The sequence below is a fragment of the Dermacentor variabilis genome, chromosome 3, assembly GCF_050947875.1.
Source record: "Dermacentor variabilis isolate Ectoservices chromosome 3, ASM5094787v1, whole genome shotgun sequence".
NCBI classification, from domain to species: Eukaryota; Metazoa; Arthropoda; class Arachnida; order Ixodida; family Ixodidae; genus Dermacentor; species Dermacentor variabilis.
In genome coordinates, this window is record NC_134570.1 from 124,489,002 (window position 1) to 124,554,929 (window position 65,928).

At 46.8% G+C, this 65,928-nt stretch overlaps 1 long non-coding RNA gene, 1 other non-coding gene and 1 pseudogene across 2 annotated transcripts; all 3 read right to left on the reverse strand.

The window, feature by feature from the left end:
• Positions 1 to 12,452: 12,452 nt before the first annotated feature.
• Positions 12,453 to 28,602, reverse strand: LOC142574152 (uncharacterized). Its single transcript, XR_012826439.1, has 2 exons — positions 27,733 to 28,602; positions 12,453 to 12,653 (listed from the first exon to the last, which is right to left on the reverse strand). It is a non-coding gene; the product is annotated as an uncharacterized LOC142574152 (long non-coding RNA).
• A 13,036-nt stretch (positions 28,603 to 41,638) lies between these two features.
• On the reverse strand, positions 41,639 to 44,069 carry LOC142574728 (uncharacterized; annotated as a pseudogene).
• Positions 44,070 to 51,245: 7,176 nt separating this feature from the next.
• TRNAS-CGA (transfer RNA serine (anticodon CGA)) lies at positions 51,246 to 51,318 on the reverse strand. The gene has a single exon. It is a non-coding gene; the product is annotated as a tRNA-Ser (tRNA).
• Between the last annotated feature and the right edge of the window lie 14,610 nt (positions 51,319 to 65,928).

Sequence of the window (65,928 nt, forward strand, 5' to 3'; positions counted from 1 at the left end):
TTGCACCGCGTATGTCTCAGCATTAAACAAATGAAATGATCCTTTAATTACGACGCGAAAAGCAAGTTGCTGAAGGGCGTCTGGGAGCGGGTAAGATATATTTCTGTCTTGTGTAGAAGGTCGTGCCACGTATGCATCAGGTCTTTCATCCCGGCTTCTTGATGAATTCACCAAAGAGCAATCTAGAGTGGCGCAAAAAAAATGGCAGAGTGAAATATATTTCGAAAATTTTTAAACGTTAAATAGTGGCTAATTGTCAACGCACGAACTTATTCTAAATCGTCTTAGGATATAATAGCCGACTCGATGATACTTACATAAAGATGTCTGAAAGTATAAACTTTTTTATGATTGTAAAACTAAATTATCAAACGTCACAAATGCCCTTGCAACTTGCATGTAGACCTGGAGCTGGGCTCTTACTGATGGCTCTTACTCATGACTTGACACATGCTAGCTATCATGGTTACCGTAAATATCAAAGAAAAAATCGCCGAAACTTCCAGTTTTAGAGCAAGCAAACATTCGTAAACAATAGGGCGGCCAGTTTGAACTACCATTCAATAAGTTTAGAGTGCGAAAAACAGAAAGAAAAAAAAACCTGTAATGGTGGACCCATATGAGTCACTGTTTCAATTCACCTACGCATGTTACTGCCAGACCTCACCTTAATAGAGAGTTTTAGAATTGGGGGCCCAAGCGGCTTGGGGACCCAAGAAAATTGCGCGCCACAAGTACGCATGCGCAGAACCCAAGCCAGTCTTGGGTTCTTGCGTTCACGTTAACCCAAGACCCAAGAATCGAAAACTAGCGTGGGTCCCCAAGCCGTCTTGGGCCGCCCTCGCGGGTGACAGCGATGGCGTACAGCAGATGGTCGCAGAGCAAACTTTATTTACTTCGACTGATTTTCGCCATTTCACGCGGGTGAACTCGCAGTTTTTTCGCAGCGCGTCACAAGAAAACACCAACTAAGAGCGCTTGGCTTCGATTGGCTTTGCTTGGCTTAGAATCGCACGCTTAATTCGTAATGCTAACCGGCACTAACACAGTTTCTTACATTTTATTGTTCGTTCTTTTTGCTCAAAAATGCATTCTGTTCGTTTTTACTTGTAAGAAAAGAGGTTCATTTTGTTTTTGTTTTTTTCTTTCAAACAACTTTCTATTTTCCACACTGCGGCGCCCCGAGCGCTCAACGCAACGCTGTCTGCGTTCGACCCAATCCTCAAACTCTGCTGCTCACCTAGACCCAAGAGCAACCGACGCAACGCGGCTTGGGGGCCCAGAGCCTTGTGCCCCCAATTCTAAAACTCTCTAATGTGTGAAAGAGAGCTCTCTTTGCCTGGATAGCGAAAAATTGCCACTCGCCAGATGTGCGGAGGCCAACCCCTCTCAACGTCGTCACTTTCTAAGCGCGGAATCTGGATGACATTAGTACACCGTAACCTGGATCAGTTCAGGGAATTTTAGTGCACTAAAAAGAAAACAGAGGGAGAGAAATGCGGAGCAATATAATAGCGTTGTTTCATCGTAATTGTAAAAGCGCATGCTACCAACTGGCTTGAAAAGTACGCTAAAGATAAAAAATACGCTAGCCTATACTCTTAAGTTACGACGTCAGGAAAGGCGCAAGAAGAAAATACCGGTGACAACGACGCCTGGAAGCTGCCACAACAGATTTTAGGCGGTGTCCGCTCAGGCCTAGTGATTTTTTTTACCGGTAGAGATGGAACTAGATTGTATTCTAAAAGATTCAGAAGCTCAACATAGCCGCTTTCGAAAACATTTATCGAGGTACGACCACCAAAATGCTAAAAAAAATGCTAAATTTGTGGCGTCACATTGACCTATGCAGCGCTATGGTTTCGACCCTAAATACACCACAATGAACTTTCATCTTCCTTTTCTCTGCTCGTGAATCGCCTGTCACCAAGAACTTAACCAATACAGAGTTCTGCAAGAACATTGTCATTTTTGACTGATTTATTGTTTTCCTTTGATGCCACTTTAGGCGCGCTGTTTCGCACATTCGATGGCGAAGCACAATACTATTATTGTAGTCCTTAAGGGGGCGTACCCACTCACGCGATTAGAAAATATCGATAAAACCGAGTTCAAAACAAGTGCGGAATCAAAACTCTTGCCCGAGGGCAATTTTTCTCGGTCGACTTGCATTCTGTGACTTTCAGCATAGTTTACGCACGAAGTGAGTATGCGCATGGAGTAGCCGAAGGTAAGTGAGCGTCTAGGTTATTTTTATTTCAACTACTTGGCTTGCACGCGGCCTTTGATTCGAATTAGGCGTGGCGGCCCATTCATTTCTGCATTTCCATCCTGGGCTTTCGCACCGTAGCGCTCCCTTTAGTATTTTCTCGTGATGATGAGCTTTCTTTGCGCCGATGGTGGACGTACACAGGAACGATGGACCTGGCTAAGGGCAAGAAACGAATAAGCTGTCCGCATTCTGAACGAACACTAGGGCAAGAGAACACTACATTTAGGCCACGAGTTGGTACATGGTTCTGAGAAGGGGGGTTCTAGCGAACTTAATAAAAAAGGAGCAAAACAAGCCGAGAGGAAGGCAGAGACAAAATTGAAGTTAGGGCACTAGCCCTAAAATTGAGGTATAGAACGGCGCATGCGTAACAATGCTCACATACTTACTACATAATGCTTCACATATGGTCAGGTTTGCCTGTTTGGTTGTTAGAAACAGTAACGGCACGCTCGCGTATTCTTCGGTACCCAGCTTTTTGATATCTGTTTCAACGACGCGCATTCAGCTCTTTGTTGAAGGAGTGCATATCACTTGCATCAGTGCCGGGCTGGCATCAGCAGCCTCCAAGTATACGATATTTTGAACGTAATCTTCCTTCAGTGCCGAGCCTCGATGAGCCTGGCGAATAGTAGCAGTTTTAGAAAGCAGATATATACTACCACAAGCGATCAATTTGAATGATACGCTTCGAGAAGTCGGGGGTCCGTGACACGTACGAAAACTGGAACGGAGAGCCAGCGTCTCAGATTATTTTTGCCGCAGTGAACACACGTGGTTGCCGCGGCAGAGGCCAGGCAGAGGCTGAGAAACGAAACTCGCTTTCTAACCACATACTCTCGCACGCAGAGCGCTGCGGCGTTGCCTGTTGTGCGCCAGCTGACGCTCACTTTTCTGCAAACTGTCCATTATGGGGGCGAAATGCGAAAACACCCGTCTACTTAGATTTAGGTCCACGTTAAAGAGCCCCAAGTGGTCCAAATTATTCCGGAGTCCCCCACTACGGCGCGCCTCATAATCAGGTCGTGGTTCTGGCGCCTAAATCCCCATAATTTAATTTAATCACCTCCCTGCAATGTCCGCGCTGTTGACTTCTTAGACACGATATACATGGTTGTAGTTGTAAAGTTGAAGTCCTTTCTCAAGCGTTAGTGGTCCAAATTGGGCTCGATGTTTTCGATTGCCTTAAAACTGCAATTTAGAACGACCGACACGTTTCAAACAAGCGCCGCAAAAGCATGCCGCCGTAGCAGTGGTCGCCGCGGTGTTTCGCGGAACTGATGCGGTGGCGCTGACGGCTGAGCCGATCGCGGCGCCGCCTGACCATTGCAGGGAGCTCATAGAGCTCGCGTAAAAGTGGTCGTCTCACGGTGACAGACCGCACACACTGGTTGCACGTTCGAGCTATGTAAATGAACCTCTATTTCTCACCCCTGTAAGGTGGATGTCTTGAGTAGCTCCGAAGACCGTTCCTAATTTAGCATCGCTTCGACAAGCTGCCTGCATTTTTAGCTCTGAACCATCGCTTGGCTGACGATTACAGTAGGGGCCCATCAAAGGAAAGAATGACTTCAGCCTCGGCAGGGCAGTACCGATATTCTCCGAATTGTACACAAAGGAGGAAAAGGGATAAATAATGACGACAAAGGCTCCCTGACCCCATGAAGCATGAAAAATTGCGGTCTGTAGGCGAGAATTCTTGGGAGCGCTACCGGTACTGCTAGGGCAGACACCTTAGGTGCGAAAAATGTCCACTGACGGCCAAACTAGTTGACGTCGCCAGTGGGCTCTACCTTAGAGGAAAGGAGCGCAAAACGTGTGCCTGCGTATTGCACGCGAGGGAACAAGAAAGAAACAGGTGCTGGAAGCCGGTGGCACAGGCGTCAATTTCAGCAAAATGCTGGGAATCACGCACAAAGAAGAAAACTAATGCCAAGGGGAAGAGATCAGAAACAACCATAGAGAAAGAGTAGGTGAAAGGGACGAGGAGGAATTAACTTTATTAAATAGTAGGGGAAGGGGGCGCCAGGTCATGAGCGGGAGGCTAGGTCGGGGCCCAGGAGGCCGCAGCTGTCTCCGTTCATTCTGCCAGCTTGGACTGCGATTCTTGGTCTACACTAGGAGAGGAAGCCACGGGAGAAAAGGGCAAGCAGCAGAACGTGCTGTCGAAAGAACAGCCGTCGATGCCAACGTGGCGAATTGCAACAGGGTTCCACTGAAAAAAATCAAAAAGGAGAGACGTGCCTAGTTCATCCGTTTCCTTGGCGAGAAGTCGGCAGGGTAATGAGGTAGGCGAAAAACAAGGCCTCAGAATTGACGGGGCGGCCGTAGGATTGTCGTTTTGGAGGGACGTTTTATTAGGAAATAAATGGAGCGCCCAAAGGAAAATTGCGCAAGGAGTGAAAGAGGTAAATGCTTTTTGCCCTGACGTACAAATAAGCTGTGTGCACCACGCCAAGGTTACGCTAGCGAGTAAAAAATGGTTTCATCCAGGATGGCGTGCACGAGATAGCGCGCATTCATAGTTGATATTCGCAGCGTGACAGAACGAGGAGAGGGGAAGACACAGGACATGCATTTTTTCGCAACTGATATTTGTTTTGTTTTTTTAATTCATAAACCAAACGCCGAAGTTCAGCGTCAGTGAGCGCAATACCAGAAGTTGTGGTCCGCACAGACGTCCGCACAGAAAGGCATCACAGGAACTCTTAGGGATTTGTATCGAACTTTTCAAAGCTTTACTGATGCGTGTCTGATACGTCCGTCTCCTGATATGTTAATGCGGAAAGGTTATCATTACTTTTTTGGTTAGTTGGTTACTCTGGCGTGACAGAACAGCTGTGTCAGTTAGTACGAGAGTGCGCCCGCGTCCCGACAACGTGTGACCAGATGGATAATAAAGCTAAATGTGAGCAAGGACGCTGCTGATTCCGTTGACGCGCTTTAACTGAAGGGACCACTCCGGGATTCATATTTAGAATAAAAACAGGAACAGCGCAACACAGGACGAGCGAGTAAACAGGACAGAGCGCTGACTAGCAACCAAATGCTTTATTTGCAGAAGCAGCATATAAATACATCATGAAGGTGACATAAAGAATATAAAGAGAATGATAAGGAGGATAAGTGTCAGCCACGAAGACAATCAATTTCTTTCGTTGAGAGCGAGAGGGACATTGAGATGACGCACGCGTCGCCACTTCTGAATATCTAAAATGTTTCAAAGATTTCTGGCACGCGACTTTCACTATATCTGCCCATTATTTCGCACTTGTTAAATATCGGGGGGCAACCACACGTCTTAGATGACTGTACGGGTTTCCTTTTAGTGAAACGGCATGCTCGCGCTGGCGATCATTAACGCACCTCCCCGTTTGCCCGATATAGCAACGTTTACAATCAAGGGGGATTTTATAGACTACCTGCGTTGTACAGTTAATGAAGCCCTGAACGTGATTCTTATAGCAGCTTTTGCGCGCGACAGTATCCTCCCTATTCACTATTTTGCACAACCCACTCAGTTTATTAGGGGCATTGCACACCACCCTCACTCCTGCCTTGGCCGCAATTTTCATAATGTTGTGGGAAACACGGTGTACATAAGGAATGACGGCAAGTTTTGATCTGGAAGGCGGTGAGTGCAAAGTTTGTTTTCCGGCGTTTTTTAACTTTTTTTGCAAGGTCACCAGCAACATTGCAGAAAATGCTGGTCGGGTAACCTGCTGATGTTATTCTGTTGACTTGCGCTGAAAAGCTCTGTTCAACAGATTGCTTACATGAGTGCTTCAACGGAGCTCGCAAACATGCCTTAGCCATGCCTCGTTTTACGAGTTTGGAGTGAGCAGACGAAAACACGAGAAGCCCTTTCTTTGAGCAAGGCGAGTAGCTCCATCACACATGATGAGGTTTAAAAACAATCTCAATGTCTAAAAACCTTAAACAGTCATTAGTGGGCTCTTCCGTTGTTAATGTAAAATCCTTCATAATCGCACTGAAGGCGTCAATAATTGTTTTGGAGGTTAACTCCGTATCACAAGGGTCAACTGGAGAAAATACTAAAAAGTCGTCTACAAGGCGAAATATTGTTACGGTCGTCAGCTGTAGGCGAGCGAGTAAGCTCCTGTCATAGCGTGCCAACAAAAGGTCGATAAGTATGGGTGCCAAATATGAACCTGTACACACTCCCTGCTTTTGAATTAAAACCTTATTTTAATGACAAATTAATGTGGATTTTAGGTAGTAAGTGAGCATTTCCACGAAGCTGCCGACAATCGTTCCACAGGCACTTTGATACTTAACTACGCCGTACTTATCGATGCAATCCCCGACTTCCTCTAATCGGGATTCATATGATTTACCAAAACATGGCAAGTCACGTGACAGCACTGCTGTAAGAGATATTGTATCCCGTGGTTTATTTTGCACGCGTTTTTTTAACCACCTGCTCGCCGTTCTTTTGCCTACGAGAGATCAAAACTTTCCTTATCTTTAATAGTGCGGAAAGAAAAACAATGTCTGCTGCTAGTTTTATGGCGGTAATACCGCACTCAAGCATCTTTAAACACCGAAAGAACCACACCCGGCTTGCATTCGTTTATTTATTTATTTGGACATTATCCATAGTGCCAATCTTGGAATTACTGTGGATGGCACAAAGCACCATAAAAAAGATTATGCAGATCTCACGCACTGTGGGAATCGATCTAAGCAAAGCTTTCTGTGCCGCATGCTTTGGTTGACGATAATTCGCGGTGATGTTGACGCCTAAAGCTTAATTTCTTCAGCGTTTAGTCTAAGACGAGAGTGATGAGTTGACGTTAAGCGTTACCTTGCGGGCACAACCGCTGCCCGTCTGCGTAGTAGACAGAACACACAGGGAGAGGTTTGCTTGAGGCGTTGTTGTGCGCCATATTTCATACCCTTTGAGAGCGTTAAGCATAGTGATTGTCTCACATGGCACATCACATTCTGGCAGAAGTATCAAAATTGAATTGGATTATGGGGCTGGTCATGCCAGAACCACAATCAGATTATGAGGCACGCCATAGTGGCGCACCCCGGATTAATTTTGACAGCGTGATGTTCTTAAACGTTTCCTAAACTCTAAGCGCACGTGCGCTTTCCATTTCGTTCCCGTCGAAAGGCAGCTTCCGTCGTTGGGATCAAATCCACGGCCTCTATCAATGAAATAGCCGCAAATCTACCATGGCGGGCACAGAAGTGTTGATTTGACGGTCGACCGCTTCCGTAGTGTCGCCTGGACCCTGCGCTGCGCTTTAATTAATGCGACTCGGATTCTGCACGCCCTGTGTTGTTTGTCCGTAGTTTGACATATTAGCATGGTGTTTATTTTTCAGAAATATCAGCAATGTACTGTACCGTACCTTGAACCTTATCCAGGGTTCCTTGCCAACTCACGTCACCTTCCCCCTCCCTTGTATGGGAACTGCCTATTCTCCTCCCTCTTATTTACAGTTCTGTCTACGTCCCCTCTGGACTCGCACGTTAGTAGAAAGGAAAGCGCTGCAGTTTCTGCAATGCTTCCGAAGGGAGTCACGGATAATTACAGCTGACAAAGGCTATGTGGTGACGGCCAGGGAGCTCCAGAGAGCATTGAGCACATTCGATGCGGCGGGGTGAAAACGAGTTTCTCCCGTCGCCTTTCTTCTGTGACTCGCGCCGGTCATCTACATACACGCTCTGAGCCTCTCCCCGACGCGGTGTGCGCGACAGCAGCAGCCACAGCAACGGCAGTGGGAAAGTCGAAAGAAGAGGCAAAGAAAGCTTCGCTTTTATAACTAAGCAGTCCTGCAGCCAACCACATCTGCTGGCAACTTATTCCGCTGATTTATGGTCCTCGGAAGAAATGAATACCTAAAAGATCTGTACTTTTGCGTTCCATTGTTCCCCCGACCGGCGTTCCTTCAAAACTGCAATAAATTTCTGTCATCGACGAATGTGGCCGGAGTCCAATTAATTTTGTACCGAGACGTGTTCCACTAGGGTGCAGTCTGCTATGGTGGTCTGTAAAGATGCACGCTGGACGTCGTATTGAGGGCGAGTGCTCAACAGGTGTGGGAGGGTTTCTTCGGAACCACAGGTTCCGCGCATTGGTCAAGCAGACATTCCAAGACGAAAAGAATACACGTTTGTCAAGGCCACACCAAGCCATAGGTGTCAGAGCAGCGTTGAATCCCCACGAGAGGCTAGTTGGCACTTGGGGTGGTAACAAAGAGTTCAGGGTACGCTGGTGGCAGTTAGATAGGCTCCTAGAGCTCCAGAGAGCTTGTATCGTTGTGTGAGCAAGCAAACGAAGTTGTCTTGCAGCGTCCTTCCTTCCCAGTGGAATTAAAACAATGTGGGTGCCTCCAGCGGCGGACCGGGCAGCTTCGTAGGCGACGTCGTTACCAAACGATGCCACAGTGACCCGTAACCCACTGACAAATGACATCGTGCCCTTTATCTAGAGCAGGATGATTACTTTTTTTCTTATTTCAGATAACATATTGACATGGTTACTGAGAATTAAAGCAGATTTGACGCTCTAACGAGCTGCTTTTGAGTGATAAGACGCGACCCCTTTCTCTTCTGGTTGATCGGTGACCGAGTTTAAAGAGACCTGGACGTCCGAAAATTCTGCCACTGTAGACGTCGTTATTTGTGGCACCTCGAATGTCCCGGTGTCTGCTTTTGCTGGAATGACAGCAGTGGCTCCTATTGTCAGCTTATAGGTGGGATCAAACCATCAGTAAAAATTTAGAATTACCGCAAGTTGGGCGAGTCGGAATAAATTGATCGTGACTAATGCACAAAGTGGACGAGGACACAAGGAGAGAAATAACGACAACGACGCAGTGCTCCCAAGACTCGAAAAAAAATTATTTCGGAAAATGCACCAGCTGTTCGAAAAAATACAGTCACGTGACTCTTATAGCAAAAGAAACGTGCACGTGAGGTCATTTCAAAAGGCCAACGAAACATCACAAGGCGATGTGATTGTCCAATCATTAACGTTTTACAGATGTAACTTGTTTTTCAGTCATCGCAGTGAATAGTTGGCTCACGCATTGGTCACCTGATTGGTCAATGTGGAATGTTTCGACGATTTTTGTTGTGTCATCGTTTTCATTCGTTAACGGAATGTTCGTTTTTTTTCCCTTTGAAATTTCACAGTTCATTTTCACGACCTGCATCAATGCCCGGAAGATGCATCAATGTATCTTTAAAGAAATTATATTCTGAAAATTAAATGAGTATTCCCATCTAGGTCAACACTGCAGCTCATGTAAGTGGCCGCTAAACTGCTCCTTTCAATAAATGTTACCGCATCTCAAACTGTCAACGGGAGGAGACGGGTGGCTGCGAACTCAACGTGTTGCACAGGAATCATGCAGCTGCGGTGGTTTGCTGAACATAGGTGCATAATATGAATTGAAAGTGCCATGGCGGTGTATTTTCGCTTGTCATGGTTTGTGTCTATGGGTGCTTTCATCATTTGAGTCCTATGGTTACTTAAGCTGGCTGTCTTCTAAAAAAGACATTTCCGTCACATTTGGCTTTGTTCGGAGTACCACTGTATATAAAACACGACTGCTGAAAGGCAGTGTTTCAAAGCATCAATTTCAATAATGTTTGTTTCAGTTTGTTTATTCACACATACATTGCCTGGGTTGAAAGGACTAAAGGCAGTTGAACTCTGCCTGACTAAAGTCCCTCCACCCATACATTTGCTCACAAGCAGTGAGAATAAAAAAAAAAGAAAAACAATGGCTTTGTACATTAAAGCACCACAAAAAAATTTCATGAACAGAAGTAACATCGCGATTAGGCATCTTAAATTGAGTAACAATATCACAGAATAATGCAACAGCAATAACCCATAACAAGAACAAACGCGTACCTAAATGGCAACATATTAAAGAGTACAAAGATTGTGCAAGCGCTGTACAACATGTAACATAACCATTCCTAGCAATGTATAACTGTTAGAAAACGCAGCAGGGTACAGCGGTTATAGAACAACAAAAAGTTTTTTTTTATAAGCGCGTTTTATTTTTTTGAACGTCGTGTAGTTTATGACCAAGTGTATTGGAGAACTATAACAGCTACCTTGACAATATTTGGTGAAAATGAGGACGAAAGTATGGCTGATATGCATGCGAAGAGTAATGTGTATGGACAAATTACAACCTTTGCAAAAAGATTCTTCAAACAAGTGCCCCAAAAGCACTATACAACCATTATATGCCAGTACAGTAAGCTTATATGCAATGTTTCCCAGCGTCTTGAAAGAGAGAAACAAGACGCATTTATTGAGCAGTTTCGTATATGGGGTGGATTCGTATTTCAGGTATGGTTATGTGCCGTTTTGGCTCGATCGGCCGTCTCGACCAATGAAGAACGTTATATGGCACCATGTTAAAATTCGCTGGAAAGACACCCTATGTTAGTGGTATTGTGTGCATGAAGTTTGTTTCTGACTTGCTATAATCTATGTATTTTCTAAATAATTGTCCTCTCTTTATTTTCATGTGCTGCATGTACAAGGCATGCGCGCTGTTCTCGGTAACTGAAGGGGTGACATGGTTCTTGTACGTTGCAAAAGCAGGGGGCAAGGTATATGTGGGTTATGCATAAGCAAAACAGTTCGAAGTGCGTGGGTTAATTGTCTAATTTGCAGTGAAGCACCTAGTGCAAATGGTCCAAAGCATGAAAAAGCTTTTAGCGAGCGGCACAGAAAGCCAGCTCTCATGGAAGTACAATAACCCCTAAAGCGATCTAATTTGTTGAAAATGGTAATGTAAACATTATTGTAATGTCCATGCAAAGATAAATGTGGGTTGGTGTAGTGAAGCCTCTGCTTAATTAAATTATGGGGTTTTACGTGCCAAAACCACTTTCTGATTATGAGGCATGCCGTAGTGGAGGACTCCGGAAATTTCGACCACCTGGGGTTCTTTAACGTGCACCGAAATCTAAGCACACGGGTGTTTTCGCCCCCATCGAAATGCGACCACCGTCGCCGGGATTCGATCCCGCGACCTCGTGCTCAACAGCCTAACACCATAGCCACTGAGCAACCGCGGCGGGTGAAGCCTCTGCTAAAAAATTCTTAAGCAAATGTTGGAAAGCGTTATATGCGGGCGACATTTTCTTCGGGTAAATAAGTGGTTGAGTCATACGCGGTAAACGTTGTAAAGTGTGCCGTTTACGACAGCAAGCTGGTTCTCGACACGAACAGCTTCGCTGGAGCTTAGTCTGGGATCCTATAATGTCACACATGTCTGTTGCGTCTTCTAAACTTGTTTATTTCAAATCCGCTTTACCCTCACAGAGAGCTCCACCATAAGGTGCAAATACAATCAGATTTGTCCATATGGTAGTTGCGATTGCAGCTTTATGCGCAAATTTGTGAGCCATCTTAGACTTTGTTCTCGTTCCAACCTTTTTTTATTATATTCCTAGCTCCGCAAGAACCTGTTCTATGGCATCCTGAGGCCAAGGCCAGGGCCCGAATTGGCTTTCGTCCTCAGGTTCTTTTCGTCATTGGCTGGCTGCTTTTGTAAATCGTGTGTCCGGCACCATGACTGGCCGCCGTGATCTGCACGGCGAAACCGCAGTCATGCTCGTCGCCAAAATTATTATAATATTTGTATACATACAACACGAAAAAGAATATGACGTGGTGAATAGATTTCCAGTGACAGGGACCACTTATAATGCGAATGGCGCATAACATTTGACAGGCATACTTGGCTCCGTCCCTAGTGTGCGTCTTACGAGAAGCTTCCCAAGTGCGTAGCGTTGTAACAAGGTTGGACCCATTTCTGAGTAGCTTCCGCTTGGCTAGTTGTGTTTAATTGCCCGAATACTGAGTTTTCCTTTTACTACTCAGTACACTGTGTGTGCAGTAAACTTGCAATATGGCATGGTAACATTATTTCCATGCCATAAAAAACGTCTGTAGTGGCTCCAAAGTATGATTTCGGAAGCAGAGGTGTTCTAATACTGCACGGAAGAAGCTTCTTTTTCTCTACCATGTGTAATTTTTAGACAGATATCCCTCGGCGAAGACCGAGTTAGTTATATTACAAATGACTACTGTAATTAAAGTTGCAAAATTTTAATCGGGAAATATGTATTGAATTAAGAATGGAGATTAAGAATAATGTCAGAAGCGTTTCCGAATGCAGTCGATTTATTATGTCTATGGCAGGCTATATGCACATGGTATATACAATAGTTTGAATAATATCGATGTTGTTGATGGCATTAAAAAAAGACGTCTTAATAATGACTGCTTCCGCGTTTGCAAAACCTTCTCAGCTTCCGTGCCAGGAAAAGCAGGCCTGGAAATTTCTCGAACGTGCCGCTTCGGTACCTGCAAAAGAAACAAAACAAATCGGATGCGCCACAGTGTTGTACTGAACTGGCAATCTGAAGCTTATTCGCGGCAGTTAATGTCACACTATTTTCTCACAGCGTTTTTTTCTTCTTCTAAATAACTTCAGTGTGGAAGCGTGTTAGGCTTACGCTTTATTACGACTGCCCCGGCGACATACGACATGGCAAGGCACAGTTTAAAAATTGAAGGCTTATCAAGGTTAAGCCCAGTGGATGCGAAGCATCCACTGGGCTTAACTTTAGCGTATCCTTAGCGTTTGGAGGCATCTTGACCGCATACACGCCCGGCGCAAAGACGCTGGCGCGGTTGCGGGCACAGAGACTGACGCGACGGCGGGCGCGCGCCGCTTCATCCCTGGCGTGACGTCACATATCACGTGATGCAGCGATGGTGGCGCCGCCGCCGCGTCGCGCGCGACGGCGCGAACCGAAGCGTGGAGGCCTCCGCCGGGCGACGTCCGACGGCGCGATATGAGGCCCCATCTGCAGCCAGTGTGACGTCATCACGTGACGTCATGCCACGTGACCTACTTGAAGGTCACTTGAAGGTCAATGGTGGCCACCGCCGGGAGGCGACCGACGGCGCGATATGAGGCCCCACCTGCAGCCTGTTTGATTGTTGTGTTCATATAGGAGGTTGTGGCCAAGTACTGCACCAGGGTGGCCAATCCTGCTCTGGTGAGGGAGTGCGTTACCGGCTCTGGTCACCGGGATCAGGCCACACTCCAGGCCTGTGTGCAATTTTATGAATACGCGGATTTTTTTTTTAATCCGGTGGAAAATTGCCGGCACCGGGATTCGAACCACGGACCTCTTGCACGCGAGGCGGGTGTTCTACCTCTACGCCACCGCTGCATTAAGGGTTACGGACTGGATCCCAAGGGAAGGGAAGCGTAGCAGGGGGCGGCAGAAAGTTAGGTGGGCGGATGAGATTAAGAAGTTTGCAGGGACGGCATGGCCACAATTAGTACATGACCGGGGTTGTTGGAGAAGTATGGGAGAGGCCTTTGCCCTGCAGTGGGCGTAACCAGGCTGATGAGGATGATGCAGCCTGTGTGACGTCATCACGTGACGTCATGTGACCCCACTTCAGGGTCAATGGTGGCCACCGCCGGGCGTCGCGCGAAGGCCCGAAACCTACGTTAATATGCTTCGCATAAAAGACTTGATCCTCAGATCAAGAAAAAAAATCAAAGTGAATAGCTTTATTTGGCTTCCTCGTCCGCTTTCGTGGTTGTCCGCGACTTCCACCACCATTGCAGATGCGCCGATACGACGAGCACGCGTTCTCGCGCAACCCATGCGTTGCGGGACGCGTCCGTATTCGAACGCCAACTGCTACGACGCCTTGAGACTCAAGGGCTCTCGCGCATCAGAGTTAGGGCCTCTGAAGGCTTAGGAAATCTCTGGGGGAGAGCTCGGGAAATACCACCCTCCTCCCGCCAACCCTGCGGTGGCTGTAGGAGAGGAGGATGGCAATCGCTTTCCACGCCAGCACTCACGCCGCTGACGGCAGCACACGTACGACGACTCGGCCTAGTACGTATATCAACCTGTACCATGGCCACACGTGAGCTTGTTAGTGGCTCTGATCTCTACGGAATTACACCACGAAACAGAAAACGCGACCTAAATATCCTTACGGCAACAAACATACGCCTTCAAGCGCGTCATTGCGTTATTAGAGCGCAAGTTCATGTGCTTACATTACGAACGGTCGGTGGTTCCTGGAGAATTTTTTCAGCCGCTACGTTCGCTTTTTGAAGTCGCTACAGCGAGTACATGAGTTGTACACTGCTAATCACGTAGATTCGATTTTTTTCTTAGGCGTTCAATCTACAGCTACATATGACATTACTATCAGGCGGATATACAGGGTATTTCAGGAACACATTAAAAATCTTTAGGAGTTGCCTGTGGCAGATATCACAATTCTAGTTGATGAGCCGGTCTACTCGATGCGGTGGACAATACTTGCACAAAAAATTGATATGCAAAAGCGGCTAATTATTAATAATAAATAATTTAATTATGTGGTTTTTACGTGCCAAAACCACTTTCTGATTATGAGGCATGCCGTAGTGGAGGACTCCGGAAATTTGGACCGCCTGGGATTCTTTAACGTGCACCTAAAGCTAAGTACACGGGTGTTTTCGCAATTAGTCCACATAGAAATGCGGCCTCCATGGCTAATTAATAATAATTCATTAATTAAGTTTTTAACTAATTACTTCATAGCCCATATTGCAATTTACAAATTCTAGCAGTAGAGTTTGCAAGGAGGAGCCACTTGGAACGAAGTTTCAAGATGACACCAGTTTTAAGATATAAATTCTCGAACTTTGCGGAGAAATGCATTGGCGTTCCAGTTAATTCGTTAACAAACGTCGTTTCATGCACTGAAGCACACAAGTAACTTATATATGTAGGCACAATTTCATTACGAGGCCTCTGTTTTGGCGTTTCTATTATTTACCTAATTTTCTCTTTTCGCTTTTTTCTTGCGGGGGCCACAAGAAGTGGAAGGTTTGAATTAGTAGCATGTAGTGTGACTCACGTAACGCGCAGTAAATTATATATATATATATATATATATATATATATATATATATATATATATATATATATATATATATATATATATATATATATATATATAATTTCCTAAAGCAGTTCTGGTCGACTACAGCACTTGTATTTCGCACTATTTAATGTACACCTACATATACAGTGCAACATACGTTGTCATACGAGAGCTGGAATATACGTTTTTTTTTTCTATATTATTCTTCCGGGACGCTTCATTGTGCCTTTCAATACGGTCATATGCGGACTTTACTGAATTTTGCTACTTGACTGCTTGCAGTAAATACCGAACAATTAATGTTGCTATATGCAGGAATTTCACAGCAACTACCATTGAAAGCTTCAAAATTCATTCTCTACAGGACTAAAAACCATCGAGGACGTAAAAAGACGGTTTTCAAAATACAATACCAACACGCACCACGCGTTCATAAATCTGAATCCCCGTCATAACGTGTTTTCATTTCAGAATTGTTGTTGAGCGCTGCTTGCACCTTTGCTTTCGTTCCTGTCATAAGCGTATGTATGTAGCAACGGCGCACCGGACTCTGCACTCTGCATATTAGTGAACAGTGATATGATATGGTCCAGCGATATGCATATTTCAGACCGTGCTGCAATAGCTGGTGTTAAGTACTTCTCAAACACAGGCCTTGCTCAAACAGCCATCGAACGCCACGTCGCGGCAACGCTAGATATAGCCAACTGATGAAAATGCGTTATAATACGAAAAAATGAAAACCATCTCTTTAATGATGACATAACTGCACAGCATACCGGCGCTTCGATCACGCATTGTAATCTTGAACTTGCACAGAAAGTCACGTATAAAGGACTACCACGACGGCTTACCGGGATCCCTCGATGCCTTATTTTGCATTGTACTAAAAGAAACTGCCGTAAACATCAGTTATTGACCCCTTTAATATTGTCGGGTAGTAGTGACGGCGAATAATACAGCTGTGAAACTGTGAATGACGAAACGGACACATTATTGGGTGAACTTGCGCCCATAAAAGCAAGTTACACTCAAAGCACAGCAACAGCGGCGAACACGGTCGGCGATCGTCGAAATCTGATATGCCCATGATATGCCGGTCAAGCGCGTCGGCTTTTAAACAGGGTCCTTCGAAGGCTCCACAGTAATCGCTGGTGACCGCGCGTCCTCCAGAAAGTTGTATAGAATTCGCGTCGCACACGTAATCACATTACACAAGCCTCGGTGACAATAGAGAGCAGACCGAACCATCGATAACATTCGCGAAACTTCCGATACACGCGGGCGCGTCCCGCGCTGAGCGATAGCATTTGTTACACGCTATAAAGCGGTCACCCGAAAAAGATAAACACGTAGATATGTCAATGTCCCCCTCTCAAAAAGCTAAAGATCATAACAGGAGGGCGAAAGAAACAAAGGCCTCTTATTAAACAGCAACAAAACAACAAAGAAACAAAATCCAAATTAGTACACTCCAAAAAAAAGAACGTCAAAAGTTGAGCTATGAAAAGTCTCAAAGTTCGTTGGCGCTGGTAGAACGGTTTAAGTCGCACAACGTGGACTATTTCAGGCCGTGAGCGGCGCCGCTGTAAAAGCGAAATACCGTCTGGCACGACCTTATAGTCGCGTGTTCCAATGCGTCGGGTGATCTTGTAAGGTCCGAAATAGCTGCCTAAAAGCTCCTCGCAAAGTCCTCGTCAGCGTATAGGGGTCGAAACCCAAACACGGTCGCCGGGCTGGCACTCGACGTAGCGTCGTAGAAGGCTCTAGTGTCAGCAGTCTGTCCTCTGCTGATACTTGATCCGCAGGCGGTCGAGCTGTCGGGCTTCTTCGGCGCGCTGGAGATAGGTGGCGACATCTAAAGATTGTGTTCGTCGGTGACATGCGGTAGCATGGCGTCAAGAGTCGTCGTCGAGTTCCTGCTGTAAACCAGCTTGAACGGCATGATCTGATTCGTTTCTTGCACCTACGTGTTGTAAGCGAACGTTAGGTACGGAACGACGGCATCCCACGTCTTGTGCTCGACGTCCACGTACATTGCTAGCATGTCGGCGAGAGTCTTATTCAGGAGCTCCGTAAGACCATTCGTCCATGGGTAGTAGGCAGTTGTCCTCCTGTGGCTTGCCTGGCTGTATTGCAGAATGACTTTCGTGAGCTCCGCCGTAAAGGCCGTTCCGCTGCCGGTGTTTAGGACCTCTGCGGCGCCATGTCGCAGCAGGATGTTCTCAACGAAGAATTTCGACACTTCGTCTGCACTACCTTTCAGCAGAGCTTTCGTTTCAGCGAAGCGGGTGAGGTAGTCCTTCGTCACGACGATCCACTCATTTCCGGATGTTGTCGTCGGAAAGCGCCTCAACAAGTCCATGCCGATCTGCTGAAATAGTCGGCAAGGAGGCTTGATCGGCTGTAGTAATCCTTGTCGGTGGTGTCTTCGGTCGCTGACAGGCTCATCATGTCTTGACATAACGGATGACGTTGGCGGGAAGGCGCGGCCAATTATACTTTTCCTGTATCCTCGACAGCATGAGAGAATCCGAGGTGCCGAGCGGTCGGATTGCCATGTAGGGCGTGCAGTACTTCGGGACGCAGCGCTGAGGGAACAAGAAGGTAGTTGCTGCGGATTAGTCTCGTTTTACGAGTAGGTTGTTTCGAAGCGAGGACGAAGATAATCCTCGCTGAAATGCCCTAAGGACAACGTCGGTGTTCCCTTCCAATCACTCGACGAGGCTTTTAGCTCCGGGTCTGCTTGTTGCTGTTCAGCCAAATCTTCCGTGCTTATTATTCCAATGAAGGCGTCGTCATTCTCGTCGTCTTGCGGCCGTGCGTCAGTGGGGGCTCGTGATAGGCAGTAGGCATCACAGTGTTATTGTCCGGGCGTCCAGATTACAGTGATGTCATATCTTTGCAGCGAGGCTCCACCGCACCAGGCGTCCTGAACGGTCCTTTAAATTGGCTAGGCAACCCAACGCGTGGTGATCGCTGACGACTGTTTCACCTGCCATATAGGTAAGGGGGAAATATTGCTGGCGCCCAAACGATGGCGAGGCATTCCTTTTGGGTCGTAAAAGAATTGCCTTCCCCTTTTGACAGCAACCGGCTAGCGTAAGCTATCACCTGTTCACGTTCATCTTTCCTCTGGACAAGGACGGGACCGAGGCCCAGGCTACTGGCGTCAGTGTGTATTTAGGTATCAGCGCGCTTGTCGAAGTTTAAGTTCTTGAAATGAGTCGACTTGAGGCATTTCTCATGTGAACTCGGCATCACAATTCTATGCGTCAGCGGAACAGCGATGCGTGAAAACTCCTTGACGCCAAGGAATCTACGCACGGGACGTATTCCAGATTTGCTGAAGACGTGACCAAGGAACAAGAGCTCATCGTAAGCGAAGCGGCACTTTTCCTGCTACAGAGTGAGCCCTGATGACTTAATGGCTTCTAGTACTGTCCCAAGCCGGCTAAGGTGGTCATTGAAACTGCCGGCGAAGACGACGACGTCGTCCGAGTAAACAACATAGGTCTGCCTCTTCATTCTTGTTAACACCTTGTCCATGACGCGCTAGAACGTTGCTGGTGCCGAGCACAGTCCACATGACATAACCATGGACTTATAGATGCCATCTGGCGTGATGAAGGCGGTTTTTCGCAGTCTCTCTCGTAGACTGCTATTTGCCAGTAGCCAAACTTGAGGTTCATCAGCGAGGAGTATTTAGCATTGCAGAGCCGATCCAATGCGTCGTCTATCCGTGCGAGAGGGTATACGTCCTTCGTGATCTTCTTCAATCGACGATAATCGATGCAGAAACGTAGGATTCCGTACTTTTTCTTCACCAAGACTACAGGAGACGTCCACGGGCTTTTCGACGGCTGGACCATATCATCGCGCAGTATTTCGTCGAATTGTCGCCTAATAGCTTCACGTTCTCACGTCGAAACTCGGTAAAGGCTCTGGCGGGATGGTCGAATATTATGCGATGCTTTGCAACTGGTGTTTCTCGAATACTCGATGACGTCGAAAAGCAGCCTTTGTTTCGTCGGAAAAGGAGGAGATTTGGATTTATGTCGAAATATGACTCGAGAACTATCATCGTCGGGGTAGATACGGCAGAATCTGAGAGGACAAACCCACTGCTGATATCCACAATTTCCTTGATGTATGCGATCATCGCGCCTTTGTTTATGTGCTTGAACTGCTGGCTGAAGTTCGTCAGCATCACATTCGCTTTCCTTCCGTGCAGCCAAACGATCCCTCTTGCGACGCAAATTTCATGGTCGAGCAGTAGACGTTGGTCGCCCTCGATGACGCCTTCTACGTCTGCGGGTGCGTCACTGCCCACAGAAGTGACAACGCTGGAGCGAGGCCGGATGCTGACTTGGTCCTCAAGTACACTCAAGGCACGCTGACTGCAAGGGCTCTCCATCGGCATCGCTTGGTCTGAGGACAGCGTTATCGAATTCGACCTCAGATCGATGACGGCACCGTGTTGGTCCAGGATGTCCATGCCGAGAATCACGTTTCGCGAGCACTGTTGAAGGACGAGAGTTGCAGGGAAGGTCCGGGCATTTACTACAATTCTTGCGCTGCAGATTCCCGTCGGCGTTATGAGGTGTCCTCCAGCTGTCCGAATTTGAGGCCCGTCCCATGCAGTCATGGCTTTCTTCAGCTTGGCGGCGAACAATCCACTGATGACGGAGTAGTCGGCTCCTGTTTCCACAAAGGGGGTGACTGCGTGACCGCAGAGAAGCACGTCGAGGTTGGTGGTCCTTTGCGTTGCGTTGCAGTGAAGTCTTGGCGTCGGATCACCGCTGCATCGCGTTAAAGTGTGGCTGGTATACGTCGCGTCGTCAGATCGGTTTATTCTTTGCTTCCAGGCTTCGTCGGGATGGCGGCGTGTCGTTATGTCGTCGAGATAGTCTCTACGGCGTCTTCGTCGGCGACGGAGGATTTCCGTCAGTTCGAGGAAAAGCAACCGCACCTCCATCAGTTGTTGCTTTTAGTCTTCCGGATAAGGGATGATGGACCTGCCCCGGGCTGGGCCAGGGTATGGACGAAGCTGCGGCGACAGGCAGCGGTCTGGTGACGGCGAACGGGAAGGTCGTCGAGGCGCCACTGAGTAGTGGCGATGTAGTCGGCGATATCACGAGGGCGTTCACTTTCCTGAGGGCGCGGTGCGTTGACGGAGAACACTCAAAGTCCCATCTGCCGGTAAGGACATCGGCGGTAGATGTGGCCGTCTTCTCCGCTGTGATAGCAAGGCGTACGGTGGTCGGGGGCTCGTCAAACGTCAGTATTTCTTGGAATGCTGCGCGGGGCGATAGGTTGGCGTGATGGCGGTAGTGGTGGTGGACGACGGAATCGTGGCGTCACTGTGACTTGGCGCAGGCGCGAAGGGGGAACGTGGCAGCAGGCTACGGTAGCGTACGTCAGCGCTTTCGCGGAGGCTGCGGCGATTGAGGTACTACGAGCGATTGTTGGAGCTCCTCGCGTACGATGTCGGCAAGCGAAGCCACTAGAGGCTGCGAGGAAGAGAACAGGTTCTGAAGCTCCTCCCGCACAACCGTTCTAATAGACTCGCGCAGGTCGTTGGTGGCCAGTAATTGAACTCTGACGAAATTAGTTGAGTTCGTGCGGCGGTTTAATTGCTGGTCCCGCATTTCTAGTGTCTTCTCGATGCTGATGGCTTCGCGGAGAAACTCGTCGACGTTCTTTGGTAGGCTTCGTATCATTCCGGCGAAAAGTTCCTCTTTCCCACCATGCGTGAGTAGGCGGTATTTCTTCTCCTCGGACATTTCCGGGTCAGCGTGCCGGAATAGACGGGCCATCGCTCTGCTCCGTGAAGATCGTGATGGTCTCAATGGGCAGCTGCGTTCAGGTTCCTAGTAGAGCTTGCGCTCGCTCTTTTCGCGGGACTCTTGCAAATGCCTGCAGGAACCCGCTTCGCAACCGGTCTCATGTCGTTAAAGTGGCTTCTCGATTATCGAAACATGTCCTGGTGGCGTCTTCCAATGCGAAAAAGACATGTCATAGCTTGTCATCGCTGTTCCAGCTGTTAAATGTAACCACCCTCTCATATGTCTCCAGCCACCTTTCCAAGTCCTCAAATGTTGAACCATGGAACGTAGGTGGCTCCCTGGACTGCTGCAGCACCATTGGTGTTGGCCACACTGGGGCTATCATTGTAACTGGTGTCGTGGCCGTGCACTGCCCGATCTTCTCAGGCAGAGGTCCGTGCTTCGGGCGTAGTCCTTGCAGCCTGCGGCTCATGGCTGGCTGGCTTTGGATAGCTGGCATGGATAGCTGGCTCATGGCTTTGCGGCGGCGTCCGGTACATGAACGCACTAGCACCTCCACCAGATGTCGCATAGTAGTGACGGCGAATATTACAGTTGTAAAACTGTAAATGACGAAATTGACTTTTATTGGGCGAACTTGTGCACACAAAGGCAAGTTGCACTCAAAGCACAGCAATAGTGGCGAACACGGTCGGCGGTCGTCGAAATCTGATATGCCGGTCAAGCGCGTCGGCTTTTATACATCAGTCATTAAAGGTTCCACAGTAATCAATGGTGCCCGCGCGTCTTCCAAAGCATTCTACACAATTCACGTCGCACATGCAATCACATTATGCAAGATTCAGTAACAGACAGAAGAAAAAGCCATCGATAACATTCGAGAAACTTCCGATACACGCGGGCGTGTCCCGCGCTGAGCGATAACATTTGTTAGACGGTGAAAAGCGGTGATCCGAATAAGATAAACAAGTACACGTTTGAATATGATGAGGTGCTGCGTTTTCCCGCTGATGTGCGACAATGTATATTCCATAAAGCATTGTGCACTGTGGAACATCGTACAGTTAAGCCGTTTCTCTGGCAAGGTAGGCATCGTGGATGAAATATTTTGTTCTCTTTGAGATATCACAGCGTACACACACTTTACAGGAATCTGATATTCCGGTTATACTGACATGCCATGCAATGTTTTCCTCATCATGTGTTTTTTTTTTCTTTCAGTGGGTCTTCCAATTTGCGTGAGTACGAGGGTCATCATGGCACTGTGCTTCAGTTTCAGTTTATTGATGCGCTTGAAATGTTTTACAGAAAAAGTAACTCTAGGAGGTCACATAGTCATAGACTGGGGAGGGACCTCCAACAATAAATACATAGAAAAAGTACACTTAATACGGTTAGCAACAGCAGTAGAAATCCTAGGAACAGAAAGTATTAACAAAGTCGAGTCGTAGTATTAACAATGAAGTATAAACACAAAAAGCAGATCCTAGGAGTATTATTCCACATACAGAAGCGTAAAAAATAATAAAAAAATAGTTTTTACATATACCTCTCTCTCCCTCTCTCTACCTTATTATAAGATCTTGTCCTGAAGTGATTGAACAATGACTGGTTGATGAGCGGAATTGGCTGCACAGTGGCAGTGGCAGCTGATGAAGCATCCCTCCTGGGAGCAGTCGCGACGAGGCCGTCACGGGTCTCGTTCTCGCCCTGTATTCCTGGCGATAACGACGACTTGCCGCAAGTGATGTTTTGGTTCCTTCGGCCGGGCTAGCCCGACGTTCTCGTTGCCAGCGGCATGTATTTAGCGCTGCCGTTAGGTGAATAATGTTTCTGGTATTTCCATTCTTACTCAATTCGGCGAAAGTGTGTACGCATGGACAGCAACGCGGTTGTCAAGTATAGGAGAAGCTCCTCAACAGCTTTCATTAAAAAAAACTGATATTGCGAAGAATGTGGTCCACAAACACACATATGCCAAGTCTCTAACTGATACGGTTACACGTCGAAATCTGACGCCCTTATCATTGGGCTTGATTAATGATTTAGTTACTAAACCTAGTCCTTGCTAGATCGATTAAGGATGCTTGGTATAAAAATGAAATCGTGGTCTGCACTCGCGCCATTGAATACCATCGACTGCCCTTTACACTTTTAAGCAAAATTACGCCCTTTTGCCACACAATAATCGTCATCTGCCTTGTCCGCATTTCCTTTCTTAAACGTGGTGAGCCCGGTACTTACACGTCACGAACGGCATGCTCGTTATCAGCATGACAGAGCATTCTCGACAGGAAAGTAGCGAGTGCAGCGTTTTCAAGGAAGGAACGCAAACAAGACAGATGACGACTATTTTGTCGCACATATACGCCCCAAAGGGTGTACATGCCCAGAAAAAAGTAATATTTCGCAGTATGAACTCCATATACGACATAAGGTAAGCGCCCTTTCTTTGCAAAAGAATAGCTTGGACCTTGGTTAAACTCCATCAACAACAACAACAAAAATTGGCTCCGAAGGCTCTACGAAATTTTGTCATCGATAGTTCATTGATAAATTCTCTGTGAGCAGGAGTAAATGTGTGTTTATTTTAGCCTGCGTTCCTAGGACCTGTCTATGGTTGTGTTGTCTTTATAGTCTTTCACGTTTAGAGCGAAGCTTTCTATGCCTAGGATCTGGTGGATCGCGGCCGCGCGTAGACCAACAATTTTTCATACATGGGCGAATCGCGAAGATAGTGCAATACCGGGCCGACCCGCGGCGGAGGGGAAACAGGCGTTAAGCATTCCCCATAACGCGTGCTTAACCAACGACCCGCGGTGGTTAAGCACGCGTTAAACATACGTGGGCCCATCCCGAAGATTGAGCAGTGCCGAGCCGAGCCGCGGCAGAGGTGTAGTTTCCAGGTATCACATATTCAAGTTATTGCTTGAAACGCATTGCACACGTTAAAACATGTGTTGTTCAGGTTTCCATAAAAGGGGCCTAAAGCCATTTTAATGAAATTGCGGGACAAAGGACCAGGTAGACCCGTAGGAAGCACGAGATAGCAGAGAGGGACCCGTTGTTGTATGCCACAGAGAAGTGATTACTTATTGAATGAAAAAAGAGGGCGGGGTTCTGAAAAGGACAGAGGTTCTGATCCCACGCAAATTACCTGATGTTCAGCTCGGCACATTAAGAGTGGCCCCCACGGTGCTCTACATTAATCGGGCTTGATCGCCCTCCGCTCGGCGCTAAATTCCCAAACGTTTCAAGGAAAAGATAGTGGTGCATAATGGGTGAGGCATGATGCCCTTTTCGAACATGCAAGGGACTCTCGTTGTTGATTAGCTGACACAAACAGTGTAACAGTGCAGTGTAACAAAGGTAGACCTTTGTTACACTGCACTTCTTGTGTAGACCCGCCACAGTGGCTTAGCGGCTGTGATATTCCGTTGCTAAGCACGAGGTCGCGGGACCAAATGTCGGCCGCGGTGGCCGTATTTTCAAGGGGGCGAAATGCAAATACGCCCTGGTACTGCGCATGAGGTGATGGCTAAAGAACCCCAGGTGGTCAAAATTAATAAGGAGTATGGCAAGTAAAACCCAGTTTAAATATTTCGCATTCTTTATAATGAAGAAGAGCGCATGGCAATCTGACGAATAGAAACACGAAGGTTAGAAACCTGTGCATTCGCTTTTAATTGGCTCGCCCGAGATAGTTTCGACTTTGACTTCCGGATTATTTTTAATTTGGTAGGCGGTTCAAATCACACGATTTACATAGCTGCTGCATTCATTAGAATATAAGCCACCCTCGATTCTACACCAACCACAGGAATTTGAGAGGCCGGAAAATAAACGAACGTTCCTCAAACGCAAGCTGAATTGAAAAAGAAAATTACACTCGAAGGCAAAGAAGAAAAAGGAAAATGCAACACCCTCGAGATGCAGAACTATCGGAATGCTCTCATTATCAGAAATACCTGTCCTAATTTCGGCCTTCATTAAAACTTCTTTCTGGGCGAGTTGGTGCATACTTGACATAAAAATTGTAGCAGCGCAAACACATGCAACCACAAAGTAACAAGCACGAGACACAAGCGCTGAAAGCGCGTTTGTGTCTCGTGCTTGTTACTTGGTGGTTGCATGTGTTTGCGCTGTTACAATTTTTATGTCTAATTTCGGCCGATGTCTCCTTCACAGTGCTCACTACCTTATTTTTTTTCCCTCTTCTTCTTTCTCCTTTTATTCCCTTTACCCCTTTCCCCAGCACAGGGTAGCCAGCCGGTACTTACACTGGCTAACCTCCCTGTCTTTCCTCTCCTTTGTCTCCTCCTCCTCCTTATTGAGCGAATTATATTTGTACAAGGCACGTCGACGTAGACAGAACTTGCTCTGGGCAACGTCTTCGAATCTAAGGCAACCCCCGACTCCAAATCATCACGTTTTAAAGGAAACTAGCGGCCTACATTCGAATACGTACGGTAATAATGACCGTCTATACGAAGCTGCGCATCGTCGCAGGTTTCTTTTAGTTCGGTCATCGCTTCCGTGTGCCAGGCCGATTCCCATTCAACAATAGCCAATCCCTTTTTGTTACTGTTTTCTTGTACTTTGCTTGCTTATTTGTCTGATTCTCTAGAACAAGACGTAAAAGCTTTTTCAGCGGTCTTCTCGCATGTCTGATCTTTCATAACCACTTGTCACAGTGCACAAAACTAGGCATAAAGCTCGCCATTACGATTTATCTTAAGGATTAACCGAGCTGATATTGGCTCCATGTTCAAACTATTGCTAATACGCGTGTATTTAAAAAGTTTCGTAACATGTTCCCATATATTACGCGTGCTATATTTCACGTCTCAGTGAGAAGATCTTGTAGTCGTTTTGACTGTTCAAAGACTGATAACAGAAGATATGACACTCTATATCTTAAGTCTACAGCTAATTTGATTTCACTGTTGACCGCAGATAGTCCTTAGAAAAGCGTCCTGTCAAAATTTTCCATCTTGAGAAGCGCAGATGAAGCAGATAGGTAACTTCCTAAGCTCGGGATCGAACAAACTTAGACCCACAGAAACTGTGTCCTCCTGAAGCCTCAGTTGTCGCCTAACCTAAGCCTAGGACTGTATTTCTTTACAGGTCGATTTATGTTATGTAGGAACACTGTGCAAAATTAAAAAGAAAGACCTTTAGTTTTGATTAAACAATTACGACCTATAAATGTAATTAATGACGCCGTACCCGCCATCGGCTTTGCCATAAATCCATCATCACCGCCTTATCTTATGTCAGCTTGAAAAGTTGACTTGGTCCATCATAGCTATACTCACTTTTTCTAAGCAAGATATGAATTTAATTCGGAGGTTTTGCGGGCCAAAACCATAATTTTATTAGGGGGCATGGCGTAGTCAGGGCCTCCGGATAATTTTGACGACCAGGGTATCTCTAAACCAATGCACGGGACAGGGCCGTTCTTGCATTTCGCCCCCATCGAATTGCGGCCACCGCAGCCGGAATTTGATCCCGCGGTTTCGTGCTTAGCATCGCAGTACCATAGCCGCTAAGCCCCCGCGGCGGGTCTAAGCAAGAACTTTGGTGTAACAAAGGTAGCGCTCCTGCATGCTAATCGACAACGAGATCCCGTTGCTTGTTCAGAAAATGGAAGCAGGGCTCACCCATTGTTCACCACTCTTCTTTCCCGGGAAACCCTTGTGCATTAAGCGTGGAGCGGAAGGCCATCAAGGCCGATCAATGTAGAGCACTGTGGGGGCGACTCTTAAAGTGCCGAACTCAACATCAGGTAATTTCTATGCGCACTCGCCGTGTCTGGCTAGGACACAATCTAGGCTTGCGTTGCTGCCGCGCGGTACGAAGTCGAAACATTTGCAATGCAAAGGCTGTCTCAGGGCATTTTATTGAATCGGAGCGCCGTATTACAATGCGCACATTTATATAATTTTGATAGTAATTGGTTGGAATGGCGGCGACCCCACTATTTTGTACGATTTTTTCGGTATAATGAGCGTGTTCTTTTTCCAGCAATATGAAAGGGAACAACCAAATTACCTTCATGTGGCTGCAGTGACTAAACATACTCGCCGGCCGGAAAAATGTTCAATGAGACCAAACATTCGGTGGGAAACTTGCTACTTAGTCAAACGATATACCCAAATGTTCACATCACGATCTGTCCCTGTCGAAAACGAATTCAGTGTTCCGTCTCATAATGATCACACTCCTGTTTTGAGCTGCTGCTATAAGGGACACATCCAAGAATTCATCTTGCTTAACCTAGAAATTATAAACGGCACTCCACCTCAAGGAAACTCAAGACAACCCGGTCACCTTTATTTCTGGCCACTGAGGGATGGCTTGTGCAAAAAAAAATCAATAGAAGGTATGATGAAATTTAAATAACTAGTGTAGTAATGCATTAATTCTTCGTTGTATTGCGGTGCTCCTTAGAACGGCAATTCCTCAACAGAATGTAAGAGACGTGGTACCCCGTTTGCGCTGTTTTTCGCACCTAAATAAGCATTTCGAGGTATCAAACAGTGCTTATCAAATATAATACGTTAGGCTTTGTTGGATTAAGACCACGGCATACTATCGGATCACGAGGAGCGCTAAAGAACAGTTACATTTACCATGGCCGTTACACGTCACATAAGCAAATAACATTTGGCTTAGCTTACTCTTTTGCTCGGTCTGGCAGAGTGAACTTGAACGCCGCTGCCCTCTTCCGCGCGGCCATTTGAGACCGCTTCTTTCTCGCGCGGTGACGTGAACTCCTGCTGTCAGACTTCACAGCTTTTCCTTTGTCGCGTTTCGCTGTCGACGTAGAGGAGCGAGTCTTCCTCGAGACCGTCTTCAAAAACAGGAATCGACGTAGGTCGGTGCCGCGGCTCCTGCATTGCATTTCCTTGAACTTCCGCTTCGTCACTTTTGCCAATTTTGAGTAGCTAGGCGGCCCGGAAGGGCGCACCGAGAAGACTCGCCGTATTCTGGCACCGAAGGCAAAGATCCTGCGGATGACCCCACACACGCACGTCAGCGGCATGGCAGCTGTCACTGGGACTTCGCGGTCGTTACCCCCGCTTCACAGCTGCATCTTCTCATCTTCGCTTCTCGGCAGGAAGGAAGAAAGTCACAGTAGAAGCAACGCTGAATGGAATTCGGCGCTACCGTAGGATTAAGTGGAGGGGTCACTGACATGGACAGGGCTAAGCTAGCCAGTGCTCTCCGTAACCGCGCAGAAAATAAGCCGGCCTCGCCCTCTTCAGCCGCCGCCCTTCCCCGCGCCCCACCCTCTCCCGGCTTTCAAACCAAAGCCTTCAATATGGGCGATGCGTCTTAAGCTTCCTCGCCTGCGCCGTCAGCACCCAACTACAGAGGGTGGCTCGTTTGCCTGCCGATGCGTTTATCCTGTGCGACCACTATCTACAGAGAAAGACAACACAGAGAAAAATTAAAGAGAATGCTGCCAGGGCGCCTACTTCCGTCAGATGCTATCGATCTGCGATACCAGTTGCAACGACTGCGGTATACGTGTCCTACACAGTGTGGCGATAGACGCGTCTTTGTGTTTCGCGAAGAAGGACGCTGATAACGACCCCTCCTTCATGTTTGGAAACAAGAGCGCCGTGACGCCTGCGGCGCCCAGCTGATCGCGACGAAATGCGGCTCTGCTCTTGTAAAATGGCGGTCCGATATAGCGAGTGAATACGAAAAGAAGTCCGGCGCGTATTTTCCCTCTGTTCACACTTGCGGCAGCCGTACGTGGCTCCCGTCTATATGTCATCGCACTAATCGGTTCGCTCACAACTTGTGCTCGTGGAAAATTTGGTAGGCGTTCTTTCGCAATCTAAGGAAGATACGAGCGGAGCGAACCTGTGGCACCGCGGCGGTCGTTGACGGCATTCCGGAAGCGCCTCTGTCACATTGCAGGCGTGCCTGCATGCGGCAGCTTAGGGTCGTTGTTAGCGCCGCCGAGTGCCAGGGGGAAAATTGGTTTTCCGTGAAAGGAACGTTGAAAAGAGAAAAAAAAGAACATTAGGTTAGTTTGGCTGATGAGGCTACCCGCCGTGGTTGCTCAGTGGCTATGGTGTTGGGCTGCTGAGCACGAGGTCGCGGGATCGAATCCCAGCCACGGCAGCCGCATTTCGATGGGGGCGAAATGCGAAAACACCCGTGTGCTTAGATTTAGGTGCACGTTAAAGAACCCCAGGTGGTCAAAATTTCCGCACTCCTCCACTACGGCGTGCCTCATAATCAGAAAGTGGTTTTGGCACGTAAAACCCCAAATATTATTATTATGGCTGATGAGGCTGGTGTTATGTCCAAACTGTGCTTTACGAAATTTTGTGGTAAAAGGTCAAAATAAAATGAAAATCACGCAAACTTGCAATTCTTCTAGATCTTGCTCTGAAACCTCTAGAGCTTGAAAGTACGTTAAGAAGGTAAATTATATATATACATATATATATATATATATATATATATATATATATATATATATATATATATATATATATATATAACGAGGGTCTTGAATCTGGCAACTTTGATGCCTCCAGTTTGCGTATGTGGGTTTATTGACAAGTTGCCTTCATCCAAAAAGATCACGTTCCCGTGACGCCTGCGGCAGAAAGGACGTCCCACATCCGCCGCCAAGTTCAGTGAGGCCAAGGCTAACGCTCCAAGGGTTCTGCTAGGAAACATAAATACCCAAGAAAGTGGATGGCGAGACGGCGTCGCGGTCGCTCAATCGATAGAGCATCGCATGCGAAGGTTGTGGGATCATTTCCCACCCCCGGCAAGTTTTTTAATCCACTGTCATTTCCATTAATTTATCGTTTGATTAGTTCATTTAGGCTCCTCGGTTAACCTCCTTTCTTCTCCTTTATTTATTTATATATATATATATGAATAGAAAGGGAACCTAGGGCCCCAGTTTTTCGTTAGGAACATCATAAAAAGCCATGATACAATGACACCAAGGAGAAATTGGGGAAATTGCTTGTCGTTCTTAATTGAATTAAACTAGCGATAAATCAATGGAAATGAAAGTAGATGAAAAAAGAACTGGCCGCAGGCGGGAAACGAAACCCCGTCTTTGCATTACGCGTGTGATGCTCTTATCAATGGAGCTACCATGGCGCCGTTTTCCCCATACACTTGCTGAGGTACATATGCTTATCCACTAGAACTAAACAGCGGAGCGTTAACCAGCGCCACCGCTCACGGCCTTGGCTTTCTGCCGCAGGCGTTGCGTCTAAGTCAACTTCTTCGGTGAAGGCAAATGGGCACACATGCTACCTGAAGGCATCAGGCACCTAGCTCCCCTGCGTGCTCGCTGCGCAAAACGAGTTTCCTTCTCGCAGCGGTCGCTGGCCAGCAGTGCCTCCTATTGCTCCGCACTTGGATATATCATTTTGGGAACTGTTGTTATATGTTGACCTTCCAGTGGGGTGTGATAGGGGGTAGGCTTTTCACCACGCCGCGGGCACTTGGCTGCGTATGTGGGGGAGTAAATTTTACTGAGAAGGTTTAAGCTCGAGAAGGTTCTTTCCCAGAGATGTCTCCAATCATTGGCCTCCACCCTCGCGAGTGATTTTTGTGTGGTGTGAGGATGGGGTGGAGGATATAGTATCGTGGTTGCCCTGAAGTGTGCCAATAAAGCCGAGTACTGAGTACTCGGTTTTAAAGCGAAGTTTTCTTTGTCATTTCCTTCGACTTTCCCACTGCTGCTGCAGTCCGGTACACCAGGTCGGGGGTGGTTCAAAACGTGTATGCGCGTAATGTATATATCGGTCATTCCAGCGACTATAGGCGGCGCGACGGCAGGTCAAAATGGGTGCCGAGACGGTGATAAGGCGATGTCCCAAGTGCGTGCATCTCGAGCAGCAAAGCACGTCAGACCCTCTAGTTTCGCTGCAAACCGTACTTTCTCTCTCGCAAAGAGACTTAAACGTGTGTAAATGAAGGCGAAGCTACGGTCAGTGCCGGTCACATCATATGATGCGGCATCAAGTCCAATAGAGACGATTTTTGCAAAGGAGAGCACAGAAGCGTCGCGGAAATGGGTGACGTTATGTTTATATATATATATATATACATATATATATATGTATATATATAGATATATATATATATATATATGTAAACATTTTTTTTACAATCCTCGATGACAGCGCATGCGCAAAAACGTTCCTGGAGGTTTGTCTCTGAACATATAATTAGTATGAAGTGAGCGTCTTTCCTGTCCACGTCACCCCTTTTCCGCAACGCTTCTGTGCTCTCCTTTGCAAAAATCGTCTCTATTGGACTTGATGCCGCAGCATATGATGTGACCGGCACTGAACGTAGCTTCGCCTTATTATATATATATATATATATATATATATATATATATATATATATATATATATATATATATATATAGATATATATATATATATATATATATATATATATAATTCGCCTACCAACGGGGCATGCATCACTACATCAGTAATGACAGCTGTCATAGCAAGAAGGGTACAAGTACGTGGCCTGCCTAAAGTCATTCCAAAAAAACATTCGGGGGGAGAGTGACAGAGCAGGTGGCGTAGAAACGTCAGCCAAGGGCGAAGAACGTAAATTCCTTACCCATAAGATACACTGACGGAGCACCAATACAAAGGTTAGCGCGAGCGTGAATCTGGCCTGCCTCGAGGATTTCCCTTTCGAGGCTGCTTTTCATCTCGGTTTTATCGAAAAGGGGCTTACAGCCACAATCCCTGCGGTGCGCAGGAAGGTGCGTGGAGTGGCACAGGGCCTTTAAAAATGAAGAATGTTCTCTTAGCCTGCCGCTTACACAGCGCCCCGTCTGCCCAATGTAAACAATCCCACAGCCGACCGGATCTTATATGCAACTTCAGTAACACAGGACGCGAACAGTTTCGTGTGTTTCTTTCCACGGGTCTTGTTTTGGTTGTGGCCGCTTTGCAAAGGCGCACAACCGAGAAAGCTTGAGAGGAGCTGTGAAGACAAGGTAAACACCGTGTTTCTTCCCGAATATTCTTAGGTTGTGTGAAATCGCTTTGGTCTCTGAAAATATACTTGGTTGCAAGTAAGCGTCTTTCCTTTCCACGTCTCATGTCAAAATCATGTCAAAATAACAAGCCCTACAGCTTACTATTCCATTAGCGAAACCGGAGTCAGCGTCAAATCGCTGTGTCTGCAGACGAGTGGAATCAAGGGCTCGCGGAAGTGCGTTAACGCCGCAGTACGTGAAGGTACAGGCTCTGTAAAGGTGAGTATGTCGTTACTAGCCTTCAAAATTCTCACGGGCATGAAGCCATATATTTGTGTTTTCGCAAACACTTAGTAAACGCAAGAGCACACCGGTAACAGATGTTAGTTGTTTTTCCAGCGCTCCTGTTTTCAACAACAACAACAAAAATACTGTGCAGTAAGAAGCAAACTTTAGTACATTTCGAAATCTAAACAAAAAGAACGGCTGTATAATTCAACAAGTTACAAATCTCGTAACGTGCAGGGGTGATCACGCTCACCTAGACCCTCGAGCAGCGTACAGCGGAGCAAATGAACTGAACTTTAGCATAGCTATTTGAATAAGGATAAAATACTTGTGCCTGAACGGGTTTCACGTTTTTCCACTTCCGTTTCGTGTTGTTCCTTCGTAACTCGGTACCTCCCTTAAAAATTTTCTTCCTTGCGCAGAGCTCGGCTCGATCGCTGTAGACAAGTGGGATCCCCTCTGTACGCAATTCAGTGTCATGCAAATATAGTACGAGCTTCATAACTGGTTGCAATGCCTGAGGTCGTTACGCCTGTCTTGAAGTACATTTTAAGGATACCGTAGCAGTGAACATTGCCTAGGGCACGGTTTGAGCGCTGCGGCACGCTGCACATGTGATTACTATTCCTTTTTTTCCTCATCGGTGCGTCCGTGCACACCGCCAGACCGAAATGCCGAAGTGCGTCGCAGATTTCTATCACCGGGTGACTACTTCGGAGGAGGGCCGCGTGGCGGCGCCTGCGTCGCTGGAATGACTGAATAGAGGTAAAGTCCCTCAATATCTTTAATGTAGAGAAAGGCTGTGATCCAGCCGACGACGCCAGCGATAGGCTGATCGGTGACATGTGACCTTGCTCCGCCCCTATGCCGCCATAAAAGTTCGTGCGCGCCGGGCGAAGTGCGCGCGTTTCGCCTGTTGTGCTATGCACATAGCTGCGATAATTTCGTTCCAGGAGGGCCGAAATGCCTTGTTGCTGTGCGGTTGGGTGCCGAAACCGGACAAAGGATGGCAAGAAGTTATTTGCATCCCGCGCGGCAACCAGAACCTAAGCAGAAGAAAAGTATGGCTGCAGAGAATTGGACGGAAAGACTGAACCATCGGTAACCGCACGACTATGCGAGGAAAGTAACGTAGAGCGATACGAAGGTGCGAGAGAAAGTATACGCGTGTGTGTGGAGAGCCGCGATAGTATTTCATTCGCGCGCATGAATGTTGACGGCCGAAGTTTGTGGAAATTATTGATTTTAGTGCATTATGGGAGCCCGCTGACTTAGCAAGTGCAGTATGACCTAGAATGCAAGTAAATAGTGGGGCAGAAGCGCATTAACTCGCTGACAAATGTCCGCATTGCCTTACGTGCATTAAAATGTCACAAATTGCAGCAGCGAATTCTACTTTTACACTTTCCTGTGTTTGTGCGCGCGTTGTTAACTGCGCTTTACAATATGACGAATAAGTCATTTCCAACTCTGCATATCCAAATCGTATTTCGTGCATTGCATATGTGAATAAATATATTCCTAAGTGCCTGCATTACTCTGCTTTTAAAAACAAATACTGCATAGCCACTGCTACTGGCCATCCAATAATAAAGTATAATACAATATATCAAAGTACATTACATACACCTGCGAGCTCATTCCTTCCAAGTTTCCCTTACACTCGAAGATGTTTCAGTAATCGGCGATGTCATTTTACTGATGTAAAACACACAACTGCAAATTAACATAAGAAAAACGCCAGAAGCGGTACACTGATCTTAAGCAAAACACAGAGCAGTAATAGCTAGGCCATCCGCGTCCGTTTCGTATAAGGGCCCTGTAATTCTTGCGGGGCTTTAGCGGTGCACGGAGGCGAAAAGGCATAAACACAACAATGCGCGTTATGATTCAAGTTTACGTGGCGACGTCTCACGGTTCATGAGAACAGTCATCCGCATTCACAAACAAACACACGCTACGATCGATGTTGGTGTGCGGCGAGATTAGATTGCGCTGGCACCCCGAACACGATCGATACCGCCGCTTCAGAACGTCACGACAGGTGCACTGGCTCGTAGCACTGAGCCACAAAACACAACAGTCGTCTTGTAATCGCTACACGACAGACACACTCAGCGGCAAGAAGACTGTTGGTGCTCTCGTTTCCACACACACTCACAGGATGTTGTTAGTTGCCGTGAGAGTCCCACGTTTCAGCAACGTTATGTCGAAAGTTTTTCGGTCCAAGCGACTGTCATCCTTCTTCTTTTACACCAATTATTCGTTCAATGTAGCAGCTATGTGTACGCAGCGCACTTACGAGCAAAGGAATTCACAGAGCGAACGGGATTAAGCGCAAGCAGTCACCAAGGCTCGCGCGGTGATTGAGCGCAAACGAACGAAAGGTAAGCTTGCGTAATCGAGGCGATCAAGCGCTCATTCCGCTCTCTTCAGCGTTTTTCCTTCAGCGATCATTTAAAATTAAAAGACTAGATTTAGCAGTTCGGGCCCTTCTTTCGTTTTTCACCACAGTCAGGCACCAGTAGGTTTTATTTGCGCGGTTGTGCAGATATTTTTGCACCTCACGAATGCCGCGGCGCCGCGGTTTAGCTTGAGCGCCATCTGCTACAGGAACTTCCTAGGTGGCGCGCGCGGCAGATGTCACTACCTTAAACAGAGGCGCTACTGATAGCCACCTAGCGGGCGCTTCCAACAGTACGTTCGGCAGTAGTAGCAGACAACAAACCTTTGCAGAAAGGATGGCCGAAGTTCGCGGCTGCGATTTCTTCTTGTTTTGGGTGCCAGACTGCTTCTTCTGCGGTGACAGCTGTAGGGAAGACGCTGGCCTCTGTAAGAGCGGGTATCAACACGATGTTACCAGTGTTTGGGACAACATGGTCCACATATGTGCCAGGTGCGTCCCGCAGACAAGCGCCACGAACCCCATTTACGTGAAGTGGAGCTCATGTTAACTGGCGAGTAAATTTTGTTGATTAATGCGATGTCTCGATCGTTTTTTTTTTTAATTCTACCCTTCCGCTAATGCTGCTTCTGTACCTCAATAATAAGCGGCCGTCTTTAACGCAGACTTATATCTCAAACAAATCTGCACGGTGCGATGTCTGCACACGCCGTTGTGATTTTTCTGCCGATGAATACATGTGGCATCACCTCATAAGTGCAGTGAAAGTCGCTCCAAGAAGAGTAATTGGGAATTTATTGGCGGAAACGTGTACACTAGTCAACGAAGTCACCAAACGCATGGGTTAGTAAGTGCGCGTGTTTGCGCTGTACCACCGATGCAATTCTGCTGCATACGCCGATGAACTGCCGTCCCCGCTGCAGTTTTCGCAATTTTGATTTCCCTAAGCGAGCTGCTTGGAAATGTGCTAAGCTAAAGCTTGACCAACTTTTCAGTACTTTTTTTAATGTTACTAGACAGATATGCCACATCATATATTTAAAGGCAGAGCAACGCCAGTCAAAGTAGATGGGCGCTGGCGGCAAGGCTGGGTGTCGTCCCCTGCGGCGTAAGCATAATGAGAAAAAACTCGCTTGAGTACAAAATTCACATGCAAGAAGGGACTATGTTATGAAATAAACAAATCACTCGACGTTATAAGTTTGCTAAGACAACATCGAGGTATGATGACTTCCCAAACGTGACGTGAACCGTTCAGCTAAAATGGTGCAGAAATACCATATGCAGGAACTATAGCCATACTTGCCCTGAAATACCTTTTTTAACGAATTTCCCAGGAAATCACAATATATAAGATGTCCTCGGGCGAAAAGAACAAAGCTGTTAAAGAATCAGTTGCCTCGTATCATTCCAATAAGACACCGCGTGATTTAGACCCTTTACAAACGAGACAAAGGGAAAATTTTCAACCTAAAAAAGAAGATCAACAGTTTTGCATGAAGCAACTAGCAACAGTTCAACGTACGCGATACCACGCATAATATAAATGCAAAAGCCTTTCAGTTATAGTGTGACATTAGTATACTTGTGTTACCGGAATGTGTGTTCCTATGATTTCACTATTTCTGTTATAATTTTTTTTTAATTCCCCTATGAAAAGCCGGCGCCAATGGGCCTTTGAATGGATGGATGGATGTTATGAGCGTCCCTTTTGGAACGGGGCGGTGAGTTGCGCCACCAAGCTCTTGCTATTATACTGCCTAATGTCCTACCTAGGTTAAACAATAAAAAACAGAAAAAAAAAAACACTATGAACTACCCCACCCAAATTTTCTGTTCCCCTATTTCGAACTGTGCTTTTGTACGTCTCTGTTTTTTGTACTTTCCCTACTTTTCTTCCACCAATCCTCTAATCGCCTCTTACTTTTTCACGATTGAAGGGCGCCCCTAGCGGCGGTCGCCGAAATCGCATCTGGTGGGTCGGTTGGTTGGGTGCTCTGCAGGTGTTACTGAGACTTTGATGCTGCTCTGAACGCTGAACGTACTATTTTAGTGTGCGTTTTTCCTTCCGTGTTGTGAACATTTTCTGTCCGTGAAGTTGACAATGTTTTTACCGGCGGACCTTATGCAATTTTTCGACACGGGCAAGCTGTGGACTAACGACCTAACTTCTGTGCCGCCGGTTAACGACAGTGTGATTGACTTGCACTTCGGCGCATCGAATCGGCAACTGCACAAAGGATGGGCATTCAAGGAAGAAAAGTACATTCGCCGCGTGGAATGTTGCGTTCATCAGCACTCGTCCGGGTGTGAGCTACAAATGCTGAGAAGCATCTGCCTTTGCTCGATGAAGCCCGGTCATTATAGACAGGTTGCAGCATTTCGTGATGACGGGCAAACTAAAGTAGCACAAGCATACTGTGACTGCGTTGCTGGGTTAGTACAAATTCCTTTGAATATTTAAAGCTGTGCTCGTGTTCTTTCTGCCGTTCACTTAGCCTTAGAACCTTCTGTCGAAACGGCAACATAACTGGCAGTGTCATATATTGTTCCCTCTTCTCCCAGCGTTTGGCGCGCTGTTTTTTTTTACTGCGCATTGTAAGCCGTGCATGCTTGAAGCATAGTGCAGGCCCGATTTTCAGACGTATTTGACGCTGTACGTTTAAGTGCTCGGTGCCCGAGACCAGTCAAGCGCATGGCTTACTTTGGTTGCAGTGTGATGTTGTTGCTTCCTACTTCCCTCATCAACTTCCTACTTCCCTCATCAACTCCCTACTTCCTCATCAAAGCTTCTTACTTCCCTCATCAACTTCCTACTTCCCTCATCAAAGCTTACGCCAACACAGCGGGCGTCACCTTCGTCGACGCAGCTGAGTACCAAGATGGACGGCGCTTTGCGGCGGTTACCACAGCAGGCGGCTTGCTCCGACATGCTGCCAGCATCATTACCAAAAATGCCGAGACGGCCGAGGAAGTGGCCATTGCCGTGGCCACTCTCGACCCATCCTGTCACACCATACTGAGCGATTCTCGCGCAGCAGTCAACAACTACATCAAAGGTCGTATTTCTCATCAATCACTCCGTATCTTACGACAAGCCCCGCATTCGTCTGAAAATCAAATCACCCTCGTCTGGATCCCAGCACACGCCGGCGTTGTCCACCCGCACCTCACCAACCTCAACGAGGTTACACACTCCGTAGCACGAGGACTAGTCAACCGTGCCGGAGACGGTGCAGGTGCACCCGCAGGACGCGACCGCCTTACAAGATACAACGACCTTGTAAAGTCATTTTACCTCGCAAGAAGAACCTTCCCCACCCTTCACCGCAAGTTAAACATGGCACAGGCAACCACCCTTCGCCTGCTACAGACGAATACATACCCCTCCCTCACACGCTATCACACTATATACCCCGACATCTACCCGAGCCAGACGTGCAATGTCTGTAAAACTGAATCGGCAACACTCCCCCACATGCTATGGGAGTGCAAACATCAATACCAATCCCGTGACCCTCTCGTTGAGATGGCACGCCGCCCTGCGCAGCTCCCATCTCGACGACCAACTCTGGGTGACCCAGCAGGCCTACGAAGCGGCGAAGAGGCAAGACCTCGACGTCCCATCGTGGGAGGCCTAGGCCCAGCCGACTGAACTGCTGGTGCTCATTAAAGTTCACTCTCTCTCTCTCTCTCTGGGCAGCTGCTGGGTACACAAATGCTTAACCATGCGTGAAGTATGCTATGGATGCCTGCCAATGAAATATATTTGCGTGCATTCCAAAATGAATATTTATGCATCTTCTTTCACTGCCTTGCTTTGCAGACTGAGCCAGAGATGCCAGCACATCGCTGCCCTCCTTTTTGCGACCCTCAGCATTCAAACGCCTTCATGCACTGATACCCCGTGTAGGTGGATGGCACCACCACAAAGCAAGATAAATACTCCACATTTCACTCGGCAGTTTGACGACTTTGTCTTATGACACCTGCTTTTATAGGGGGAAATTTAGGACATGGTAGCTGAAAACGTGCAACTAGGAAAGCCACATGGGAGAGAAACCAAAATGATACAAACCGAGCGCTGCATTCAAAACAAAACTGGTTGCTTGTTTTGTTTTGTCCAATCCAACCATCTTCACTAGGATTCCTTCTATGTGTTTGCCCAACATTCTGTTGCACTGTTATTAACGTTCAACTTATGAATATGCAGCACATCGTATTTCTACATTCAAAGGGCTCCCTCTGTTGAGTTTGTATGTGTTATTTGGCTCAGATAGTGTGCTTTCTATAACCTGCTAACCAGCCTTGGTCAGATTAGTGCCAAGTATTCAAATACATGATGCTATTGTTCTCTACAAGTGGCACTATTTTGAACTTGCAGCTCACATTCGTCTGCTGACAAAGCCTTTGAGTGAGCTGACGTTCAAGAAACACACTATCAACAAAACAGTGCCAGCGAAACGCAAGCGACAGCTGCCATCTAGCTATTCGTCAGCGAAACGTTTCGACCATGCAGACATTGCAAAGAAAACCGCTCAGGATGCACCGCACCTAATTTGGAATAGGTATTCTACAAGCAAGCCAGCAACACGCCACAATGTTAGTGCAATTTCCTACGTTGAGGACTTGCATTAAGAGAAATGCTTGGCAGCAACAAAAAATACTTTGAACAGATTGTCCCATTGACAGCAGGTAAGCGAGAAGACCTATGCAGAAAAAGTTGGAGGAAGCTTAAGCTTCTCCTTCAAGAGTGGAACGCGATAGCGTTATCGCACTCCATTCGCACCGCCCACTCAAAACGATCTAGGCGAGCCAAACGTCGTGATCAGCACGGACAGCCGGGCCGCGACGCGCCATGAAGACGGACGCGATCATTGGGTGAGCGCGCGCGACGTGTCGGGGCAGCGCCGTACATTGCCAGGAGGGGTGTCTTCTGTGTTTGCCGCAAGATGGCCCTGCGTGTGCGCAGAGCGCAGAAAAAATTTAGCGGAAACATACTTCGCTACTCGTGTAACTCAACTTCTGTAATTTACATGCTCATAATTACCGATATACACTGCAGTATAACTTTCTACGGCACGTTTCTAAGGCAACACCGAATTCACTAGAGGCGCTTTTGTCGCTATAATTCTCCTGGGCCTCCACAGTTTGTGGAAAGCTAGAATGCAGTTCAACAATGCTGATGTCAATTCTCGAACTACACGTGATCACTTCATTGAATCTGTAGTACGGTTCAGGGATGTCCATCGGGCACTCCCTGAACAATCAACATGGATTGACATGCTAGATAAGGTTGCAACATGGAAAAAATTTTAATATGTCGTGCCAGCATAATCCTTGTTGACGTGTTTGCTTTTTTGTGTATTGTTTGTGTATGTCAAAGCCGGCAATAAAGACAAAAAAGAAACTCGGGGCTGAGTGGTAGAGTCTCCATCTCACACTCCGCATACCGTGGTTCGATTCCCGCCCAGCCCACCTTGAAAGTTCTTTTTTATTTATGAATTGTCTTCCGGGATTTCTCGCTAACGGCCAAGGCAGCCGACGACACCGGCTTTCCTGCGACACGAGATCCTTAACACTGACGCGTTAAAACGCTTGGCCAGGGAGAAAGTATGTTACGGGCTACTGAAAGGACTGGGAGGCTCACAGCATCAAATTTCAGAAGAATTTTACATTGTGTAAAACCTGAAGCGCTCATAAAGGATATTTTATATCCAAAAAGACAAGCACTTAGACATGATGACCCAAGATTGTATGGACTTCAGAATGAACAAGCAGCTGTCCAGCAGTACATTCAAATAATGAAGCTGTATGACAAGGATGTCACAGTCAGCAAGACGGGCCTTCATGTCCACGAAACGTATTCCTGTATTGCAGCATCACCAGATCGCCTCGTGCTGGATGGGGGTACAGCTGGGCTTCCTGAAGTGAAATGCCCTGCATCGAAGGCTGGGCAAAAAGCCGTCGAGGCTTGTAGCGACAAATTATTCTGTGCTGAAGTGATTGAGAGAGAACGGTGCCTAAAGCATTCACATGTGTCTTTTTATCAGGTGCAGGGTCAATTTGGCGCCGCTCGCAAACAGTGGTGCGACTTTGTGCTATGGACTGGTCACCCTGAAATGCAGCACTCCCTGTCAGTTGAGAGAATCTATTTGGACCATCAAGTATGGGACAATATCCTTCAGGGACTTCTGTACTAATGCTAATGCCTATTATCAGCGGTTGCTTTGGCAACGGTTATATGTGATTGTGGTTACTTTTATAATCTGATGCTCAGCTTTACCGATTTGATCTCATTTGTGCCGCAAGAACTGGTGTTTTACATATATAGCTCACTTTACAGCGAATTCAATATTCATACACCTTCTTTATTTTTCAATTTGAGTTCAGTGTTGTATGTGCAATATGTTTCACAATTAATAATATTTATGAGACGCTTCGGTGATGCTTTTAACTACAGGAGTCGTATGGCATATTTTGCCATCTGCTCCAAAAACAAATGCCGCTTCCATCGGAGTGAAATCTAATCACATCTTATTTTGTCTATTGCGACATTTGCAATAGGCGTGACATTACAAAAAAGGTACACAATTATATTTAACAAATATGTCTTCTGCAAACTCTCTTTATACAAATCTTCACAGACAAATATGTCACTTTGTTTTGTAGGGGCAAAATACAGAAGAGAGGAGCAGTTGCATGTTTCATACACTATTTTGAAAACAACAACGCAAGCTTTTAAGTGACAATCAAACGAAAACTCAAACTCATCTCTATGCAGACCACCTGCTGTACTGGTGAACTACTTAGCCTCTGACTGCTCTCCATCCCTTTTATTATTCAACAATGGTCCTCGGAAATTTCACAAAAGAGCGCATGTCGCAAACATTTAGTCTGCTAGATCCAGGATATTGATAGGGAATGGGTTATCTAGTATGTGGTATTCTTTTCTTCTTATTATTACTCTCTCAATGGCACTCTTGCACTTGCAACTCGTTTTGTCACTTCAACGTCATTGGCATTCATTTGACGCTGCCCAGAGATGCGAAATGGAGGATTGTAGAGATCAACACGAGGAGGAAGTAGGTCAGTTACATTAAACCCTTTGTCTACCATTACCCCATCACCTGGCTCTAACAAGTCTAGCACTGCAGATGCCTCTACAATGGCCCTGTCGCTTGCTCCTCCACCATAGAGGGATGACACAAAGCTTATATAACAGTCTGGTGTGGCCCCTACTAAACACTTCATCCCATTTGCATACTTGTAGTTTGAAAACGTTTGCCTTTGTGCATTTGAACTCGAGGGCTTCTGGATGCGCACCTCAGTAGTGTCTAGTATAAGCCGTGTGTTTGGGTACTGCCTAAAATGAGGTGGCATATGTTGCTGGACTTCAGCCAATGTAGGAAAGCTAGTTACAGCAACTAATTCTTTGTGCAGCACGAGTATCCACTTTATGAAAATGCGACTAAACGTAGGCATGGAAACGCCAAAGTTTCGTGCAATTACTTTAGTTGCCATGCCTGTCCGCAGGCGTACTAAAACCATAAATATCTGCTCCTCCACAGAATGCAAACATTGATTTTCACTCCTGGCAAGCCGCAGGTTTCTCTCTACCACAAAACTGAGAATGAGCCTAACACTGTTACAGACGGCAGCCCAGTATAATACAACATGTGACGTGAGATTGTCATGTTCTCAAGACACAGCATCTTTGACTTCAGTTCGTAATAACATGTCTTCCACTGACTAATAGTTTCTTCTGGTCTTTTCAGTGGTGACTGAAGCTCACAGTTTGTCTTTTTCTTCAGCTAAAAGTGATTGAAATTCTTGAATGCTTTTAAGCAGATCACTTGTCTGGCACTCGTCTGTGGTTGCATCCTCAGCCATGACAGCCTCTGTTATGTCATCTTCAGCGATGCCATCCGCAGTAATGGCCTGTGTCTGGTTGCTGTCGTGCAGTGCAGTGCTCAATGAAGGCACCTCATCATTCAGACCACAACTAGCAGTTGCTGTTCCTCTTTTCTTCTATCTTTTGAATCGGGCGAGAGCACCGACGCTGCTTGCTTTCTTGTTCTTGAAGATGAATGGAACATAATCTGGATGCTCCACGAATCGCGAAGGTATTCCTGAAAAAGAAAGTTAGGGTAGCGCACGTCGACCTCACGTTTTTTCTTTAATTTATGCCGTTACATTTCTGTGTTATCGCTGCAGTTTTAGTAACAACAAAAGATATACTAATGACTTTGCTTAACTTAAGAACCCCTCACATAACTCCTTTGCGCAGTGCTGGGGTCCTTCCTTTTTGTACCACCGTGGATAAAGCCTTTCTTATTTTAATCTGAAATCACGACGCGTAGCCGAGCTAGCTCGTCGTTTGATAGCAATGCCGTGGCACGGCTCTTGGTAAGGGCTTGCGTATGTCGCCTTCATGACGCTGTGCACTCATATTGCAACGTAATGCAGCGCAGAGGAGGCCCTGAGCTTGAGGCGCCGACTGACTGACGTGTTTGGCCGGCTCGCCAGCGCATGAGAGTTTCGCTTGTGAAAGGCGCAGCGTCGCGATACTACCGTCCACTCCCCTTCAGGGTCCTGAAATGGACATAGTACACTGCAGTAGAAGATATCAAAGCCTGCACAAGCGTGTTGTTCTCATGTGCTCCTAAGCAGAATGTATAATTTTCTGACAGCCAACGTCGTCGCTTCGGCATACATGGTAGTCGCGACGCACGCGCACATTCCTTCGGGCATATACCTTCCTTCCGCCTTTGAAACTTTTTTAAAGCTTCCTTCGGTACGCACACGACACTGCTGATTGCGTCCCCCTTCGTAGTCGATAAACCCGCTCGTTTCAGCTACTGTGCGCACCGACCACGCAGCCACGCAGGTTTGGAAGCCGGTGCTTCGTGCTCTATAGCTTCACCAAAAAGTGAATGCAGTAAAGTAAAAAAGAAAGGAAGCCCTTACCTGTCACAAAGTGGTCGCTGCAAACGCGCGAGTTGGCTGTCGGCTGCACGCAGACCCATCAACAATCAAACGGCACATTGCCTGCACCCACTTTGCCTTTTTGGCTGCATGCAGCGATGCCACAGGGAATCTGAAAAGTCTGATATTTCCTGGCATTTTACTGCAGTTGAAGCATCCCACGGCGGCGCACTGCTGAAGCATCTCTCAAGTGATTTCAGCATACACGGCAAAGGCACAGTATACCCGACGGCTACGCAGCAACGAAGGAACAGGCGAGGAAGAGATAGAGATCAGCCGCACGGACTCACTGGCTCTACTGGCGACCCACCAAAAAATATGGCGGCCGCGTACATCCCACATTGCATTGCACGCGCATACGCAGAGAGCCACCTGAAAAAGGTCCATTAAAAGCGACATCTCCTCCATATCATATAATAAAAAACATGAAGTGCACGACAGCTGGTGCGAGGGCCTTCCGGGCCGCATAAAACCAACAAGTTCTCTCAAGCTTCAGTAAATTTAACATACAACACAATGCGCTTGTGCAGTCGTGTTGTCTGGCTAGCGCAACGCGGTAATGAAGCTGCAAACAGAGGAAGGGGCAAGTGGCATTCAGAATTTTAGCGAAATGCCCTTAAACTGCATGTTGCACTGCAGACGAACTTCGTCGCTTACCCGTCTAAATATGATCAACTGGAAAAAACACCGACACGACAAAGGAAAGGATGACCGCAGAACTGCGGCGATCCATTGCTACCATTGCTCCCGCTGATGGAGCTCTGCGGGGAATGATTAGAACCGTATCACCGGCGTGTTTTCGCCGTTATTTGAGCCCCGCACCGTGCAACAATTCTTCGACATCCTTTGAAGCTTTGGACGCCCCACGCATGCGAAAGGTGTCGTTTATTTTACTCTGAAACCGTGAATAAAACAGAGAAGCATGATCAACAACACAGCAAACTACGGAGCACGGCTGGCTCCTTTCCCGGCTGGTCTGCGCAAGGCCGCCACCATCGGCGTGCACTACGCGCATATACATGGATGAAGCGTGGCAGAGAGAAAAGAAACTGGAGGAACTCGTTTAGACCGCACCTCATCGAATGTGCCCGATGCCCTCTGGAGCTCCTGGGTCGTCCCCACTTTAGCCCCTTGAGAGCTGTAATTCTCCGTGACCCCCCGCAAGCGCTTACCTTTCTACCAATGTGCAAGTCCAGAGGGAAGCAATAGAGAATGGAAGAGAGGAGAGGGGAGAAGAGGCAGGGAAAGGATAGAACCGATGCAATCTCATGAATAACAGCCTTACGAGTGAATAACAGCCTTAACTCTCTTCGTTCGCAGTTCCCATAAAGATAACGGGTGGGGGGGGGGGGAGGTGACAGGGAAAAGGTCACGTGAGAAGGCAAGGAAACGCTGGACGTACGGAAGTTCAAGGAACGGTACGGGGCGTTTCTGCTATTCCTGAAAAATAAAACCACGCAAATATGTCTAGCGGGCAACTTACGCAGGGCGTGGCAGAGCAGAGTTAAAGCGCACCGCAGGGTCTAGGCGACCCACGGAAGTGGTCGCACGTCAAGTCGACACTTCTGTGCCCGCATTGCGGCTATGGCAATGCTCTATGTCACGGATTTGACCGAGTCAGCCGCATTTTGACGGGGACAAGATAAAAAAACGCTCATGCACTTTGATTTAGGGACACGTTAAGCAACACCACTGTGCCAAAATTATTCCGGAGCGCACCACTACAGCCTGCCTCATAATCCGATTGTGCTTTTGCTCGTACAGCCCCGTAATCCGATTCAACTTTAATGCTTCTGCCACGATGCGATGTGCCATGTGAGGCAACGACAACGCTCCACCTTCTTAGAGGTTATGAAATATGGCGCACAACAAAGCCTCAAGCAAACACCTCTCTCTTTGTATTTTGCGTACTACGCAGAAAGAGAGCAGTGGTGCACGCAAGGTAATGTTTAACATCAACTCACCACTCTTGTGTTGGACAAAAAGTTGAAGAAACTAGGCATTCGCCGTCAACGTCACCGCTAATTCGTCAATCGTCAATCAAAGCAAGCAGCAGAGAAAGGTTCGCTTACATTGATTCCCACAGCGTCTGGGATCTGCATAATCTTTATGACCCCAGACGACAGCAGAACTTCTCAGTATTTCATTACCTCACACGCGCTTTCCCTCATAATTTATTACGACACACACGCATTCATAAGCGCTGTCATTAGGCGACTGCGTACACTGCACAATAATCGCGTTCTCAAAATAATTCTGACACTTTCGATTTGCCATTTCTTGGGCTAAATTCGTACTGCGAGACCTTAATAACTTTTAACAATGGTGGAAGACTTGGAACACAGCAATTCAGGTAATTTACTATCTTATTTATACAATGCTGTTTTGGTTTCGGTACGCCTGAGGTACATATTTTACTACCTTAATGCAGAAGGTGGTAGCGTGAGTGCAAACCATGTTGACGGCTTGGCACTAACTCTGCTAATCCCTCCGCGAGGACTGACAATCGTTCCTTCACTCCGCACTCGACCACCCTCGCGGCTCGAAGATTGGTTGCTGCTGTTTTCAGTTTGGGCTCCCGTCGCTCTGCTGGTTGTACCTATAGCCACGAAGGCTATTCAATTACTCGCTGCATAAACCGTTATATAGCACATATAAAAGCGAAGCTGTATACCTCTACCGACCAAGGAAATTTTCATATCCTTGGCGGCATGGCAAGCAAAAAACTCCCCATACGCGGGCCGATACCGTAGATGGTGCAATGCCGGGACGACCTGCAGCGGAGGTGAAGCAGGCGTTAAACGGACACTAAAGCGAAACAATAAATCAGTTTAGACTAATGAAACATTGTTTCAGAACCCTGCAGGCAGGCATTTCAAAAAAATAGTGTGATTATTAGATGAGAAAATGAAGGTCCAAGTATCAGTATTTGAATTTCGCGCCGAAACCCCAGCGCCGGTACGTCAGCGTGACGTCAGGGATTCCAAAGTATGTTTTTGTATTTGGCCTGCGTTGGGTGAATAAAAGTTCCCGAAACCGGCCGTGTTTAATGTTTGGTTCCTTTAGAACACAATGTAGTCAATCTGTACCGCTACATATAATTAGTAGGCCCTAGAAGATCCCCATAAAAATCCAAGACCTCACAGCCCCCAGGTGCGGGAACTTAAGTAGGCGTCGCCACCTGTATTTCGTTCTTGCACTTTTTCTGGCTTACCCGCCGTGGTTGCTCAGTGGCTATGGTGTTGGGCTGCTGAGCACGAGGTCGCGGGATCGAATCCCGGCCACGGCGGCCGCATTTCGATGGGGGCGAAATGCGAAAACACCCGTGTGCTTAGATTTAGGTGCACGTTAAAGAACCCCAGGTGTTCAAAATTTCCGGAGTCCTCCACTACGGCGTGCCTCATAATCAGAAAGTGGTTTTGGCACGTAAAACCCCAAATATTATTATTTTTCTGGCTTACCAAACGTCTTATCGTTGTAAGAGTGGTGTTTTTGGTGTTGTAGAATGGTAATTTACTGATGCAGAAGAAATCATTTTTCACTTTAGTGTCCCTTTATGCACTCCCCATACGTGGGCCGATCCCGAAGGTAGTGCAATACCGGCCCGACCCGAGGCATACTAATAGCCACGAAGGCGATTCACTTACTCCCTGACATAAACTGTTATATAACACAATTTACAGCTAGGCTGTATGCCTCTACCGTCCAAAAAAATTTTCGTCTCCTTGTTGGCGTGGTAAGCAAAAAACTTTCCATATCTGGGCCGATCCCGAAGATGGTGCAATGCCGAGCCGACCCGCGGTGGAGGTGAAGCAGTTATATACGTGGGCTCAGTGAAGTTAGGAGGACAAAAGAAGCATTTACAATGCTAAAAAGAGGGCATGTCCTGTGCTAACGGGGCTTAACGGAGGGACGAGAGCTAGGAGACGGATTTCTGATTAATAAGGATATAGCTGGTAACATAAAGGAATTCTATAGCATTAACGAGAGGGTGGCAGGTCTTGTGAAACTTAATAAGTGGTACAAATTGAAGGTCGTACAGGTCTGCGCCCCTACATCCAGTCATGATGACCATGAAGTCGAAAGCTTCTATGAAGACATAGAATCGGCGATGGGTAAAGTCAAAACAAAATATACTATACTAATGGGCGACTTCAATGCCAGGGTAGGCAAGAAGCAGGCTGGAGAGTAGTCAGTGGGTGAATATTGCATAGGCTCTAGGAGGGAAGAGTTATTAGTAGAGTTTGCAGAACAGAATAATACGCCGATAATGAATACCTTCTTCCTCAAGCGGGATAGCCGAAAATGGACGCGGAGGAGCCCGAATGGCGAGACTAGAAATGAAATAGACGTTGTACCCTGCGCTAACCGTAGCATCATACAGCATGTGGACGTGCTCGGCAATGTGCGCTGCAGTGACCATAGGACAATAAGAACTCGACTTAGCCTAGACCTGAGGAGGGAACGGAAGAAACTGGTACATAAGAAGCCGATCAAAGAGTTAGCGATAAGGGGGAAAATAGAGGAATTCCAGATCAAGCTACAGAACAGGTATTCGCCTTTAACTCAGTAAGAGGACCTTAGTGTTGAAGCAATGAACTACAATTTTATGTGCATCATTAGAGATTGTGCAATAGAAGTCGGCGGTAACTTCGTTAGACAGGATACCGGTAAGCTATCGCAGGAGACGAAAAATCTGATTAAGAAACGCCAATATATATATATATATAATATAATTACAATATACATACAATACAATATAACAATATACAATAATACAATATACAATAATATATATACAATATAATAATATACAATAATGATATGAAAGCCTTTAACCTTAAAGCTGGAATAGAACTGGCAGAACTTTTCGAGTTAATCATCCAGCGTAAGAATACATATACTTAGGGCGGGTAGTTACTGCAGATCCAGATCATGAGACTGAAATAATCAGAAGAATAACAATGGGATGGCGTGCGATCGGCAGGCGGTCTCAGATCATGAGCAGCAGGTTGCTATTATCCCTCAAGAGAAAAGTGTATAACAGCTGTATCTTACCAGTACTCGCCTACGGAGTAGAAACCTGGAGGCTTACGAGAAGAGTTCTACTTAAATTGAGGACGACGCAAAGAGCTATCGAAAGAAGAATGATGGGTGTAACGTTAAGGGATAAGAAAAGAGCAGATTGGGTGAGGGAACCAAAGCGAGTTAATGACATCTTAGTTGAAATAAAAAATAAGAAATGGGGGGCATGGGCAGGACATGTAAAGAGGAGGGAAGATAACCGATGGTCATTAAGGGTTACGGACTGGATTCCAAGGGAAGGGAAGCATAGCAGGGGGCGGCAGAAAGTTAGGTGGGCGGATGAGATTAGGAAGTTTGCAGGGACGACATGGCCACAATTAGTACATGACCGGGCTAGTTGGAGAAGTATGGGAGAGGCCTTTGCCCTGCAGTGGGCGTAACCAGACTGATGATGATGATGATGACGATGGTGATGATGATGGTGATACGTGGGCCGATTCCGAAGATATTGCAATACCGGCCCGACCCGCGGCAGAGGTGAAGCAGGCGTTAAGATCACGAAGATGGTGCAATACCGACCCGGCCCACGGCACAGGTGAAGCAGGCGTTAAGCACTCCCCATACGTGGGCCTGTCCCGAAGATAGTGCAATGCTAGGCCGCCCCGCGGAGGCGGTGCAGTTCGCCATTAAGGGGCCCGCATACACAGCTTCGCTGGTCATCCTTCCCTATGTAGAAGGGCACTGACATTTTCATTATAATGTAGTTGCCTGCGAAAAGTGCCACTCAACATCCCAAGAGAGTGATGCTATTGTTTACATCGTTTCACGTGTAGTCAGCACTCGTTCTTCGCTCGGTATATGGTGGAAAATCAGCCCGCACTGATATCGAAGGATGCCAAAACGCGGCGAACTGCTTTGATCTGCGTCTACTTGTGTGGAATTACTTCGAGAAGCATGGTATGAGTGATCAGACCACTTTGACAACTGAAACCAGAAGGGCGTAGTAGTACAGGATGCTGTGGATTTCAGTGACTGGTGAAAATGGCACTTGCACGATTGTAATTTTATTCCTAATACGCCCTTCGTGTCGAAATGGGGAGAGGCATGGAATGAACAACACCCTGTGAAGGAGTGATTCGAGCTGCACAGGAGCATGTCAGCTAAGGAATAACTAGCCAAAAAGGTACATTAGGTAAATGGTCGCCGTAGGGGAAGTGTCCGTGTTAATCTTGACCATTTGTGGGTATTCAAAGTGCAACCAAAGCACGATGTGTAAGCGAGTTCTGACAGGTTTCGCAGGTACTAGATCATAGAGATATCATAATGCTAGAGGGGATGCTCTCATGGAGGCCAGTGCACCAAGCAGATGGACGGAGCCAGGGAATCCAACTTGCGGTTTTGGTTTTAGGCACGCGCAGTTTTATTGCTAGCTTGTGTTACGCCCGGCTGCGCTCATCGATGCCCTACTGACACTGTATTTTTGTTTTCGCTCTTACTGTTGAAACAAGTGCTGTTTTAATTTTTATTTCTCTGTTATTAAAGTGGGGATGTTTGTTTCTATTTCGTAAAATGTGAGAATACACACAATTGAGAGTGCTGTTTACAGGCCAGCATCGACGCTGCCCACTGTTACGTCTCAAAACAGTGTTCAGTATTCCTTGCGTGCTCCTCACGTGGCAGCCATTTCATCAGTCCCCGCCCAGACTACTGGGCCCTACATACACTGTGACGTGAAAGAAGAGGAGCTCACTTCGAGGTGACAAGACCAGCCGTCCTCTGGGGAAGCGGTACCTACCGCGAAGTCCACTCTACTGACCCTGACCCTGACAAGCTGATCGTCCCGGTGAGCCCACTAATTGATCACCATCCTTATCACCATCATCATCATCAACCTGGTTACGACCACTGCAGGGCGATGACCTCTCCCATACTTCTCCAACTACCCGGTCATGTACTAATTGTGACCATGTTGTCCCTGCAAACTTCTTTCATCTCATCCGCCCACTAATTGATGAAAGGGGCCAACGTCGAAGACTTCCATGGGAACGGCGTCGACATCACGTTCCCAGATTACCACGTCGTTGGCTCGTATGCGGGGGCGATCGCGCAACATTGGAGGCGGAGTCCGGCGACACAGTGAGACGTCAAGGGTGGGATTTTGTGAACGATTCAACAATTGAGATTGGTCGAGACACAGTCACCATATTCCCTAGGCCAGTCACTTAGGGAAATGAACTGCTTTAAATGCGGACATCGTTGGTACACTGGCGTGTCCTGACGTCTGCTGACGTGTGTGTCCTGACGTGTCCGGATGTCTGCTGACATGTAGTGAACTCACACTTTTAAAATGCTCCTACATGGAGTGATATCATAAGAAGCCAAGAAACACTGACACCAAGGACAACATAGGGGAAATTACTTGTGCTTAATAAATGAAATAAAGAAACGATAAAGTAATGGAAATTAAAGTGGATGAAGAAACAACTTGCCGCAGGTGGGAACCGAACCCACAACCTTCGCATTTCGCGTGCGATGCTCTACCAATTGAGCTACCGCGGCGTCGTTTTCCCATCCACTTTCTTGGGTATCTATGTGTCCTAGTAGAACCCTGGGAGTGTTAGCCAGCGCCACCACTCACAGACCTTGGCGGCGGACGTGGAACGTCTTTTTTGCCGCAGGCGTCACGAGAACGTGATCTTTTAGGGTGAAAGGCAACTGGTCAATAAACCCACATATGCTACCTGAAGGCATCAATGTTGCCGGATTCGAGACCCTCGTTATGTAATGCACGAGAAGAAAGGGGGTTAACCGAGGGGCCCGATTTTTAGTAGTCATATCATAAGAAGCCAAGAAACACTGACACCAAGGACAACATAGGGGAAATTACTTGTGCTTAATAAATGAAATAAAGAAACGATAAAGTAATGGAAATTAAAATGGATGAAAAAACAACTTGCCGCAGGTGGGAACCAAACCCACAATCTTCGCATTTCGCGTGGGTTCGGTTCCCACCTGCGGCAAGTTGTTTTTTCATCCATTTTAATTTCCATTACTTTATCGTTTCTTTATTTCATTTATTAAGCACAAGTAATTTCCCCTATGTTGTCCTTGGTGTCAGTGTTTCTTGGCTTCTTATGATATGACTACTAAAAATCGGGCCCCTCGGTTAACCCCCTTTCTTCTCGTGCATTACATAACGAGGGTCTCGAATCCGGCAACATTGATGCCTTCAGGTAGCATATGTGGGTTTATTGACCAGTTGCCTTTCACCCTAAAAGATCACGTTCTCGTGACGCCTGCGGCAAAAAAGACGTTCCACGTCCGCCGCCAAGGTCTGTGAGTGGTGGCGCTGGCTAATACTCCCAGGGTTCTACTAGGACACCTAGATACCCAAGAAAGTGGATGGGAAAACGACGCCGCGGTAGCTCAATTGGTAGAGCATCGCACGCGAAATGCGAAGGTTGTGGGTTCGGTTCCCACCTGCGGCAAGTTGTTTTTTCATCCACTTTAATTTCCATTACTTTATCGTTTCTTTATTTCATTTATTAAGCACAAGTAATTTCCCCTATGTTGTCCTTGGTGTCAGTGTTTCTTGGCTTCTTATGATATGACTAATAAAAATCGGGCCCCTCGGTTAACCCCCTTTCTTCTCGTCCTACATGGACTGTGCTTCCATATCTGGAGCCAGTAGAAATAATGTAAAACAAACCCTTTATCTTTCACTCCTACTCCCGGACGTACTCATCCTTGTGCCTAAAGGATTTCTGGCCTAAACACCACCTCAAGTAGCAATACAACTGTGCAACGTGTAATTCCAGGAAACAGACTCGGTACCCCTTGTGAATTGAAGAAACATATATATTGTTCATTAAAAATTCTAAGAACAAACCGACACAGTTGCAATTTTGGCCAGTACAAGCGAAGTGAAATAAATTGATGAACTACCACATCAGGCAATCAACACAGTGTGCAGTACGGAAACTGGCTGAGAAACGTCGCATATGTCGCTGCTTTACCAAATCTTACGAGACGTGTAATAACGCACAACCGTAGTTTTGCTTAAAGGGACCCTGGAACGATTTTGAACAAACGTACCGACTCGTTAGAGTAGGTCCTTCTGATTATTATCTGACGCATCTAAGTACTCCGTGCACAGCGTGTAATTTTTTATAAGGTTTTACAAATGTACATCACTGCAGATCCCAGCACAACGCTCGGCTGAATTTTCAGCTGCCCTAACCATTTGACGTAAATTGCCGTAATGACGTTAGTCTTCGGCCTAATGACGCCGTCTTCCGCCTTTTGAAGTGTCCGTACCTCCTATTCCTTATGTGGTAATAAGGGAACATGGCATCTTGAATCTGCTGTTCAGCCTTGAGGTGAAAAAATCTCCCTGACCAGGCAATATCCCAAATGCTTTCTTGAAACGTTATGCTGAGTGGTGTGCAAAATACTTACATCTGCTGTGCACTAGATATTTAAATCACGCTGCACTACCTGACGGTTGGCGGGATACCAGAATCAAGGCTTTGCATAAATCTGGTGACATAACACTAATTCAGAATTACCATCCCATTTCGCTAGCGTCAACAGCTTGCAAAATCTTAGAGCATATTATTCACAAACATCTAACTACTTTTACTGAGGAACATAAGCTACTTACCTGTATGCATCACGGCTTTCGCCGAGGATTTTCAACTAAAACCCAGCTTGTCGAAGTCATTCATGACATTGCAGCAGCCATAAACGAGGGTAAACAAACAGACGTATTTTCATGGATTTCCGAACGCATTCGATAAAATCTAACATAACAAATTGTTGTATAAACTAAGCTACATTCTGCAAAATAACAAACTACTCACCTGGATAAGGGGTTATTCGACAAACCGACGTCAGTTTGTAACACTAAATTCGGCCAGTTCAGATAAGGTGCCCGTTGATTCTGGTGTCCCCCAAGGATCAGTTCTTGGTCCGCTTCTGTTTTTACTTTATATAAATGACATTGTGGATCAGATTTTTGTGGGTATTAGGCTGTACGCTGACGACTGTGTGCTGTATGAAAAAAATTCCTCTGCTGACGATCAATTTAGACTGAATGATGCCTTTAAAAACATAGTAACATGGTGCAATGAATAGGGAATGGAAATTAACTTTGACAAAACTGTTTTTATGAGGATATCGTTAAAAATTAACCCTTTATTGTACAACTACAACACCGAAAACATGCTTTCTGAGATAACCGAATATAATTACCTTGGCCTCTGGTTTACTGACACTCTCTCGTGGAACAAACATGGTGACATTATCACAGCGAACTGCCTCCGAAAATTATTTTTCATAAGACGCTCTCTAAAATTTCCTACACCTCCTGTGCACTTTCTTGCTTACAATGCCATACTTCGACCAATGTTAGAATACGCGATTGTCATATGGGATCCTTTTACTAAAACAAACATTACTAAAATAGAGAAAGGTAAAAAACTGTCTTTATGAGGATATCGTTAAAAGTTAACCCTTTATTGTACAACTACTTTACCGAAAACATAATGCTGTCTGAGATAACCGAATATATATACCTTGGACTCTGGATTACTGACACTCTCTTATGGAACAAACATGTTGACATTATCACAGCGAACTGCCTCCGAAAATTATTCTTCATAAGACGCTCTCTAAAATTTCCTACACCTCCTGTGTGTTTTCTTGCTTGCAATGCCATCCATCGACGAATGTTAGAATACGCGATTGTCATATGAGATCCCTTTACTAAAAGAAACATTACTAAAATAGAGAAAGGTAAAAAAAGGGCAGTATGATTCATATGTAATTCGTATGGCCACACTTCAGTTACAGAGCTCCTGAAGAGAAGTGGATTGCGATCTGTGACACAAAGCAGCCAAACATGCCGTTTGAAATTTTTATTTCAGCTCATAAAAAGGCACTATAACACTGATATATCGCGCTTTATCGCTTTTTCTACCGGTTATGCTACACGTCACCGACACTCGCAGACAATAACACTGTTAACCACTAAAAAGAACTGCTTCAAATGTTCCTTTTTTTCTACAGCCATTGTTGATTGGAATAATCTTACTGGCATCATTGTAACCAAATGATCACTGCCATTATTTGGGTCCCACCTATGTAGCGAGTGATTTACTGTTTGATATACTAATGATTTTCTCGCCTGGCTTTTGTGTGTGGTTCAGTAACTGCTTGCCTTTGCACTTAGCGAGTGACCAATGTTATGTACCGCTGTATTTATATTTAGATTTGTCACTTTCACTCTGTATCCACTCTGCTAAGGTCCTGGAAACAGGACTGCAGCATAAATAAATAAATAGGGCGAGCTATCCGATTGGCTGCTCAGGGCGCGTCGTCCGTAATTTTTCCTGCTTTATGGTGAAAAAGAATGTTCTTAATATTTGGAATGTTAGTTCATTTGTTTCTATGAAAGAAATTCACAGGAAGAGATTGCACAAGAATTTCTCAGTACACTTGAGCACTTCCGACATACAGCTAGCGTCGTCTGCTTGTGTTACAACGTGTTCCATTTGGCGAGAGGTCCGCAGTCAGTGTCGGTCTCAGTCTTTTCGCGAGCACTGTTATTCGCATTTCTTGCGTTGTGGGCCTCAAACGTAGCGACTAGCAATATGTCAAGCTGCGACACTGTGTCCCTCTGCAAGGCAGTAGACGAGCCTTGTGGCTGCAGCGCCTCAGACTGTCTATCCCATCGGCGCCAGGATTTGCGCGTTTGCAGCCGTCACTATTCACCGGAGTATCACTACCAGAATACCGTTTCGCGAGTCCGGTACTCGGGTAAACGCAAGCGCAAGGGAAAAGGGGCTGGGCGTTTGGCCGTGCCGTTTCGCGGGATGAGCAGAAGCGCAAACGTGGATGGTCTGTATGGTGCAGCCATCTGATGGCAGAGCTCAACGAAATACAGTGGCAGTAACGAAGTGCATTCTTCTTTGCTGCTGGTGTAAATTAATCGCGGGAGCGTAATCGTTAACACGTTTCTGTAAACATTTAAAACGTTTTGCACTTGGTTAGACCAATATTAGTTCTTTGTTCGGCATGTTAAGCTTTGAGCCACTGGACCGTGCAGACCGATCTGACACCTCACGTACGTCTACGCTAAAGCTCCTTCATCAGCTTGAAATTATGCCTCCACCCATCCGTCGAAAGGCCCAGCTCGCCTGTGGTTACCCGAATACAAGACACGCTCGGCGCTGCGACAGAATGCTCGCAACGCAGGCTGCTTCGATAGCTCTCGCTTGTGGTTGACAGCCAAGGAGCTGGCGGAGAGGTTTGAGAGGCTTCGTGTGCTCATTCCTAAAGAACCGAAACTAGACGGTATGACGTGCCATCTTAACGTAGAGCCAGTGAAGGCGGAGCTTAGCCCCGATCGCTCGGCGAACGAGTTGAGGAGAAAATACATGGCTATGGAAGAGGGTAACTTGTAATCGTCCATAGCTCTCTTAACATGAGACGTTTGACACAAATTATTGGACAAATGATTAACTGTAGCTGTACCCTACACGTCTACAAAATTTGTCCGAACCGTTTCCGGGGTCCTATACGCAGAACGAATAAGACGATAAACCAAAAGAAGCGATCGCTATAATTCACAGCGTTATGCTGCATCATGCCGAAGAAGCAATTACGGAAACACTAAACCTGGCAACAAGCATGTACGCAAATATAAGCTTGGCAGCACAATTCAGGTCTTTGGCACATTTCGAAATATTTGTGAAGGCGCTCAATATGCGACCAGTTCAAAACGTCGACCCCAATGAACACGTGGGCTTGGATGTCGTTCTGAGTTGTTTTATTCACATGTGGCAGGTCAAATATGGAGCATTCTCGCTCGCCCTCTTTTTCAAAGAAAGGCTTTTCAATATTCTCGCCTAACGGATGAGCTAGGCTGACATTTCATGTCTGGTCGCAAATGGCAGCTCTCATGGTACTTTTGGTAATTTAGGTGTCTCAATGAGTGAGATCAGCAAGTTTTACAAGCATATAACAGTTGCTGGCACCAATGTGAGCCTTATCGCAAGCCCGACTGGCTAAACCCACGCTCTCAAAAACCATCCAATACTTGACGACTGATCAATGCCATCATCTCCACAGCCACTGACAGCATCATGACTCGTGGTATAGGGAATTTTTTTCAAGCTATCATCAAAACTTACGTTCAAAACTCGATCGTGCTTATTTTGCCTGGGCGATCACCGAAACAGATTTCGGTGATTCAAGAAATTGCAGTTAGTGTAATGCTAACATTAAATAGCCACATATATCATGCAGGGAACGCTGGCTAGGCAAGGAGTAATTTGCTGCAGGAAACCCGTAAGCTCGCGGCCCACAGAAGTTTAAGTTCAAAGTAAATTACTTAAGCCACACCGGGAGTCACTTGCCCTTCACCAGCTGCCTCAGTGGAATGCGCGCACCAAAAATATCAACATTTCCTGTGTCATGCACGGATGAACGACGCCTAGGGTCTTCAAAATGAATGGTGGTAGCCGGCTCTGCTGCTTTCGTAACCTTGTGACGGTTCTTCCATAGCTTCTCACTTTTGTCTGCAGACGTTTTTTAAGGCAATTAGCATTCTTAGGTTACTTCATCTACTTCCCGAGGGATGTATCCAACTTTGTCTATATGCTTGCATGTATGTTTGCGAGGGTAGCTATGTATGTTTGTACCTAGTCGTTTCATTCCTACCTGGGTCACTGGGTAGTCCGTGGTCAAATAAGTAGGGCACTGGCTTCTGTGCTGACGGAACAAGGTTCGAAATAACCGTCGTACCAACTTGGGTCACTGACTACTCCATAATGTTTACATGCGTGCCGCTCTTCAACGAACACCTTCCACACCGACATGGGTCACTAGATGAGGGATTGGGTAAGTACCGCAGTCCGAAGAAACCCTTTGACGCCGTCTTAGTGCACTGGGTATATGTCACTTAGTCTGTGCTGGTTTTTTATGAACGTATTTGATACCAGCTCTGGTGACTGGGTTGCCAGTAGGTGTGTGCCGCTCTTCATTGAACGTCTTTGACGCAACTTGCGTAACTAGGTATGCGCCACCGGGAATGTGCCACTTTGTAACGAAGAAATATATCCCTAAAGTATATCCCACAATTGAACCCACGTCACAATGGCTCCTCAAGCACAGAAGCCCGGCGGTTTATCACGCTGCGCCACAAATGCACTGAGCATGTGTCGCTTTTCAATGAACATCTTCCACGCCAGCACTTTAGCGAGCTGAACCATGAATGCACTGCGTATGTACCGCACTTGAATGAAGCTCTCGCCAACTTGGGTGACTGAGTAAATGCAACAGGTTTTGCTCTATCAAGAGCCCCGATGCCGGGGCGCAACTATGGGCTGTCCAGAGTGCCCACGATGCGGCGGTCGGGCAAGGCCTGACTGTCCCAACGTGGGAGCGGCCCGCAGCGCACTGAGTCGCGTACCTCAGGACCTTATTAAAGTTTTGCATCCATCCATTGCGGCAAGCAGGGGAACAATTCTCAGTGTTCGCCGGCATCGGCGTGCCACGCTTCTCGTCTCGGAGGGTACGCGCGGACTTTTCAGCAAGCAGCACCACTGGATGACGCAGATTGTCCAGAAAGAACAGCGAGAAGGGAGCTCACTTGCCCCATCACGCGTTTCTCAGCGTTTGCATGTAATAGCGTGCCGCACATTTGTTAGATGACACCGAGTATTATGTCATACAACTCTGTCTCTGCCTCGACAATTCCGTCATCACAATGATCCATCACATTTAGTCACTATTAAGCATCTGTCGCGAGAAAAAAAAATGGTAATCACATTACCGTCGCCAATCGTTTCGATAGAATGAATGTGCCGCGAGTTTTTTTTTCTTGCATAGGATAAACATTAATAAAGGTCCTGCAGGATGCGCGTCAGCGCTCAGCGGGCGTCTCCCACGCAGGGACCGACAGGGCCTGGCGACCGCTGCGCGGGCGTGCTGGACGGCCCATCGCTGGTCTTAGAGTAACGGGCTTTGTAGGGACTTCTCCCCCTTGTCCGACGTAGAGTCGGACGGAGCGTCTCTACACTCCCAGAGTACATGTGCGGGAGTCGCCGTGTCACCGCGCGAAGGACACGGGTCGTCAGTGTAGGCGTCTGAGTCGATGAACATGTGTAACTTGGCGGGGTTGGGATAGGTATGTGCCTGTAACAAGCGTAGCGTTAGCGACTGCGGCCTGTTTCGGGCTCGGGGACGGAAAGAGACGTCGTCCCAAGTTAAAGTGTTTAGCGATCTCGTATACTTTACTGGGAAGTCCCTGGTCGCCTCCAACTCGTTGAGACACGGTTGCCTGGGGGTCACGTCGCGGTCTGTAATTGCGCGTGCAGCGTCGTCGGCTGTCTCGTTGAGGTTTGGCGAGGCACCCTGGATCTGACACAGGTGGGCGGGAAACTAGAGGACGGTGTGATGCCTGAGGGGGCACGGATCAGCGACGTGGAGGATGCGTAGCGCCCTGTCGGAGACGACTCCTCTTCCCAACGCTTTGATAGCTGGTCTCGAGTCGATGAATGTCACCTCTCGCTTGTAGTCGATCATTGCCAGGGCTATAGCCACTTGCTCCGCCACCTCGTGGTTGTGTGAGTGCCGTGGCGGCGTTTAGGATCCGCTGCAAAGACGAGACCTCGACCATAGCCAAGGCTCGGTCACCGTGGTTGGCAGTGGCGTCCACGAACGTGACGTCGTCCGCTTTCTTGTCTATGCGCTTGAGGAATGCGGTCGCCCGGGCTAGGCGCCTACCTTGATCGTGTTCCGAATGTACGTTTCGCGGTATGGGTGCGATAGTGATCATATCGCGGAGCTTGCGGGGAACCGGCGTAAACTCCGGAAGATCCTGAGTGGTCGGTGAGAAGCAGTCGAGCTCGCGTAAGATGTGGTCTTGGTGGTCGTCAGTCATATCCCCTGCGCCCTCTCCTGAGCCCCAGAAATCTCTTCGGGCGTATTGTGTATACAATATGCGTCTGCGTTGTGATCGGGAGCCCGAGGGCCCGCTTGACTACATTTCAGATGAGTTTATTAAGCTTCTCATGCTCCGATTGTTTACACTTGTGCGTTTATGCGACGTAGGTAAGGTGACATAGGAGTAGCGCGGGCACGAGACGTAGCAGATTGTCTTCTCTGAGTCTGTGGTGACGGTTGGCCACTATGCGTACGATTCGTATCGCGTTGTCCGTCTTTGTCGTCAGCTTGTGGACCCTTTGAATGTTTGACCGGCACACCTCGATTATCATTACCAGGACTCGGATGTAGTCTACTCTGGGGAGGGGGCGACCATCTATGTTGTGCTGGATCGGGGTTTTCTACCCCTTCCCCGCAGGGGCGTCTGCGTCAGCAGGCGTTTGGTGTGTTGCGACACCACGTACCCGAGCACACAAGGGTTGGACCCTCCCGCGTGTAGCCGTGCGCGGCTTAGCCGTGTCTGGGGAAAAGGGGATCCTGGGGGTTGAGCCGAAGCTGGGTGTTTGGACCTTTAAGGCCCCCCGGCGGAGGCAACACACCTCTTCGGCCTCGGCTTCACATAGACGGCACCCCCGGACTGACCCACCCGGGGCAAATCGGCAGTCGCCTTTTCCTGTCCTCCTCTCCAATCTTCGTCTTTCTCTCTCACTTTTTGACCTTTCCTGTCTTCTTCTTTCTTCCATTTACGTCCTTTCTCCACGGCGGCAAGGGTTAACCTTGTGTGGCTATCCTACCTTGGGTACACCATATTTGGTTATAGCGACGGCGTACGGCTGGCGTCGTGCAGGCTTGTACACAAGATCTGCCGCGTCCCCTCGTTGGGCTCCGTGGTGGGCGGTCGGCGCTGTTGCCGAACATACTCATTTTCTATGGCAGCACAAACCTCTGTCGTCTATGATCGGCGTCTGAAAAGATGCCGCATCGAAGTACCATTCCATTTCTCCTTTCGGAGCAACGCTCCATCCTTCCCCAAGTTCTATGTAGTACACAGCGAAAGCAACATGCCAGTAAGAAAACTCTCACCATTCCTTGTAGCCAAATGCCTCAAAGAAAAAATCGGACCGACGTACAAAGCCTCCAAAATGTCTAGCGGGGACCTCCTCCTAGAACTGAATGATAAAGACCAAGCAGAGAAGCTCACTGACCTTACCAGTATTGGCGACGCCACAGTGACGATTTCACCACATAGAACACTGAACACAAGCCGGGGAGTGATTTCTGAAGAAGACTTTATTGGATTGAGCGATGAGGAACTCCTTGAGGGTTTCCAAGAACAAAATGTGACAAAAGTACAAAGAATAGTAATCCGCAGAAACAACCAAGAAATCCCCACCAAACATGTTATACTCACCTTTGGAACAAGCGAAATGCCTACTTCACTCGATGCAGGTTATGTTAAAGTCAATGTCAGAGCATATATCCCGAACCCTAGACGATGTTTTAAGTGCCAAAGGTTCGGACATGCTTCACGTGCATGCCGAGGACAAACAACTTGCGCTAAATGCAGCTCCAACGAACACCAATCTGAGAATTGCACCTCTTCCCCACATTGTGTTAACTGCAAGGGAGATCACCCAGCTTATTCACGGTCCTGCCCTTGCTGGAAAAAAGAAAAAGAAGTCATTGCTCTAACGGTAAAAGAAAAAATTTCGTTCTTTGAAGCCAGAAAGCGGCTATCATACCTTCCGCGAAGAAGTTACGCCGATGTGACGCAGTCGGGGGCAGCGTCACAGAGGCCTCCGGAGTCCTCCGAGCCCACGCGCAGTGGTGCTGCAGTGACTCCTCCCGCCCCCGTGACGGAAGCAGCCGACGCTGCTCCATCCTCTTCCAAGGCCCTGCCAACACCAGTCCCGCAGGGCCCTAAGATAAAGCGAACCCCAAGGCCCGAGGCACGTGTCTCGGCGCCCAACTCTCGGTCTTCCAGCGCTTCAGAAAGAGCGATGGAGATCGACACAAGAGCACCGGTGTCATTGACACCGAACGACAAGCGCTCTCTTGAGCGCGGTAAGAGGGACAAGATCCCAATAACCACGCAAAATAAGAAGGCGATAACCTGAAGGTTATCGCTCCTTTGTATCACACTTCTTGAGACCTACGTCACCTAACATCTTTCCTATCTCCTATTGAACTGTTAACGCCATTTCTTACCCTTCAATTCCACAATGGCTTTTATTATTCACTGGAACTGTAGAGGTCTTTTACATAACTTAGGTGACATTAAAGACCTGTTATCTAACTTCTCTCCTGTGGCCTTATGCTTACAGGAAACAAACCTAGGCGAAAAACACAAACATATCTTAAAAGGTTTCACTGTTGTACGGCGCGACCGTACTCAGATGAACCGGCTTTCGGGTGGAGTAGCCATTGTTGTGCAGGGCGGTATTGCAGCTAGAGAAGTTCCGATTACCAGTCACATAGAAGCCGTTGCTGTCACTGTTATAACTCACAAAACCATCACCATTTGCTCGCTGTATATCCCACCCCACACCCATTTTACCACTAAAGACTTAGAAAATATAACAGGTCAATTACCGGAGCCATTTGTTTTAGTGGGGGATTTTAATGCTCACGGTACTCTTTGGGGCAGTATCAAAACTGACCAAAGAGGGCAAATGGTTGAAGGTTTTATTCTGTCAAATGATACCTGCCTTTTAAATTCAGGTGCACCGACATACTTTTCACCGACTTCCCGCACTTTTAGTTGTATAGATTTAGCTTTTTGCTCACCATCTCTTTTTAATGATCTTAAATGGGAAACCCTCGACAAGTCTTATGGCAGTGATCACTTGCCCGCAATCATCAAATATTTATCATCACCTCCAACCTTAGTCACTAGGCCACGCCAGTGGAAATTGCAGCTTGCTGACTGGCCGCTTTTTATGGAAAACGCGAAACTGGAAGTTGTCTTTTCAGAAGAACAAAACATTGACGAACTTAACAAAAAAATCACTCAGGTCATAATCTCTGCAGCAGAAAAAGCAATACCGCAGTCATCAGGTATTGTACACAAAAGGCTAACTCCCTGGTGGACTACCGAGTGTACCGAAGCCAGAAAGAAGCAAAATAAGGCCTGGGGAATCCTACGTAGGTACCCCACTTATAGCAACCTTTTATATTTCAAACAGGCCAAAGCGAAAGCACGTTTTATTCGAAGAAATGCGGAGAAATTATCATGACGAAAATACATAAGTTCAATCAATAGTACCGTCACATCAAAACGAATGTGGGACCAGGTGAGAAAATTTAGAGGAGAGTACTCATCATACACTATACCACTACTTACATGTCCAGGCACACAAACAACACTACAGGACCAGGCCAACTTATTAGGTGAACACTTTTACAACATTTCTAGCTCAGCACACTATTCAAATTCATTCTTAAAATATAAAGAATCGGCGGAGAAACAGAGACTGCCCACCACTGGGGCTTCAAAGGAACCCTATAATAACGTCCTCACAATGCAAGAACTGAACAGGGTTCTCTCGGCCGGTAAAAAAACAGCAACAGGTTTTGACCGTGTCCACTACACAATGTTGACACACCTATCTCAAGCATCAGCAGAAACACTTCTTAAATTTTTCAACAAAATCTGGGAATCTGGAGTAATGCCTACAGACTGGAAAAATGCAGTAATAGTGCCTTTTTTGAAATCAGGTAAACCCGCAACGTCCCCAAGTAGCTACAGGCCCATTGCCTTAACAAGCTGCCTAGCCAAATCCTACGAAAGTATCATCAACATAAGGCTCACATTCATCCTTGAATCAAGGAACTTAATAGACGTGCACCAGTGCGGATACAAAAAGGGCTGCTCGACAACTGACCACCTCGTACGACTGGAACATGAAATACGTAAAGCGTTTCTACACAAACAACACTGTCTCACAGTATTTTTCGATCTAGAGAAAGCGTATGATACCACGTGGAGGTATGGAATTTTAAGAGACCTGGCTGGCTTGGGAGTCCGTGGCAGAATGCTAAACTGTCTATCTGATTTTATGGCAAATAGAACATTTCAGGTGCGTCTCGGCGCAATACTTTCACGTACATTTACACAGGAAAATGGCGTTCCACAGGGTTGTATTCTGAGCACGACACTCTTCATAATCAAAATGAACTCTGTTAATAAGATCATACCATCCTCTGTTATGCACTCCATATATGTCGACGATCTGCAAGTTGCTTGCCGCGCCTCAAATCTATCCACTTGCGAAAGACAACTACAAATAACCATAAATAACCTTACACAATGGGCTGACAAAAATGGATTCCGTTTTTCAACGGACAAAACTGTTACAGTTCTCTTCTCCCAGAAACGAGGATTACACTTGAACCCAGTTCTCACATTGCATGGTACAACCTTGCCGGTCAAAGAACACTATAAATTTCTAGGCGTAACGTTTGACACAAAGCTGAACTTCCTGGCCCACATTAACACAACTAAAAGTAAAGCAAATACAGCATTAAATATCCTCAAGGTGCTATCACACAAGCACTGGGGATCTGACCGAACTTGTCTACTACGTATATACCGGTCCCTCGTACGTAGCATCCTCGACTACGGTAGTGTAGTTTATGGTGCAGCTAGGCAGTCATACATCAAGCGACTCGATCCAGTTCATAATCTCGGCCTACGACTGGCAAGCGGTGCCTATAGAACATCGCCTGTCCAAAGTTTATATGTTGACTGCAATGAGCCGTCCTTACAGCAACGCAGAGCACTGCTTACACTTTCCTATGTACTACGAGTTCGATCATCACCACAACATATATGCTATAACATCGTTACACAGTGCATATCAAGGATACACTACACAAGCAAACCGAACATGATTCGGCCACTAATCTTACGATACGAAGAATACTGTCAGGCTTATGATGTTCCTCACGAGGCCCTGCAGGTTGCGGAAAGGCCACCAAGATTGCCACTATGGTACAACTTTTCACAGCTATGTGACTGGACACTAACACATCTAAAGAAAAAAGACATCCCACAAGAACACATAATACAAGAGTTTCGAGCTATACAAGAAAAATATAAACATTACACGTAATTTTACACCGACGGCTCCAAAACACAAGAATACGTAGGTGTCGGAATAATTACGAAAAATTGGCAAAATAGCATTCGGATAAATAGTTTTTCTTCAGTGTTTACTGCCGAAGTTTTCGCAATATGGACGGCAGTTAAAAAAATTACCAGTGACAAGAAGACGAATACTATCATATATACCGATTCGTTAAGCGCACTCAGAGCTCTAAACCTTAACTCCGCTTCCGAACCCCTACTTGGTGACATCCTAAACATGTTGGCTTATAACGAATACGGAAGAACCATACGATTCTGCTGGGTCCCAAGCCATGTCGGGATACCAGGGAATGAAGCTGCAGATAGATGCGCGTTCATGGCAGCACACAAAGGTATAACGCAAACAACACTTCCATACAAAGACAGTATCCGAGCTATTCAAAAGGCCCTGACATTAAAGTGGCAACTAGAATGGGACTCTTGCACAAATAACAAGTTACACACAATAAAACCCGTGCTTAGAGAATGGAAGTCGTGCTGTCACCAGCAACGCTTCTATGAGGTGATCCTATGTAGACTCCGAATCGGGCATACACACCTGACACACAATTTTCTACTCCAAAACGAAAACCCGCCAACTTGCGAGAAGTGCCATGAACCACTCACCGTAATGCACATTATTATGACATGTCCAAATATTGAAACACAGAGGCAAAAGCTCTTACAGAACCTTTATAACTTACACATACCTTTACACCCCGCCTCAATACTCGGAGATGAACCGCTAGTGCCTTTCGCTGACTTGTTCAGCTTTCTAGAAGAAACCGGTTTTTTACACAGACTCTAATATACCGCACCTTCCACTGCTTTAACATTTGAATTCTTAATATCTTGTGGCTGGCGCAGCATGGCCTTAGTTGCTTTTGCGCCATTAAACCCGAATTAACTAACTAACTTTTCTACCCCTTGGGCCTTTTGCCTTGTTGTTTTGGACAGTACATCAGCAGCTACGACTTGGCGGAGGAGCCCTTGAAGCCTGTATGGTCGAGGTAGGCCTCAGCGGTTTCGACTGCCTCCTGTAGAGGCATTCCATAAAGCCGTCAAACCCCGCGGAGCACCAGATGGTGATG